The following is a 53,366-nucleotide window of genomic DNA, read 5'->3' as shown; positions in this document are numbered from 1 at the left end:
GAGAGAGAGAGAGAGAGAGCGAGAGAGAGAGAGAGAGAGAGAGAGACTGGATGGCTTAGAACGCCACTTGTTAAATGTCCAGTCAAAAACTAATCTGGGGATCAGGAGAGTAAAAGTGTTTTGCACAATAGCTGAACTTATTGTTTTGTTTTAAAATTAAAACGAATTTCACATACAAATGCCGTAAATTATGTGCCATTGCCCATTTTCCTTCATGGCTGCTGGACAGGACGAATGCTATTTCCTATAATACACATTCAAGTGCCCGTGCCTGGCTTGACGTCTTTCTCTCCTCGCTCAGGTCGGTAACCCGGTGTTCTCGCGCGGCGTGGGCGACAACGGCGAGGTGTATGCCGGCCTCAACGACGGCAGCATCATCAAGATGGTCCGGCAGTGAGCACTATGACGTCATAAGTCCTCTGATGACATCATCACAGCCCTCCGTCCGCGCACCACGAGAGAATTCCGTGACCCCGCGCGGTCGCCGCGCGGCGGCAGATGCCGGAAGGACGGTCGCCAATTTTGGCCGATAGATGGCAGTGCGATGCGATGGAGTGGCAAAAAGTGCCTCGGGCGGCGATTTTAAATCGCGGTGTCATTTTGTGTTTGGTGAATTTGTCTGAAATATGCGACTGTGCATCACTGCCAATCAGGGCACCAGGCTGCTGATAGCGCCGAAAAATTGAAAATTTTCACGTGCATATGATTTCTTCGGGAACAATCGACGAAGAATACCCCACTATGTTCGTACCAGATAACCGCATGTTTCTGCATTGATTCTTAGCTAGAACTCCAGTTGTGTCAGTGCATAGAGTGAAGATACAAGGTTGATGCCATGTATCGTGTTTGATACCCCATTTCTGGCTAGATGAGTTAGGAAATAGCTCTAGATGTAGTGGACCTGCTATGCCGAGCTATACCTACCGGTGAGAATCTTTGTGTCTGATGAGTTTTTTGAGCAGATCATGTGATGTGATAATTCGTTCTGCAGCAAAATCGCTCCTCAGGCTATCGTTGAAAGGTCAATCAGAAATAAAGTGTCGAATACATCGATACCACAAATATGTTTGCATATATCAAAGGGATCGGATATCGAGATTGGTCAGTTTTATGATGTACAACAGTAAAAGAAGTATAATCAAACCAGCCTTGAACATCAAGAATGAAAATACCTATCCTTTTATACATCAACTGGATAATTGTTAAGACAAAAACAAATTTGATAGGAATATACCGTCAAACGTTTTTTTTTTTACATTCTCCCCAAATTAAACGTCACTGCTAGGCTGCATGATCTGGATTCTGATGCAAAAACACCGTCTGCTTTCATCAGCCATTTTGGTGGATCAACAGAAGAAATAGTCAACCAACCAAATGTCATGGCGCCTAGGAACTGCCGTTTTTGACTCTGGTCATGCCTTCAGTGTTTTGCGGAGCTTTTTGCGCATCAAATAAGACTCGCAAAACCCGAAAGCGTTTCCGTCATTGGCTCTGCTTACGTCTTGGAGAATGACTGATGATAGGTCTTCGAGTGTCTCTCGTCGCTTCGCCACGGTTCTGACAGGGACTCTCTTCGCTTATTCTGTCAGCTCAAGTACAAAGTCCGTGCTTAAAAATATGAAATTCAGCAAGAGGTCAGCTAAATGAAGACTTTCGCGAATAGAAAAACAAAGATATTGAGATTCTTTTAAAAACATAAACTCAACGTAAGCAGCGCATTTGATCAGCTTTGAGAACAAGTTTCCAACAATACGCCAGATGCCAATAATTTGCAATTCACGGAAACGAATCAACAAACAAAAAAGCATGACAATAACGCATTAGTTACATTACCATTATGGATAATCGTAGCTGCTTACGACAAACTCCTCTTGTAGGGTACCTAACTATCCCAGACAGATAGGATAGGATACCTAAATGATAATAATACCTGACATTTGACAAGTAAGAAAAAGGGACTGGTAATCGACCTAAGAATTCTTCCGTAGCTATGGGCTTAGAGATCGACGGAAAATAGGTCGCAGGGTAGGGTACTAGGGTAGGAGGACGCGAAAACGATAGTAACTAGCCGTTTTCACGACGGGCTATCCGGTGAATGCGCATTATTTGACCAAATCTACACCTAATATCTTTTACAGCAAATATCTTCATTTTATGAATCTATTTCAGTGTTTTAATCGATGATACTCTCCGATCATATGCCAAAGCAGGCATATAAGCAAATAGTGCAACCCTAGCTGATGGCTACTAAGAGATACACTGAACCCAATTTGACCGAATCGGCACCTAATCTGCACAAAATGTGCACCAAATGTGCACTAGATAGCCGTCGTAAAAACAGCTAATATACAATTACAAAAACTGTGATATACTTACAACTTAACGGACATTTACGAATCCTGAAAAAGGCAATTCTAATTTTTAAAATTTAATTTAGTGAGTAAACCCCCTAGGCTGGCAGGTGCGTTGTAAAACAGATTCTAGACAAGGAATGAAGGCCAATCAACATTGCTTAGGTACTTCACTTCACATTCTATGGTAAATGGTATACAGATGAAATAATATAATGATCTCAATACGGAAAGAAATTATCATAAAGTTAAAACAATATTTTGCATTATTTTAATGTACCGATAGTCCGATAGTGAGAGTAGATATAAGATAAGTGCTCTTTCAAAAAGAAAACATCTGAATACCTATTAAGAACAACTTAGTTAAAGCGGAAACACGCAAGATTCTTGTCCCCTAACGCTTCAATAAACAAAGCATGAAGCAAAACTATTGTTCTCGCTTTTGATACGTTGTCCTTCAGTAAAGTGAAAAGGTCATTTCTGGTGACAAACATTTGTTACACGATTACGGGACTACAATTTACTGAAAATGGGATTGAGCTCCAGTAAAACTTTCGTCAGGAGGTACCCAGCGCCACAGTGCAGCATCTCGTGACAGCGTGAGTAGGGGTCTTCCAAACGGGGATTCCGACCCGAAATACATCTAGGGAAAGCGTGAGACTTATTAGGCATATAGACCGGAAAATGCTACATGATTGATAATTAATGCGGACTTGTGACTTTCATTGCCTGCTTGATAGATTCAGGGAGGGTTACATATATGGTGTCTAAATATCCATCCCTGCTCAAAGGCTCCGAATGAGGACACATAGCAATTCCCTTAGATCCGACGATTTCGACTAAAAAAAAGGTACCTACTCGCCGTCAGTGCCAATATTATTAAAAATGGATCAACGTGAGCCTCGCCACTTCAGCATGCTGTTGCGTTTTCGGAAAACGTTTGGCAGCGGTGGGATTCGAACCCACGCCTCCGAAGAGACTGGTGCCTTAAACCAGCGCCTTAGACCGCTCGGCCACGCTACCATGTGTGACCAGAAAATGGTCTGTTGGGCGGCCGAGGGGGTATGGGGTGTGGTCTCGGGGGGGGGGGCGAAAAGCACCCCCTCGACATTATTATTACTTTCATTATATTTCATTAAAGCATTGCCCATCTCGGAACTGCATGTCTCGGATCTTTGCGTTTTATGAACATGCCCACTGTGTTTAATTATACAGTAGGTTACCTACTGACTCTGAGATGGAAGAGCCACAATGTGCAACTTTTTACGAATAGGTACCTATATACGATACGATACGATACCGTGTCAAAATTGGCACCACCTTCTAATTGGCAATGGTACCTATAGGCATGTGGATTGTGGATTGTGGATTGTGGATTGTGGATTGTGGAACGAGGTGCAACTCGTTCTTCGACACAAACAGCTTTAGGTATTCACGAACCTTTTAGGAAAAAAATATGTAGCTACTTCTTACGCATTGCGTTTCGGAGGCTAGATCGAGTATGCATCAAAAAGGCATAGGCAAAAAAAAAAAACATCATAGGAGGCAAAGTATTTATAACGAATGAACTGCAAAACGAAAGGACTTAAACGTCAATCCAGAAAGTGTGACCAAATTAGGTTATTTCCCCAAAATATGCTGCATGACATCCGGAACATTCTGGACACAACTGGCCACACTCGTCACCTAAAAATACCCCCCTCCCCTCCGTACGCTCCCCGAACGTTCACTCCTCCCCCGCTCTCTCTCGTTCTCTCCCGTTCCTCCCGTTCGCTACTCTATCCTGTGTGACAGTTTGGGCATACCTCGCCCTCCCCTCTCCCCCACTATGTGACCTGGGAGGACCATCGACGGGCCTCGACATTCGCTACTCAGACGTCGAGGGAAGCAGTCAATACACGCAAGACAGGGGAGTTGAGTTGACTTGAGGAGGAAGACAGGACAACATATCAGCAGGTAAGGATAGCCTCATAGGCTCTATAAGGCGTCAACGATTACTAGCCTGAACGATAGCAGTGAAAGGCAGTGTAACCACATAGATAAATATTTGAACTTCAGTGTGCAATTATCGAACACATTTTTTCCAGGACTAGGTAGTCGACTACAGAATGATGTTCCACTTTTCACAGGCAATTATTTGCCTGGAGTGGTAGGCTGTGCCACATCACACGGGCTGAGTTAACAAATTATAGCTTTGAAATGGATGGCTGTGATGAGCATCGTTATATATACTATGTAATACGAGAAGTAGTAGCCTTTGCTCATATTAATGTTCAAATAATGCACAAAATTGGATATATTAAAATAATACTGATATTTCGCCTTGCGGCATCATCAGAGTACACACATACAACTTTAGGTTTAACAAAATGCAAGAAAGAAAGAGACACGTGCGACTTTACCACGGGAACAAACGCCAGCCGATAGTCAACTCTTGTCCTATATAAGAACATTGGAAGAACCTATAACATACGTTGACTACATTTTATACATATGATAACAAATACATGTAACAGTACGGTAGAGCGAAGAACAAACACACAACAGCAATAGGAGACGATGTGCAGACTGCAGAGGCCAGAGACCTATACCACACACCATGTCGGTCAGACACCAGAGGGCTACCCTAGTAGAGGCCATGTATCTAACTGATTGTTCAGACTGGGACGCCTGTCCCGAATGGCCAGAGCCTCTGCTATCTTTCTGTCTGCTGCATCTTTGCACCGGCGTATGATGGAGACAGACAGCCGTGGCTCTGACACATTGGGGTGACACTGTTCCATATGATCACCGAATGGGGTCTGCCGAGTGCGATTCGCGCCGTCACGGAAATGCTCATCGAATCTATATCTGATACACCGTTTGGTTTCACCGATATAGACTTGCGGTGGTCCTCCCAAGTCAGCACATATGGTGCACGTGATTGTGTACACCACGTTCTTAGTGGTGCACCGACCCGTCAGACCATTGGTGCACGTGCGGCATGAACGCTTTCCAGCGCGGCATGGAGGTGGGTCTAACGCCGAGTGAACAAGTCGTCTTTGGATGGTGTTCTCGTTCTTCCAAGACGCCGTGAGACTCGGATTGACTGATTTTAGGGCAGCATCTACTCTCCTAGTCAGGGTGTCGTCTATGAAAGGAAGGGTAACGTATATCCTGTCTTTCTTCTGTGGTCGTTTTGTTGTCTTTTTAGGGTGTTTGTGCTGACGTATAGCTTGTCGAGCCACCCCGTCAAGCCAGTGGGGTGGGTAGCCGTTAGAGAGGAACAGTGCACGAATCATATCCATGCTGTGTTTGGCGCTGGTCTGATCTGAAGAGACTTTGAGTGCACGTAGAAACTGTGACTTCACTACTGCTTTTTTCATCTTAAACGGCTGGGCGGAATCGTACGGGAGGATGATGGAGGCTGCTATCGGCTTTAGGTAAAGTTGGGTGGTATACTGGCCATCCGGGCGCACGCTGATGATAGTGTCCAAAAATGGAATCTGTCCGCATTGTTCAGCTGTATCTGTCCGTTCGATGGTAAATTTGATAGTGGGGTGGACTGTGTTCAGATACTCAAAATAGGACGTTAGGGAGTCTTCTCCGTGCGACCACACGCACAGACAGTCATCGATATAACGCATGTACATGTCCGGCTGGACACGATCCGATGACAGAAATATTTCCTCTAGGGCTCCCATGAAGATAATCGCTACTGACGGGGCTATGCGACTACCCATAGGCAGTCCCATGTTTTGTTTGTAATATGCCTGACCAAATCTCAGGAAACTATTGCTTAAACAATGATGTAGTAGGCGTTCAACGTCAGCCAAATCGAGTCCAAACATGTTGATGACATGTCCATGTTCCTGCAGTAGGTTCGTGACCGTCTGTACGGCCTCATCAATGGGAATATTGCCGTAGAGGTTAGTAACATCCAGGCTAAAGACTATCGTGCCCGGAGGAAATCCGTTTGCGTAGCGCTCATTTAAGCGTTGGAGATAGCTGTCAGTGTCTGGAAGGTGGGCTGGGACATACGTGACCAGCTGGGAGAGAATCTGTTCCAAAAACCACGTTACCTTATCGAGAGGACCCCCACATGCGGACACAATGGGGCGGAGGGGCACCCCGCTCTTGTGGTTTTTTGGGAGGCCGTAAAATTCTGCCGTCCTTGAGCCCTGTGGAAGTAGAGATTGGACGAGTGTTTTCTCCACTTTGTCTGCCATGACCGTTTTAATGACCCTTTTGGTCTCGGCTTCTACTTTAGGGGTAGGGTTCGTCGGAACCTGCTCATAGTCATCGAGAATGTGAAGCGCCTTACTGACATAGGCATCCCTTTTCATGACCACGAGACCTTTACATTTGTCTGACGGCTTGACAATCACGGTGTTATCTCGAGAAAGTTGGGCGATGGCTTTGTCTTCTTCTGGGGTTACGTTACTTTTGGAGGCACGCTGGTCTTTATACAGGCCAATGACCTTACGTTTAAGCTCGCACATAGCGCGTTCAACATCGGATGAAGCGAGACGGGGGACGGCAGCGTCATTGTCAGCAAAGCGTGGTTTCAGCTGTCGCTTGGGCCCCGCGTACGATGCTACGTTAGACATTGGGACAATTATAGCTTTGTCCCAATGTTCACAATCGACACGCTTAATTGCGTGATAAACGGCACAAATTAGCGCTCCGGTCAACTGATAGCTGCTGAGGAGTGGAACATCATTCTGTAGTCGACTACAGGGTGTCCCATAAGTTCGTTCTCACCTAAATTTTACGTTTATGGGCTCTCTTGCTTAAAGGCACGCTGCAATTTGGATCGTAACTGAGCTTATGTGGTTGCCATGGCTGGTAGCAATATGCTCCACAGTAACTAATTTCTGTAGACAAAATAGTTTTTGCTAGAGAGCCCGCTTCCTACAGAGACGGCTAACGCCGCAACATAGAGGTCTCTGATACGGTTACGTCTCGGTATTTAGTCAGCACGTGACCATTCGCGACGATTGAGGGTGCTTGAGGCCTACCAGTCTGTAGCCAATGTCCATCGCTAACTGGACGCACAGTCAGCAAGTGACGCCGATGATTTGTCGGGAGTCAATCACTGCAAGTTTATTCTCTTTCCAGTCAGCCCTCAGGAGTGAGCCATGTGACCAAAACTGTGTGGCGCCAAAGTGGCCATCAAAAAGGTCAAAGGGCTAGAAAGTTGGTAAGCAGACTTTTCAGGATGGGTTACCAGCTGTCGAAGAATGTTCTTTCGGGGTACATAACTCAAGGTTACTTAAGCTTTGCTTACCGGAGGGCTCAAAACAGTCAAAAACGTCTTAAAATGGCCAAACATGAGTTTCGTTATGCCTGAGGCTAAAAAACTAGAGGGCTGAGGACATCAATCAGGTCATCTGGACTAACTTATCCACGTTCGAGATGAAACACTCGTCCAAACCCGAAAACAACCCCATAAGGGCGAAGGAGGAGGCCTCCGTTTCGTCCCGTTATGGTCCTATGCAAAAGGCAAGGGTCACGGTATTGTGAGGTTATAGGCGTCCATACGCTGACCAGGTTTCGATTGGTATTCCAGAAACAGTTTTGGTAAGCAGAATGATTTTCCAAGAACATCTAGAAGGAGTTTCAGCCTTCAAGCTGAACTCGAACCGCGAGTATGAACACATTTATAGAGGAGAAAATGGCATCCGGGAGGTCGTAGGCCCAGCTTCAGGCAAGACAGTGCATCAGTGCACAGGTCAAGCAAAGCTTAAAAGCGGTGCAATGAGACTGTGACAGGCGTTTGTGGCAAGATCACATGCCAGGCAACTCATCGGATCAAAATTTCATAAAAATTTGCTGGTTATACTGAAATTGAGGCTCGTCGAAGCGAAGCGCTGTTCCAGCCTCGAGAAGCTCACGGCGCACGTCAAGTCAGTCTGGGCTAACTTCAAGCCTGCTATGCTGCCAAACCTGCCGGTTGGCATGCCGCAGCATGTATTCATTTGTTTGCCTATGAACTGAGGAGCACAATGAGGGGTGATAGATATATCAAAACGCAATGTACTCTGTGTCACATGCAAATATAATGTGAGAACGAACTTATGGGACACCCTGTACATATACTCCCTTCCGTTGAATCAGTGTCATGATAGGAAAATAGAGCTTGAACAGGAAGGACTTTGTGGCGAAATGCGATCCAACATCTACTCTGCACATCCTTCATGAAACGAGCTATACGTAAGAAGATCAACACGTCCTCCCGCTATTTCTTTTTCAGCCACCATGAGTCTGAACATCGTGGCCTCCACCACGGAGGAGACGAAGCAAGGAGGTGACGTCATCAGCATGATCTTCCACAACGGCAAGGTCTTCACCGGCGCCGAGGGCGGTAAACTCATCGTGAGTAGCTCACCAAGATTATCGTTTGTAGCTCCTGTCGTGTTTTAAGTCTTCTCGTTAACAGGGAGGTGAAGGGGTTGTTGTTTGTAATTACATGGCACCATTGCGATGGAATGAGGAAGACAGAAGACTTCATGTCAATCGACAGTCAGAGATGATGTACTGTCGCAGGATTTCGTTTGAGAGGCAAAGTAGTTAGTTTTGACTTCGCTGCTTATCTTTATTGGTCCAAAAAAGATGCAATTTTTTCTTTTCATTTCACTATAGGTTTTGGAGTCATATAGGCGGCGGAACGGGGAGGGCACCGGGGCACCGCGCCCCCTTTGATTTGGATATTTTAACATTAGCCCTATGGGCGTTGCATGGAAAGAATGGGACCTAAAGTCGGCAGTGCCCCCCCCCCCTTAATTGAAGGTTTTCCGCCGCTACTTTTTTTAACCTTTCCTCAGCTAAGCTTTTGAAAGAAGAAATCTTAGCGCTAAACAATTTTTGCCTTGTTTCAATGATATCGACTCAATGCATCTGTTAAAAATGTAAAAAAATATATAATGGGACCTGAAACTGAAAGAAATATCCTAAATGTTTTTTTTTTTTTGCGGGCAAATATTCCAAGTCCAAGCGTTTAGTGGGTTAAACGTAATGTGCGGTCCATTAGTGACTTAAAGTTTGATTTTCATGAAAAAAAATGAATTCACGCGCGATTAGTTTTCTCCCTCACGCACGTGAAATAATTTCACGCACTACTCATTTCATAACAAGCCGATTCAAAACAATCCCTTGGTCTGAATCCAGCTATCTGACGTTGACACCTTTCCAAGCGTTAAATCGCTCATTAAGAATGGACAAAAAGCTCGACAAAACCGACCTGTCCTCTCTTCGACGACATTACTTCCCTTCCCCGCCGTCCATAACACACCGCAGCACATCGTCAATTTCTAGAGTTTACCTACACATTGCACCAAACACACCATACAAACGTCCCGTGACCAGATCGCATCAGGCTATTTTGAGGGCGTTTCTCTCTCTCTCTCTCTCTCTCTCTCTCTCTCTCTCTCTCTCTCTCTCTCTCTCTCTCTCTCTCTCTCTCTCTCTCTCTCTCTCTCTCTCTCTCTCTCTCTCTCTCCCCCCTGTTTGCCCTGGGTTTGTCGAACCCGGAACTGACCGACAAACTGGCCCGGAAATAGCCTGTCGCCTGTCCGCGCATGCGCACTGCGTGATTACTGTCGGCAGGGTATTGAGGGTGCTGCTCGTATGTTGAGATCAGCGCAGAAATACCGGACATACAAGAGTGATGAATGGTGAAGGAACGGCGGAGTTAAGCGTGGACTGTATGCGACTCTCCCAAGATTCAAGGAAAATGAATGACAAGTTTGGCAGCGAAATTATTGTGGATGTAAAATGCTTAACCAACAAAATATGTATTTAAATGACGAATGCCTAAAAACAGGTCAATGCTCAAACCCAATATAAAGATGTTGCGAGTTGATATCGTCATTGGGCTTGTGATTCCTAGTCTCATGCAGATGAGGGACATCAAGATATACAACAGTTGGATAATTATTTATCGTGCATTACAATTTGCCTCCATCGATGTTTTGCGGCCTAGTGAATCGCAATTTAAGACTTACTTTCTTCGATTCGCATTTCGTAACAGTTTGCTGCACTTACTGTCAGTCCCCCAAGATGATTACTGACATGTGACATTTAATTTCGTTCCAGATCTACAACCAGGATTTAACCGTCCACAAGGAACTTCAGGCTCAGTTCAACACCGTCAACTCAATGTGCATCTTCAATGGCGACCTGGTCACTACCGGTAAGGACGCGTGGTGATGCATACATGGGGAGCATAAACAGTCCCATGACGTCACCATATTTGATACGATAAACCACAGTAACTTTAAATGATTCAGTCCGATCTTTTCTAAGATAACCTACGTTTTTGCGATACAAATGCCATCGATGATCAGCAAAACCGTATCGAAATTTCGAATGAAAGAATAAGTAACAAGCCCTTTTTGATAATTTACCCGATTTGTTCATCCCATGAATGAGGTCTCAGTTGATTACCATTTTAAACTTTTTTTACCAGACGCTCACCTCTATTTACCCGGCAATTTAACCTATAGCCTTGAAATTTTACCTTGACCCATTCGTCAATTTTACCCCATAATTTCTCGCCCAGGTAACGACGGTCTGATCAAGGTGTGGAGCGCCGACACGCTGGAGCTGAAAAACACCCTGACCGGCCACGACAACGAAATCCGGAAACTGCTGCCCACCGCCGACCGACTCTACTCGGGGGACATGAACGGAAAGGTGAGGTATTATTGAGGGTTGAGACCCTTTTGTATCAGGGCTATGAGACAATGAGGGGGAGAAGATGGGCTGAGTAGGTAGGTCACCGACTGCTGCCCACCGCCGACAAACTCTACTCGGGAGATATGAACGGAAAGGTGCGGTATTATTGAGGGTTGAGACCCTATTGCATCTATTAGACATAGTCATGAGGGCTATGGGACTAAAGGCTGGAGTGGAGTGACTGGAGTGAGTTAATCACAGATAGCTACCTATGTTGCTACCCACCGCCGACCGGCTCTACTCGGGGGACATGAACGGAAAGGTGCGACCGGCTGGCGAATTAGCAAAAAACGAGAGCGATATACCTAATTCATGATCATTCTAAACATCAGATGCAATTTTCCGAGAATAACATAGGTGGAGTGGTTTCTAAACCAGAGTGGTCAAGGTGATTGATAACTCTGGTAAATTCCTGTCTTAAAATAGTTGCTAATATGCTTGTATCAATTCCTGATTTCTTTTTTTGTGAAATTTGCTATCAAGGAAAGCATACTGAGAAATGGAAACCGTTTCCAATATTCGAATAGGGAAAACAGGCATTGAATTTAAAACGAGACAACAGCGTCCGAGCACTTTAACCGAACCCGCCCTATGCAATACGACGAGTTTTCTAGCGCACAATTCTATCTTTCTCCCCCGAAATGGTCCACAGGTGAAGATCTGGAGTAGGGAGCTGACGAGCCAGTTCACACTGAGCTGTGTGGAGGAGGTCTGGGACATCGCCGTCGCCGGAGACATCTGCTTCACCGTCCGGGACAAGGACATCACCTGCTCCGAAATCAAATTTCGTGAGTGAGAGAAAGAAAGAAAGAGTGAGAGAGAGAGAGAGAGAGAGAGAGAGAGAGAGAGAGAGAGAGAGAGAGAGAGAGAGAGAGAGAGAGAGAGAGAGAGAGAGAGAGAGAGAGAGAGAGAGAGAGAGAGAGAGAGAGAGAGAGAGAGAGAGAGAGAGAGAGAGAGAGAGAGAGAGAGAGAGAGAGAGAGAGAGAGAGATCACCTGCTCCGAGATCAAATTCCGTGAGTGGGAGAGGGGGAGGTCAGAATTCCGTGACTTGGAGGAAGGGTGGGCACCTGCTCCAAGAGCAAATTCCTTGAGTGAAGAGGGCGCGTCAAATGATCCGAGATCAAATTCCGTGAGTGAGAGAAGGGAAGGTCAGAGTTCCGTGACAAAACTCCGGTGTTGTCATTAGACGTTTTAACGGTAATTTTCGCAACACACTTTTCACAACATGCGTTATCTTTAAGGTCGATAAACAAACATTCCCTTATCAACATACGTTATTAATCATATCAAATGCCATCGGTCGTTACAGAGCCAGACGTCAAATGTTATTCACAGGGACACCTAGTAATGATGTCAATTACAGAAAATCGGAATACCGATACCAAAGCAAATACTAACCAAAACCGTGGGGAAATACCGAAACCGAACCAACTTTGAAGCATGAGGGAAATACCAACTTCTTACCAATTTCATAGCCTTTTATACATTAGTGAGTGTTCGTAGTACAAACAAAATACCAAGCACATTAACCCTATTAGTGGCAGGCTCCTGGCTACCCCTATTAGTGGCAGGGGGGCTGTTTACGACCCCCCTTGATATCTCGAGATCTAACGGGCCGATTTTCAAAATTCAAACGGCATTCGATTTCGCTCAACGTGATCTACATTTCTAAAAAATTAAAATTAAAAAATATCAATAGGGGGTAGACGGGGGTAAAACCGGGCAAATTGCAGATACATTTTAGACTGTTTATCACGGCCAGGTTTCTGAACCAATCATAACGCAACTTTTGCCGATCGATAGAGAATGAACCAGGAATTCACATGGATCCTAAAAATATGCATTTTCAAAAATCATAGGCGGATACAGATCATTGAGATTGGGGGTACACAAAAAGTAGGTATAGTAAATAAGGTTTTTGTTGGTACTATTTCTAAAAAGGGTGGTAATGGTCTTGTTATGTTACAATTTTCTAATGAGAGAACGACTACAATTGTATTGGTCATGCATAGGCGGTGTCGGGGCACCTATTTTGGGAGGTAAGACATAACCCCCCTTTTTGGACGCCTGGATCCGCCTATTATAGCAAAAACGTGTCAAAAGAGGATGCACAATAACTGTATATGTTATCACATGATACCTTTCATTCACTGTTCGTAAAACTGGTGCAGCATCGTGATCTTCGCCCAAATGACTCGCTTCACGAATAGGACCCCCCAATTCCCAGTGCTCTGGAGCCTCCCCTGGTAAAGTTATGAACTTGAAATTTTCAGGGAATGTGCCCAATTTAGTTTTAGGAAAAGTCAGAAAATTTCAGCATCGTAGCTTCAGCGGTTTCGGAGATATTCCCGAAAAACCTGAGGGGTGGATGAAAACAACCCCCCTGCCACTAATAGGGTTAAGACTGAAATACCAAATACCAAGTTGGTATCGGCTTGGTGTATCGGTATACCAAAAAGTTGTTATCCGATTGACATCTCTAACACCTATGCTCCAGATTGTTTCTCATCATCACTCGCAGCCCACAGGTGCTGATTTGGAGTCAAGCTCCCTTGCTAGCGTCGTGGTGTTGTTTACTCTAAGTCGCCACACCATTTATTGCGGCTCCCCTGTGACGGGTGCCAAGGTCAGTCATTTGGAGGGTTGCCAGTGAAGTGGCAACTCACCAACTTTTCGCATCCTTTACAATCCTCGTGCCATTGGTAACAAACGAACGCAGCGTTGAGCGCTCTTCAAATCGACCAGAATTTTGCTGATTAAAATCTTCCCGTCTGGCATCCGTAACATCTTCAGGGTCCAGGGACTAGTTGACCCACCCGAAAGGGAGCGGGACATTGTTAATACAGAAAGGATTGGGATATGGAGAGCCGTCATTTAACTCACTTCCTTATTTTCACCGTCAAGTGCATAACGAAAAAGCGAACCTCTATATTGGACCACGGCCCCATACCCTCTCCACGTCAATCACTACCCTCAAAGTCTGTGGCCTTGACTCTGACCGACCTCTGCAAGCCTGTGCCTCACCTGTTGATATCTGTGTGAAGTCTGACTCCGTACAGCTGCCCCGGGATCTGACCGGTCGGTCTATCGTCTGCACTGTTGGTGGGGAAAGGGTGTGTGCATCTGTCCTCTATTATAGAGGTGACAGGATGGGTGGTGGAAAATTGTAGTGATGTTGGTGTTGTAATGATCGTTGGGAGAGACCGCACGCATAAAAATGTATACCACACCTTTTTTTTTTTGTTTATGTATTGCGTTATCGTACTTTCGTATCGTACATCGTATAGTACTTTCATTTTGGCATTCGAAGCATCTCGACAAAAGCAATTAACGGCTTAAAACTAAAACGGTAGGAGAGTGATTCAGCCCCTAAGCTGACCGATCAGTGTCGCCAGCCCTCTCCTCTCTCTCTCTCTCTCTCTCTCTCTCTCTCTCTCTCTCTCTCTCTCTCTCTCTCTCTCTCTCTCTCTCTCTCTCTCTCTCTCTCTCTCTCCCTCCCTCCTCCAATCCTCTCTCCCGATCCCTCCTCCCGTGCAGACGGATTCCTACCCTCTCCGTCTTGGCCGGCCGTCGGGTCCCATATCGATGGCGCATGCCGAGCGAGCCTCGGACCGCTGCGATACATCTCTGTCCGACAACAACCTTCACCCGTTCAGAAGGGTGGAGTCCGGGCAGTGCCGCCCGAAATATAGTCGGTAGAAACATTCGACAAACGTATGCTGTATTGACACTACTTTAAAGTGGCGAGTAGATTTCGTAATTGGCTTCATTCAAGCTACTGAACTTTATTCTTCAATGGACGTGAAAGTTAAGCCCGCTTACGATTGTGTACGAGGAAAGGTTGCAGGTAAAATTTAATGGATAATGTCTGATACAATTCGTGAATCTTAATGCTACATTGCATACATTAGAGATGCGATAGCCTTTTCCGTTACAGCCCTTTCTGTTCTGATCGGCCCGGTCTAACCCTTCAGCTCCTCCGACCGCCGCCCCGCCGTCCGCTCGTCGGGCGGCCGGTCCCGACCAAAATAGTTCCGCCTAGAAATAGTGCCGAGGGGTGGACGTGCGATAGTGTTCCCACCACCTAAACACCGGAGACCGGGCCAAAAATCGCAACAGGCTATCGTGTCGAGGTGGGCAGAGTTTGGGGCGGTTATAAACACTGAACAGGGAGCTGGGCAGGAATGGGGTTCGGTGTGAGTCATGACGGGTGCGTTTTGAATCGAGGTCGGGTTTGGGTGTGGGGAGCAGGACACGTCTCTCTGTTTCTGTCTCTTCCTCTGTCTATGTCTTCTTGTATGTAGGATATACCAAAATATATCCTACATACAATTTCAAGGAGAGGTCATTCACAAAGTACTCTGTCTATGTCTGTCTGTCTGTCTGTCTGTCTGTCTGTCTGACTTACTGACTGTCTGTCTGTCTGTCTCCCTGCCTGTCTCTCCCCCTCTCTTTCTCTCACTCTCTATCTGGCTTTATATTTATGTCTTTTCTCCTCTCTCCCTTCATTATAATACCACATCATCGGTCGTGAGTGCATCGCGGTTTCTTCACTTCATTGCAATACATTGTGGCGTTGCAATTCTACCTCCACATCGCACCAAGTGCCTCGAGTCTCATTAATCACCGAGTAACCTTAACCCGCCCCCCCCCCCAAAAAAAAAGAATCAGACCTATTATAGACCATATGACCAATCATTTATTCTCTATTGATTTTTATTTCTTTCCCTTACAGAACAATTGTAGACCGCATGACTAATCTATTTTTCTAAATAATTTTTAATTTTAATTTTCCACAGAGGAGAATGTGGACGGGGACACCAAGTTCGTCATTCTGACGTCATTCGAGGGCCGCCCTCCGCTGGCTCTGGTCGGTAACACCATCTGCTACTGCAACCGGCCCGGGATGACCATCAAACTGAGGTCGACCGAGAAGGGACACGCTGAACAGGGCGAACTGCAGGTGAAAATTGGGGAGGGAGGGGAGTGAGGGGAGGGAGGGAGGGGGTGAATAAGTAGCATGCCAGGAAAGTAAATGGTGGGAGTGAGGGAGCAGAAAATAGGACGGGGAATTTTTGGGAAAAAGGAAAGATGGTACGGGAAAAAGAGGAGGTGGGAATAAGTAGCTTAACCTTTAGGTAGCACGGGATTTAGACGGAAAAGCCCATCTAGTTGGCCCTGAAATTTGTGACATGTTTAGCGACATGGGTTAGTGATAGTCTAACAGGAAGGATTGAAAGTCGACTCCATAAAGTGCTTGTGGGACAATGTAGGTTTTTATAGAAAAGGCGGTGCGAGCGACTTTAGCGAGTGTCATTTGAGCGAACGTCATTTGAGCGAACCATTTTCAGCGAATGGCAATTCAGCGATTATCAAGTTCATCGATTATCAAATAAAGCGATTATCAATTTTAGCGAAAGCTAAGTTTCAGTGACATCTATTTCGTCGACTACAATTTGAGCGACTGTCAGTTCAGCGAAACATTTCACCGTCCTGTAACAGTGGACTTTTTTCTTTTGCGAGCGTATCCGTTTCCGGAATTTCTCATGGTTATCCGGAACTGGATGGCGGATGTCGCGCGTTTAAAGGTCAGACATTGCGCTCCAAATTTAATGCTACATTTGTCAAAAATTCCAACAGTTCAATTTCACCCCCACCCCCCACCCCACCCTGCTCTTTGTCAATAATGGTGACCAAACGTTTGTTCAGAGATCAATATTGCTTTTGCTTTTTTCGCGAAATTGCCCCGCTTGAATTTGGATCAGTTCCCCATGTTGTAAAATTTGTTCTTGCCCCAAGCACCGTACGAATGTCCAGATATTTGGGTGAGGTCCCTGAAACATAGACTGGATTCCCCTGTGCCATCTCTCTAGTTTATTATTGGTCCTTGGCATTCCTTCCGTCGCCCTATCTCTCATGTTCCGCATTGTCAATTTAAATTTTGCCCGCCTCCTTCCCCTCCCATGCACCCCTTGTTGGTCGTCCGATGTACATATGTGTCTTCAAAAGTTAAATGATGCGTAAAGAGGTGCAATAATTTCCGAAAAGTAGCAAATGATTGACTTTCGTCGCGTTCGGTCATTCGCTGTAACTGCATCGCTCAATTGGTCCCCCACTGACCACCATGTATTCGCTCAATCTGGTTTCGCTGATTCTGGTCCTCGCTTAAGTTGATAATCGCTGTGACTGAATTCGCCGACTTGACAATCGCTGAAAAAGCCAATCGCTGAAAATGTTTCGCTCAAATGTCGTTCGCTGAAATGACATTCGCTCAGGTGTCGCAGAACCTAGAAAAGGCATGTATTGATTAGTAATGAATATTACCTCATGGCTAGAAGCCTAGAGTTCAGTTTTCTCACTGGCTGTTATTTTGGTAGAAAGGAATAGACAAACTGCTGCTCACTAGAATGTCCGTTGGCTGCATATTTTTTATGTCTTTCGCATTGTTTCGTAAGATATCTAAATCTAGTTAGGTATCTTCGATAGATTTTCTGGATCTCTGTAGTTAACGCATGCAGTATGGACTCTTGATAACGTCATGTTTTTATCCTTAGGTGATTTAGTGCTGAACGCTACAGAACCAGGCCCGTAGGTATTCAATGTTATCTCAGGTCTAATTATTTGCCAATGACGCCTAATTATTTCGGATATGCTATGTCGATTCTTTGTATGATAATCTAGCTTCATCTACATATGTCGCATGATGTGTGTGTGGTTATAAATGGTAGCCGGTTTATTGTTAACACGCGAAATGTTTTCCTTTTGTCATAGGCTGAAAAAGGACAGGTGAGTAATACAGTGATCAAAGGCTTGCGCTTCATGATCGTACGCCAAAAAGTAATGCTGCGAAACATTTAGGTTAGCTGCGTGACCATAGTTTGCTTGTAGCAAGCAATATATATATATATATGTGTATAAGCAGGCAATATATCTTCTTTGAGGCAAGTTTGGTTGAATACGATCGCGTATTTGTTTTTTATCACTTTCTTTTGAAGCTTTTCTTTCTTTCTTATCACTTTCCGGTCAGTTTCTGGCAGCTGGTGTAAAGTATCTCCAATGTTCATACATGCATTATATTGATTTACGTTTTGCGACGCGTTTCGAAGTACTCACTTCGTCATCAGGCATTTACACTTTACACTCTCATCACATTTAACACTTACATTATATCTAAGTTACTTCATACATTTTTGTTGACCTTAAAACAAATGCGATGTGACCTGTCAAAATTCAGTGCACGGTTGTTCGAATCTAGTTCGAAAATTCAAACGTGCTGCTTCCATCATGCAACATCTCCATCTACTACCACCGATCTAGCAGATACTAACGTATCAGAATGAACGAAATGTCTCGTTCACTATACACTGAACAGTCCCCTCCCCACACACACACACACACACACACTTCACCATCACCTCCTATCCTGTCAGCGTGATCCGTCCCCTGTGTTCGCGCTGATCACACATGGACGGGCAGTGTTCTAGGATGTAGGCGGCCTCGAGGATCCTCAGCTTCCACATGTTATTCTCCCTGTCCAAGATGCTTGTGTTGTCCACCATGTCCTGTCTTGTGATGCGCTCACCGTGGGCACGCTGGGAGTGTTCAGCTGGACCACCCGCAGACAGATGGTATGAGAGTCGGCGGGACAGGGTCATCGTTGTACTGCCTATGTAAGAGGATGTGTCTCGGAGCTTGCAATCTCCTTTTTGACAATTGTATTTGTAGACAACATGCGTCTCTTGCAGGCAGCTTCTTTTGGGGCGGTTACAGATCACCAAATTGGATGTTTTGGGGCTCTTGTAGTATACGATCAGTTTGACTTCATGCCCTTCCTTTGGAATCACATTTTTCTTCAAAATGCTCTTCAACACCTTCTCGTCACTCAGGTAGGCCTCATTCATCTGGTTCATGTAGAACAGCTTGTGAACTTGAGACTTGGGTTTGGGCTGGTCTTCACCTGTCATTTCTCTGCCGTTGGTGTGTGACTGTCTCGCTTGGTATTTGTCCAGTGTTGATTTGACTTCGGCATCAATGTCTGTACAGGAGTAGCCGTTGTTTACTAACATTTGCTTGACATGTTGAAGCTCTTGTTGCACTAGCTCCCATGTGCTACAGTGTGTCATGGCTCTGCGCACGTATGTGCGTATCATGCCAGTCTTGTAGCGTTTGGGGCACGCGCTGCGAGCGTTCATGCAACGGCCGATGTCAGTTGGCTTCCTGTACACTTGCGTGACAAACTTGCCTCCTTGTGCTGTGTCCACGTCAACGTCAAGGAAGTGGAGTCTGCTTCTTTCTTCAATCTCGTACGTGAACTTGAGGACGGAGTTGTCTTCGAATGTTTTCTTCACAACTTCTAGAGCTTCAGCGTCTTCAACCTGTAGGCACACATCGTCAACGTAGCGCTTGTAGAAAGCAGGCTTGTTGTCCAGCTTGGAGAGCACCTTGTCCTCCACCGCACACATGTATGCGTTTGCAAAGAGCACCCCAAGTGGGGACCCCATTGCAACGCCGTCGATCTGACGATACAGGTTCCCTGATGGGCATCTGAAGGGGGCTTCCATGGTGCAAATGCGCAGCATTTTCTTGAGAAGCTCGGGTGATAGGCCCCTGGGTGGTGGTAGACTATCATGGCTAAAAGCATACTCCGTGATGATGTCGATGGCTTCATTGATGGGCACGTTCGTGAATAAACTCTCCACGTCCAGAGATGCTAGAATCCCGGCTGGTTGACTCGATTGGATAATTTCCAGGAATTCTTCGCTCGACTTCAGCGTGTTCTGGACCGGAATGTATGGGGTAAGTAGAGAGTTCAGACGTTTGGCTAGCTGATAGGTTGGTGTCGGTATTTGTGAGATGACAGGTCGCAGTGGGTTGTTGTTTTTGTGTGTCTTTACCGTTCCGTATAGATATCCTGGTGCGAAATCTCCCACAATCGGTTGAAACTTTTCCCCGTCTACGACTGCATTTGCGGCTTCGATTACTTGATTTGCCTTCTTTTTCAATTCATTCGTAGGGTCTTTCTTGATTTTCTTGAACTTAGACTTGTCTGTCAAGATATCTTCGATTTTTTGAAGATACTCTGTTTTGTCGATAATAACGTAGCTTGAGGATTGAATACGTAGCTTGAGGTTGAATACGCGATCGTATTCAACCAAACTTGCCTCAAAGAATATATATATATATATATATATATATATATATATATATATATATATATATATATATATATATATATATATATATATATATATATATATATATATATATATATATATATATATATATTTGTAGTTATCAATAGATTAGTGTCATAGTGTCATACGGACTCGCCATTCGGTTGCTTGCCCAGTATTTGACCGTTCGCTTCAACAACACTCCATATGAACGGATGTAAATATATAGCCAGGTTCTGAAGTCAGACAACCCCAAGCAACGTTCAATTGCTTTGGATACATAAATCCAGAAGTGGTAGTTCCAATGTATCAAGAAATTAGCGCTTTTAGGTAACGCTGTTTCACAGGCTCTTATCACCTAAATGAAGAAACTGTACACTTTAGTTATGAAACGCCATAGAAGCATGATGTTGAAACACAACAATTCTTTCGTCTCGTTTTAGGTGTTTGAGCTGTGGCCTGTGCCAGTTGTTTGTTTTATTGACATGCTACGATGTAAAGATAGACAGGGCACGTACGAGTATATACCTAGTCACACCGTTGCAACTAATACAAAGACGTTTTATAAGCATTCGCAACATCAATGATCGGTATAGTCTTATCTGTCTCACATATTGAGACAAACAATTATGTCGTTTACGTCTCACATTTGTATCGTTTAATTCACAAAAAAGTATTCATTCTCAAACATCATGTTTCACATTGTTAAACGTACAGCCCACCACTAAAGTAATGTGCGGTTTTACCAATCTTAATGGATGGCTTTGACTGGCGATTTTTTAACCCTCGCCCATGTAGGGGGGGGGGTTGGTGCAACCCCCCCTGAGGTTTTTCGGAAATAGTGCAAAAACGGCGGCGCGCAGCGCCGCCAAATTTTGGGTACCTTATGGGGCAAGCCTTGCGCATCTTTTGATAAAAAAAAATTGACGGGGTCATGTCAGGTCACGGAGTTATGACGTCACAAAGGGAACAGCCTCCGGCCGGATTTTCACAAACTGAGTGCCAACGCCCGAGGTTTCCTGCCGGTGGTACGGACATTGGTTGATGGATCGTGATGAAACTTCCCATGCATGTTGGGGCAAGTATTGGCTATCATATGATATAAGAAACTTGACCGGGTCAGGTCAGGTCACGGAGCTATGACGTCACAAGAGGAACAGCGTCCGGTACTATTTTTGAAAAGCGCCCGAACCACTATTTTGCTAATTCTTGTCACCTCGATGGGAATATGCAGCAATATTAGCTTCTATAGGGAGCAAATGGACCTCCCAAATCCAAAATTACAATCATATTTCAAAAATTTAAATTTTGATTTTTCGAATTTCTGCCGCCGACTGTGACCTTGCCGACTTCCGGCGCTCCCAACGCGCCATTTTTAGAGCTAGGGAAACGAAATACATACCAAACGATAGAGAATTGATCAAGGAACACGATACTGAAGGTTTCAAGTCGATATCTCCCACCGTTTTGCCGCAATCGCCGCGGAAAGTTGAAAAAGTCTATTTTTCCGAAAAATTTGACCTTTGACCGGTCAAAAGTAGGTCAAATGTTGACCTAGGACCAAAAAATATACCACCAATCGCGAGATCTCGGCGAGAGCAATCCGTTGGTCTTTTCCGCTAAGCTCTACGACGCTCCGTTTTCAAACGCCAAGGGGGGGGTCGCACCAACCCCCCCCCCCCTGCATGGGCGAAGGTGGCAGATCGCCGTTTACGGGCGAGGGTTAATGCGGAGTGATCGAAAGGAAAACGTCAATAGATAAAGTTGCAGCTGCAAAGGTGACGATACATGTAAGCTACATTCAAAGTTTCATTGTAGTCTGGCTAATCGTTCCTAAGCTTCAGAAGCAGAAAATACTCATGACTGAAACCGCACATTACTTCTGCTGTGGACTGTACATTTCATTCAAAAATGCATGAAGTTGCGCTAAGCAACAAAATAACCCATCAAAATACCCTAATCGCCAGCCCGTAAAACCCCTCACAACCCTCACAGTTTACACTTGCACGCATCACGCATTGCATCATTACACGCATCAGTTTTGACGCGTGGACTAAAACATCCCCTCTAAACACCGCCCACAGGGCCACCACAAGATCATCACAGCGATGGAGGCCCGGGGCACCCTGCTCTACACGGGCGGGTACGACAACACAGTGAAGATCTGGGACGTGCCGTCGAAAAAGCTGATCGCCAGCGGAACCACCGTGAGTTCGAGTGATGACGGAGTTAGGGTCGGAGTTAGGGTCGGAGTTAGGGTCGGAGTTAATGTCGAAGTTGATGTCGGAGCTGGGAGATAAGGTCTGAGTTTGTCTGAGAACGTATGAAAATGGATCAATGTCTGTGTTGAAGGCTATCTGAGCTGAGATCTGAGTTGAGGCCAGTTAAGGTCAGAAATAACGTCAGAGTCAGGTTAATGTCGAAGCTGATGCATGATTTCATGTATGAGAATTGAGAAGGCGAGTGAGTCGATGCTTGCATTGATGGCTATCGGAGTTGATGTTACAGTTGGTGCGAATGAGTTGAGTTCGCTTCATGTTTTAGAGCTATCGATGCAACTCTGTCCTGACGTTGACGTGACTTTGACCTCCCTCCTGACCCTGACCCGCAGGTCAGCAGCTCGGTACAGTCTCTGACTGTTGGAGATGACGGCAGCATCTACGCCGGCCTCATGGGCGGCTATGTCATCAAAATGCAGAAGCAGTAGCGGAACGTCTGATGACTCCGCTGAAGAGGTGCTGGCCGAAGGAAGTCACGAGATCTTGTCACACTGATCTGACTCGCGAGGGTCGATGAACATGAAAGAGAAGTTGAGCTGAGAGAGACTCAGAGAGACTGAGGTTCTTGAGTTCGGATGGAGGATTTGGAGTCTCAAGAGAGTAGGCGAATTTGATGCGAGCTTGCACTTCTCTAAACGTATAGAGAGATGAGGTCAGCTTGCCAAGTGTGTTCTTGTGATTTGTTCTTTTTAAGACTGTCCATTTGGAGACTGTTTTGGTCTGTGCACACTGGGCGTTTGGAAACACTCGTCTGAAATCGTTTTCAGCGCCAGGGAATTTTTATACACGGAAGGGCGTATATGATAAACTACCAGTAACTTTCAGCATTGTTGTCCCAGTGCACAATCCAACAACCCGAATGCATCTAGAGTGTTTGTGTGTTTATGTTTGTGTGTGACCTTATGTTAGCGTGTTTTGATGGAGTTTTGCCCGTTCGGTGCCGGTCGTTTGGTAGCATTGTGCATTATGAATCCTTGCGGTACCCGTTTTATTCGTGTTTTTATTGCAGTAGTGACGCTTGTCAAATATATCGCTTTTTGTGTGGCCGTTTTTATCGGTAAGATGAGTATGACTTTACGAACCGGAAGTTATATGAAGACTGAAGAATAACGTCGATAACGATTCGATTGAAGACAACTGTCAGCGACAGAAACTTCGGACACTTCAGGCTCACATCGCAATATACATTCAACTGCAAACTTCTGCGCGCTTTATTAACGGTTCACCCAATCCGTTAACCCTCAGCATTGGTCAGTCTGTTTGAAAACCGCAAACAAACTCACCGTTTCGACTCTTTATTGCGCACAATTCCACAGCTCGGCAAACACGAAATTCAAGCTCAGAGAAGCACACAGCAAAACCCAATACAGAGAGCGCTACCTATTTAAAACAGCCAGCACATAACATAGGCGCAAAATACCAGCCGGAAATACGAACATAATACCCCAACACAAAATAGAAATCGCCAACGAAAGGGCGGAAATCACCCAAAACGGTTATCAAATACAGAAGCAAATCATTACACTTTTGCATTTCGCAAACGAAGAATAACATAAGCAATGATCGAGCCAACACAATACCATCTGTCCAAGATTTATCTTTTCCTGTCACACATCCCTAAAACATTTACACGATGTCATAACGTCACTTTCAGATTTGTGACGTCACAAATGTTACGACAATGATGGCGGCTAATGGTAACCATTGTTTTTAATGAGAATCACTCCGCTTACAATAGAAAGAAATCGGTTTAAGTAGAAGGATGATAAAAAAGGCAATATCCATTATTGCTATGAAATGTAAGGGCTAATTGGAAAAGTGCACTCAAAAGAGCGTCTGAAAACACATTAGAGAATCCCGTCAAACGAATATTTTAGGAAAAGAAATGCCAACTGAAGTGAGTAAAAGCAAAGTTAAGCAGCTCACAATCGAAGGCTATATTTACAACCTAAGTGGCTACTGGCTATGGGGTATTCTGTGACAAATACAGAAAGATAACTCAACACGCAAACCAGTAAAACAGAAGCGAGTTAAAAGTAGTTCGTATGGCGTCATTCGGGCAAGCTTCGCACCGTATTTCGCGGTACTAACTGTTTAAGAAGAAACGCTACAGTTATCAGCAGAGAGTCAAACGAATGATGGCCATCTCTTTACGAATCGACTAGTATCAAAACAATCCTGGATCAAAGAATCCACATTCCCCTACAGTGAAGTATTCCCTGCTGAACCACCTCAAAGGTCGTTCACAAACATATCGCAGATACAAATCTCGTCACTTCCCGCCGCTAGCGCATAATATACTGACACAAAGGCCTAAAACCAGTGACAGGGTTCCTAAAGCGGCGCAAAGGCCTTCTAAGCCTATGTCGGCGGACATATAATTGTCAAAAGTTATGCCTCACAAATTACAAAGTTCGAGTTAAGGGCCCCTGACGAAAATAACACGAGCGTAAGTGATTTTTGTGCGTGATTTTTCACGCAGCTCTACATTCTGCTACAAATAGGCAAATGCAATGTCAAATATGCTTTGAGTTAGGCCGCCAGCACTATGTCAAAATAAATCATCAAACTCTTCCTATCATCTTAGCCGGGCTGTTGATTTTTCAGTATGGCGCAGGCTGTCCGGCCATACAAACCCCGGACAGCCGACAGTGACACCTGGCGATATGCTCTGAACTAGTGATAGCCAGATGTCGCCCCCAATCACTCGTCGGGCGTTAGGCCGCACGGACGAGCAAACTCCTGGCCAATTTCGTGGATCCACTTGTTGGATACTGCCGGGCGAAAGAAAGAAAAGCAATCAGTTCCTTATACTTGCTGCTGTTCATCTGTACAATACATGTTCTGAAAGGCATGCGGTCAAAAATAAACAAGAAAGCAAAAGCAGCAAACGGAAAAGCCGGACATTTCGCCACCACACACACTATTTTGATTAAAAAAAGGAAGTCCCGTTGAAAAACAATGTCGCAAAGCGTGATCCGTGTGTCCATATAGGGATGAAACAAAGAAATGATGCCATGCAGGACCTTATTTTTAGATAGAACCATTACCACAAGCGTCATAAGCGGTGTTGTGCAGGGTTCGGTCTTGGGCCCCGCGTTGTTCATCGAGAGTTAATTGGCGACCTCCTCAGAGGCCTCGGAAGCTCCATGAAAATGTTTGCCAGCGTCGCTAAGCTCTAAAGCGGGGTATCGCACGTGTGTCAGATAGTAAGGCTCCTCCGGGTACCCAAAGATCGTCGGAATTTTCCGAAATCAGACAGGTATTATTCAATGAGGGTAGAATCATACACCAGAGATCTCCCGAATCATAACACAGACCCGACACCGAGGGACACGGAATGGTGCACTATATCATCTACAAAAATCAAAGAATGGGCACACATGCTGGAGGTTGACTCTCCACAGCTAAGGATTCATCATATAGCCACCACCGCTGTCTGATATACTTACATGTTCATGCATCTATGTATAACGGGCATGAATTAAGTGTTGTTGACGAAACATGTCCGATGCCTTCGTTATAACAGCACAAATCGAATGTAGAATGTCTGAGATGTTTAATGCCTATTCAATCGAATGTCTACGCATTGTATCTTGGACTGCATCGTCATTTCCGATAAATTACCTGACAATTTCAGCTGGTTTATATGCAAACATACACATTCCACTCAAGAGTGGGCCCAATTCCGAACCCTGTGCGCCCTTTCAGGCTTCAGCAAAACTGTATAACGCCTTTAACTTGGGTGATTAAATCGGTACTTTATCATTTATGCATATTATTACAAACTAACAACGAAAGCTTCTTGCGAACAACTGCACTTGAGTTGTTACTATCCAACACTCACCCCACCTGCCGCCAATAAGAGTGGTCCTAGTACCGAACCCTGAGTAGCCCCCAGACTCACCCCACTTGCTGCCGATGAGCACGGGACAGGCGGCGTGCCGCGTGTCGTAGTCGCCCTCCCCGGAGCGGTGCAGGTTGTACCAGAACGCCGCCGAGCCCTTCCGAGGCCACACGGCGGCCCCGATCTCCGGGAACACAGTGGCGCCGCCCGCCTCCACGTCCGACATCTGGCGGCAGAAAAATGAGCTAGTAGTAGTTACTGGGGAAAACAATGGCGACTGAGATGACAGAAGAAGCCAGAAGAAGGAGGAGAACGCGAACTTAGCGTCCTAGTAAAAATGACGAGTAGAATATCGCGGGGATCAACAAAATCATGTAAATAGTACGAGGTGTGGCGGTGGAAGCTGGTAAAAATGAAAAACAGAAATTTCGAAAATCTGATGTTAACGTTATGAATAAACAATTAGCAAATAAAAATGAAACCCCACATAATTCAACAGACAAAAACCGTTCTACACCGAAAGGGGAAGAGAAAGCTAAAAAAGGACACCACGGCCATCATCAGACTTACATAAAAGATGAACGTAGCTATGCGGTTGCCCGTTCCCAGGCTCTTGAAAGCGTTGGTCTCCTCTTTCTGTAACAACAAAAACATGGTAATCCCTATCCATGTTTCCATGAGCAAGAAACCAACCAAACGCCCTACCAAACTCCAAATCACTTCCTTCCCTCTATTGTCGCCGGCGACTCGTCATCACCAAGACAACGAGAGCTCACTTTTTCAACAACAACAAAAAAATGTCAGAGTGCAAACAGCATGAAGCTCTCCCACGCCTTGCTGAAACCCACTTCGACTCATGCTAGCGAAAAAAAACGAATTCTCGACTACATTCTTCAAGACAGCGAATACAGCATTGGGGAATGGTACCGCCCTGGCCTGGCCAGGCGGGCCGCAGGAGTGTGAGACTGGGAGAGTGTTGGCATGGAAATGTTTGCTCGCACTAATCACCATATCAGGCCCCATCTCTCCTGATGACTCTCTTGCAACAAGCTCGGCTTAGCTGGAGGGCATCGGGAGGGATGGCAAGACAATATGCATGAATTAGACCAGACCTGATTTACCCCACTAATGTCCCCTTCCAAGTGAGTGTGTGCGTGTTCCTCACTAACGATGTGCGATTGAACCCTTAGCGGACAGTTTATGCTGGATTTGGCATTAACTACTATGGCTCTCTGTATCTACTAACCAAGTTAAATAATATCATACGTAGTCAATTCTGCTTCTTTTATGTTTTTTCCTCTTCTTAGCAGGGAGTGCCGCGACTTTTTCTACTTTGATTTTGATTTTGGTGTTAACGTAAGGGTTCTGTGCGTCGCTGGGACTGAGGGTGGGGGCACTCCTGGTTGCCTGATCATGGGTAACGGACTATTAGAAAAAAATAAAAAAAAAACGAATACCCTATATGTATACACTTACAGCTCCCAAATATCCTAGCCACAAAATGAGAGTACTGAACTCTCCATGACTCACTCACCCTGGCGAAGTCGAAGTGGGGCTCGTAGTGTCCGCCCATTCCGTAGTTGACCACCTGCAGCTCCTCAGCGGTGTCCAGGTTCAGGCCCGTCAGCTGGGCCACTCGGCGGTTCACCTGGAGGGGGTAGAGGGGAAACGTGTGAATCGAGGGACTAGAGAGTGAGGGACGAATGGTTTCAAAGCGCCACTTGAGGTTCATCTGAGGGAACGGGGAGCTAATGACAATATCAGGACACATACAATATCAGAGACGACATACCACAAGCCATACAATAGATATGCCTGAAGTCGTCTCTCTATCAATGTCTAATTTCTCATCAAACTAAACGTTTCACTAACCCTCTCCCGACGCCTTTAGCCCTGTCACACAGTGCACAGTTAAGCACAACATATTCCACCAGTCTGAATCATGATTGTCTGAGCAGAAATTGTGGGACATTCGAGACAGTCGGATTAGTTTAAATTGCCAAAAACCCTGACGAGTTTGAACATTCTGAAGGGCCTGGTGGGTCGCCCCTCTGGTACCTCTACCACTCAGACGCAGAGAAGAGGCAAAGGCAGACGACTAGAGGTAGATGTAGACGTACAAATAGAAGTAGAGGTAGTGGCAAATGTAGAGTTACGGGTAAACATAGACTGTAGAGGTAGATAATGTAGAGGTAGAGGTAGATATAGACGCAGAGGCAGAGGTAAATGCAGAGCTGGATGTTAATAATTAGAGCCCCGTACCTGGTCGACCAGCGGGTGTTCTCCCTGTTTGAGCCAGGCCGACTTGCTGATACGGTAGCTGGCCGTCTCCAGCTGGCCCGTCTTCGAGTTCTGAACGGTGGCGCGCGCCAGCTGTGGGAGAGGGGAGAAATATGGTCATTTCGTAGCACGGGAAGGGGGGGGGGGACTGAAATGGCGTGCCGGATATTAGAGGTCGCATTGCAGTAGTAAGAATGAAGGACGCATGCAGGGTCGTGAAAATATGTGGGAACCGACGGGGAAGGGTATGAGCAGACAGTCGTTAGCCACTGCTAAAATCCTGTTACCAAGATATGTGACAGCAAAGACGAGATGACTAAATTATTATATTTCTTTTATAAATGCTTGCCATGCACACATTTAAAACCCATATCTACTTTTGAAATTCCTAGTAATCAAATAAAACCGTTATAATTCAGCACAGAACCCCAGAAATTTAAAGCTAGCAGCATTTTCAGGCATGATAAATTAGAACCAGATGAACAACCAACTCCCTTTTCATCTCGACTCTCGTTGGTCATTAGAGGTGGCAAAATGTGGACCCGAGGACCCGGTCCAAAGAACCAGTCTGGACCCATATGGGTCCAGACTGGTTCCTGGAAATTTTCTGACGGGTCCAACCGGGTCCTACCATAAACTATACATCTTGCACACTACACATTATTGCAAAATATAAAGTGAATGAAGTGAATGTTTCTTTGCACACAGTAGCGCATGAGTATTTCCAGTGGGAAATAGGCTGTTTTACATGATACAACTAAAGATACCTACAAGTAGTTTGTATTAATTGACTTTTGGGGAACGGGTCCAACTGATTCCGGTTCCAACTACGACCGGGTCCGACTGGTTCCAGAAATGTCCAGCCGGGTCTGGTTCGAGTCTGGTTCCCAAAATTTTCATCTTTTGCCACCTCTATTGGTCATTACTTTCTGTGTTCTCTCCCTTGCCAGCCAGACCCTGACCGGGACCCCTGCCACCTGCCACGTACCCTGGGCGAGGCAAGCTGCTTGATGGCCTCGATCTCGGAGTCGTACATCACGTCGTGGTACATGACCAGGTGCGGCTTCAGGTACAGGTCCTCGGCGCGAATCGGCTGCAGGAGCAGGAACGGAGCCGAGTTGTGCGCGTAGTAACACCTGTGGAAGGGGAGTGGTCAGTCAGAGGGGTCTAACACTCAGCAAAACAAGAGTGAAGTGGGCTTGCACCTGTGGAAGGGGGAGAAGAAGGGGGATGGTTAGACAGGGGAAGATATTATTTGTGGAAGCTTACAAGACGGAGAGGGTTTGGTGCTTCCATCGGTTAATCCTTAGACACTGCAGAGTGCGGAATGCAGTATCAAGAGAGTTTATTGCGAGAGCAGATGCATGGTGATTCAGAAAAGACGCATGTGAACTACTAATGGTGCTTATGACAAATTGTTTAGGTATTTTCCAGCACTTGCACGAAAACACGTCTGACTTTATTGCTGATAGTTATTGAAGGAAACTGAGCATCAATGTGAGATATATTCACACTCTGGTTGCTGTCTTTACTCTTCCATCCTCTTCCACTAACTTAACTCGCTCACTTTCGTCCCTCCTCTCCTATCCCTCGACTCACTTCAGTTTCCTGGCTTTGCTGGGCGGCACGGTGATCTCCCCGCGACACATGGCCTCGTACATGTCACGCTCGGGAAGACGGGCCTCCTCGGTCGACTCCGGGACAGTGTAGCCCTGCAGAGAGGTCAGGTCAGGTCGGGTCAGAGTTAGGTTTGTTGGTTGGTTTGTTTGTTTGTTTGTTTGTTTGTTTGTTTGTCGTTTATTCATGATTATGGGCATGGACAATGGATGGAAATGAAGTTGAATTGGTGCAAAAGCAGGTTATCGATGACATCGATGACATCCTAGGCCATTAACTTTGAGTCAGGTCGGCTGCTAGATACCACAGCTTAAAATTGAGTTAATTACCGTTACAGTCAAATTACAGTTAATTAGCATTCAAAGAAAAATGCAAACGTTGACAACATCCCGTTTTGGTACCTAAAATTAAATCAGTTTAGAGACAGATGACTACATCCGAAAACTGATACGCTACATCCGCACTGAAATTTTGAAAAAATCGATATTGTTCACTTTTATTGATCTAAAAACCGACTGAGCAATAACAATATTTCTTCCTCTCCTTTATCAGTTCACTACTACCTCACTGATGCACACTTTTCTCTCCTCTCTTCTCTCCTCCCCCCTCTCCGTACCTTTCACACTGACACCAATCTTCCCCTCTCCCTCTCAACGCCTCTCACTCTATCCTTCCTCTTCCCTCTCCTCGTACCTCTCTGACGCTGACGTCCAGATCCTCATCCTCCCCGGTCTCCCCCTTCCTCTGACGGCGCACCGTGGACGCCTGCTTGGCCAGCTCCTGCTCGTAGTACGCCTGTGGATAGTAGAAGGAAGGTCAGAATACATTTCAACCCCTTAACTGCCTTCAGAGATGCACTTCCATACCTATCTCAAATCAAATTACAAGTATATTATTTCAACTCCTGATCGTGGAGGCCTCTTGGCAAAGCGGGAAATTGTCCCGCTCTTGACCTTTTAAAGGTCAAGATACAAACCCTCCTACTATCCCACAAACAGGAAACAGGAAACAGAAAGGGCAAAGTAACAGCAAGTAGTAGTAATTGGTCAATATGCAAATGGTTGCAAGAAATACAAATAATCTCAAGGAACACCATATGTCCCGTAAGATCAAACAAACATCCATCATTATTTCCCCCTCCTCTCACCTTATTTCCGACTCCGCGCGGGTGTCCGGGCTCCTCGTCGAGTAGCTGGTTGGTCAGCCGCAGCGCACCCTCCACGTCCCCCATTTTGTATGTACTGAACGCTAGGTACTCGAGGATGTCGCCCAGAGGCGCCGTACGCTCGTCAGACTCGGAGCGCCAGATCTTCCAGGCCTCCTCCATCCAGAGCGCCGTGTGTCTGAGGTCGGGGAAAACGGATTATCGTTTCATTTGCTGAAACTACAGCTGAGTTTGAAGTATCTTTCACAATAAAACAGCTTAGAGGACAGATAAATAATCACATTTATCTAATCGAGGTTTTACTCAGTCTCTTGAGCGTAAGCCCATCTCTATTCATACACCGCGGTCTGTCCCCTCCCGCTAAATTGACCCTCGTTGTAACGCCCCTCGATATGATACCCTCCCTCATTATAACGCCCCTCATTGAAACATCCCTCGTTAGAACATCCTTTGTTATAACACCTGCCTCGTTATAACGCCCTGTCATTATAACGCCCCTCAATCCCACACAGATTCTCACTTGAAGTCAGCGTTGTTGTAGCTCTGCCTGCCGAGCTCGAAGCAGTCGCCGGCCGTGAGCTGGCGCTTCAGACGGCTGCCCTGAATCTCACCGGACGCGATGTCTGGTGAAAAAGACAGAGAGCGTGACATACAGAGGTTAGAACAGCGGAGAGGGAGACGAAAGGGACCAGCGGCCTTATTGAGACGTGAGCAGTGCTGGAAATGAGGCCGCTTTCTGGTCCCGGCGTTTTATTCTCCTCGCGGGTTAATCCCGTCCAGCGTTTAGCCTTTCGGGACCCACTCAGGGTCGCGGTTGTTTTCGCCGCTCGCCCCAGTCGAGATGCAAAGTTAATAGTTACACGAAGCTTATTTAGAGCCAGCCAAACCAGTCTAGTCTGGAGCTACTGCTAAATGTATGCATATAGATGAAAGAAAAAGGTTTTGTAGAATCAATTAATTTCGAAGTCGTATATTCAGAAGCCCCAAATAAACTTCGTGCGACTATCAACTTTGCATCTCGAATGGGCCGAGCGGCGAAAACAACCGCGGCTCTGAGAGGGTCCCGAAAGGCTAAGCGCTAGACGGGGCTAACTCACCCGGAGAATAAAACGCCGGGACCAGAAAGCGGCCTCATTTCCAGCAATGGACGTGAGTATTGTGGAGCTTGCTTTTCTGAGTCTGAGTTGCAACTGACTTAAATCAACAGCCGTGTTTAAACGCGATAATGAGCCAGACTTCTAAAACTAACTTCAAACAAAGTATAACTCACCAGCGGATAATCAGCCACACCACGAGTTCAACTCAACAGCTGCCGTATTCAGGCGGTAAGTCGTACCCTGTAGTCTGAATTACTGAGTCTGAATTAGGACTGACTTTGACTCATCAGCGGTAAATTTAGACGGTAAGTATCCTGGATTCTGACTCACTGACTCTGGGTGGAGACTGAGTTGTTATTGTTCGATTCGCCCCGGCTCCCGGTCCACACACTAGCTCTCGTGTCGGTCAACTGTATTGGCTCAGGAGGGGACGACCGGTCAGCCCCGGTGGCCGGCCGTGCCTCGGGCGATTAGAGTGGCCGGAATCAAACCCACAAGTCCGCACATAACACCTCCCCCCAGATAACTATCCCATCACCTCCCCCGCAAGACGTAAACACAGAGGTACAAAGTGATTAACGTCTAACGACATAGCAGGCACATAACGCCATTAACAGAAACAAACAAAAAAAAACTTCCAGAGGCGGAGGACGAGGTCTCCCGGCACCACGCAGGGTGTGGGATGACATATGTCGGACAGTAAGCGATGCTGTATCACGGTATCGTCTGGTATGACTTAGTGCCCCAGCTCACAGATAGATGTTTTGTGCGCTGGCGCTGCCGGTTGCTGCGTCGCGGCTCCGGTGCATCCGCTGGTGCCGCGGGTGCGTCGGTGAGCGGTGCTGGGGGCTCTCCGACGCCGTCGACAGGCGGCAGCGGAGGCGCAGGCCGCGGGCTGCCGGCGGTCGCCTCTCCGTCCGGCCGGCGCTGCTGCGGTGGTGGAGATTGGGGCTGCGGTGGCGGAGACTGGGAGGCGGCCACGCTCTGGGGTCGCAGGTATCGCCGATTCCGCCACATGAGTCGCCCGCTGGGCAGTCTGATGTTGAAGTCGCGCCTGCTCCCCACGCCGGTCACGGTGCCGGTACGGTCCCATACCTTCGTGATAGGGTCTTGCACTATGACCTTTTGTCCCACTCGGAGTGTTGGGTGTGCTCGCGCAGTCATGTTGTATCGCTCTTCGGTTTGGCTTCTCTGCTGTCGAGTTCTGGCATCACAGGTGTCCGCAGCCTCTTGCCACTGCGCCGCAAACGCGCGGTGGTGGGCCGGAACTGCCGACCTCAGCGGGTGGCCAAATAACACCTGCGCTGGAGAGCGTCCGTCCGCGTGCGGCGTATTCCGAAGCTCGAGCAGAGCGTGGACGAACTCGTCGGTGTCGAGATCACCGTGCTGCGTCGTTTTCTTGATGAGCCGCTTGACGTTCTTGACGGCGGCTTCTGCATGTCCGTTCGACTGTGGGAAGTGTGGCGTGGAGATTTGATGAATGACTCCCCATTTCTTCAAGAACACGCGGGTATGTCGCGCTGTGAACTGTCCTCCGCCGTCAGTTCTCAGTGTCTGTGGCACACCTGTGGCCGCAAACATCTTGCGGAGACATCTGGTGAGAGCTCTGGCTGATGCTTCTCCTCTGACGTGGTACACGGACGGCCAACCGGACAGTCTGTCGGCATAGACCAGGTAGGTCCGCCCGGCCCAGCTGAAGTAGTCGGCGGACACAGCTTGGAAGACGCGTGTCGGCAGCGGCTCCAGCATCAGCGGTTCCTTCTGCAGGCTCGGCAGGTGACGTTGACATCTGGAACAGGCTCCAACGAGGTCGCTGATGTGTTTGTCGATCTGTGGCCAGTAGACCACTTGTCTTGCTCGCCGCTTGGTCCTTTCGATCCCCTGATGGCTGGAGTGCAGACGCTCCAGCGTCACCCGTCTGAGTTGCTGTGGGATCACCAGTCTCTGGCCGCACAGGATGAGGCCGTTGTCGACAGTCAGTCGCTCACGACAGCCCCAGTAGGGCTGCAGTATCGGCTCCAGTTCTCTCCGATGGTCCGGGAAGCCGTGCATGATCGTGTGCTTCAGTGCAAGCAGCTCTGGATCGCCGGTAGATGCAGCTCTTACTTCCTCTAGAGCGGCGTCCTTGAACGGGCTGGGGTCCGTTTCACTGTCTGAAGCGGTGAGGCTGCTTACTACGGACTGGACTCTCACGCTGATGTCGTGCTCAGCTGCTTCATCCTCCGCCGTCGGTCGCTCGACTGGGGCCCGAGACAGGGCATCGGGGATGGAGTGGAGCTTTCCCTGCCTCCAGCTGGTGACGAAGTTGTACGCGATGAGCTTTTCGCGCAGTCGCCGCAGGCGGGGATTGTCGATTTCTGCCAGTGTTTTCTTGTTCAAAACCGGAATCAGGGGCCGGTGGTCCAGAACCACTTCAAACGTCTGCATACCCCTGAGGTATGTGTCAGCTTTATAGCATGCCCACACGAGGGCCAGTAGTTCGAGTTCAATCACGGCGTAGCGGGTCTCGACATCAGTTAGAAATCGAGAGCCGCACTGTATCAGTCGCCAGTTGCCGTTCTCGTCTTGTTGTCTGAGGCAGAATCCCAGGCCTCCGAGACGTGATGCGTCAGTCTCCAGAACAGTTCTGCGCGTGGGATTGTAGAAGTCGAGAATGGGTGGCGACACCAGTGCCGTCTTCACCTTCTCGAATGCTGCGGTGTGCGCTGGTGTCCACAGCCATGCGTTGCGAGGTTTCAGCAGTTGGCGCAGTGGCTCAGCGGCCGACGCGATCTCATCTGAGAAGGCACCAAGTTGGTTTACCAAGCCTAGGAAGGCTCTTAGGTCTGTTATGTTGTTCGGCTGCGGGAAGTGCTTCACAGCTTGCACCTTCTTTTCATCCACGGTGTACCCATCTGAGCTGACTCTGTAGCCACAGAAGTCGACTGTCTTCATGGCGAATTGACACTTCGCTGGGTTTAAGGTGATGTTGTACTCGTCACACCTCTTCAGCAGCTTCCAGACGTGTAGCAGGTGGGTGGAGTAGTCGTCATCCCACGCTAGCATGTCGTCAACCACTTTCACTGTATTCGGGATGTCCCCCAGCGCTTGGTCACCGCGCCGGTTGTAAACGTCTCCCGAGTGGGTGATGCCCATCGGCATGCGCTTGTATCTGTACCTGCCCCACGGCGTGATGAAGCAGGTGAGATCACGGTCTTGTTCCCTCAGCGCCATCTGGTGGTATCCGGCTTTGCAGTCCAGTTTCGTGAAGAAGCTGGCACCAGTGGCGATCGATGACACGGCGTCTTGTGGTGTGCGACCAGGGTGCACTGGCCGCTTCACGAATCGGTTGAGTTTCGTGAAGTCCACTGTGATGCGGCATCCGACGGACTTGCCGTCAGGGTCTGTCTTGGCCACAGGGCACAGTGGGTGACACCACTCTGTCGGATGTTCGACTGCTTCGATTACGTCATGTTGAAGAAGTTCGTCCAGCTGTCGGCGCACGTCGTCTCTCCAGTTGAATGGGATGTTGCGCGCGCTCGTCTGAGCGTACGGCGTCGCGTCATCCGTGAGCTCAATGGACATTGGCTCGCCGACCATCTCCCGTAGTCCTGATTCGATGTCAAACACCTTCGGGAATTCTGCCTTCAGAGCTGCGAAGTGTTGTTGACGGTGTTCATCCGGCGGTATGCCAGTGTGGCATCTCTTCATCTTGCTGATCCATGCCGGTGGCTGCCTCGTGGTTGCTGGGCTGGCTGAGCGGGGTCTGGCAGCGCGCGTGGGTGGCGCAGCAGCTGGCGAGCTCCGACTGCGCGCGCCTGCCGGCTCACTGTCCGGTCCTCCAGACGAGTGGTGGCTCTCCAGACGTCTGATCTGCCGAGGGAAACCAGGCGGCAAGATGCCGAGCTTCACGCAGTCGTGCCACGACAGGAGAGGCGTGTGAAGTGACTCCATGACAGATATCTCGGCTGAGTGGCTGACGTCTCCAAGAAGCAGCGTCAGGTTACATGTCCCCATGCAGTGCATTTTCCGTCCATCAGCGGTCCACAGTGTCGTCTTCGACGGGCGCAGATCGTCCAGCTCGACGCCCAGAAGCCTGGCTTGGTCTCGTGATATGACCGAGACCTCTGCACCGGTATCAGGGGTCCAGGTGGTTGGAATCGGTCGCCGACCCCGATACATGGTCTCCAGTTCTATGCGTGGGGAGCGCTTCACGCTGCTGTTCGTCAGTCGCACATCTGAAACGTATACGTTCAACAGCGACGCTGCTGTTGAGTCTGCCTCTTCATCCTCCTCGCTTCCACTGACCAGGTCTCCGTCTCCGCTGATGCCGGCCACCCGATTGCCGCCAGAGCTCCAGAGCTGCTGGCGTCGCCGAGAGGTGGCGCTGGTTCTTCGAGCCTTATTACCATAGGTGGCGCTGTCGGCGCTTCTGGTTCCAGGGCCACGGCTGCGGCCACGCTCCGCGCGCGGGGGCGTGAGCTCGTCACTCCGCGGTCGCTCATGGTCGTGGCGAATGCGCGGCAGACTGCTCCCCGTCGTGCGCCGCCCGCTGGCCCGGCCTCGGCAAGTGATCGCGAAGTGGTCGCGCTCACCGCAGCTGTTGCAAGCGCGGCCCAGAGCAGGACAGCGTCTGTCATCGCTGTGCTCCGCCGCGCCGCACCGGCGGCACCGGCTCAGCTGGATCGAGTCTTCACTGGCGAAACGTCGACGGTTCTTCTCTTGACGGTAGCGAGATATCCGTCCGACCGTCCCTGACTGCGTGATCTCCTGATTGTTGTTGGTGGCGCATTCACAGGCACGACATATGTCCAGCGCTTTCTCAAATGTGAGGTCGGCAGTCTCTAGCATGCGCCTTCGCGCGTCACTGTCGATTGTGCCCACGACGATATGATCCCGGAATCGATCATCGGCACAGTGTTGGCAAAAGTCACAGCACGCTGCTATCTCTCTCAGGGCGCACACATACTCGTCGATGGATTCACCTGGCTGCTGTAGTCTGGCTGTGAAGTCCATGCGGTCGACTATGACGTTGCGTTGGCGACGCAAGTACTTCTGCATGGCCTCGAGGACGCTGTCCAGATCCGCGTCCGCGGGTAGCTGGAGCCCGAAGTCGACGATCCGTGTCCAGTCGTCGTCTAATACGGCGATGAGGGCGGCCTTCTGTTCCGCTGTTGTTAGCTCACGCACACGGGTGAGCAGACAGTATCCGTCGAATTTGCTTCTCCATGTGTCGAATTCGATGAGTGACGCTGATGAGTGCAGCCTGGGGACTGGCGTCCCAGTCGCCGGCAGGCAGATCCGTTGCCGGGAACCGACTGTAGGCGGCACAGCCGCCGCGGCGGCGACACTCTCTGTAACCGCGGCCGCCGCAGGTGCGCTCCCGCCGCCAGTCGCCGCAGGCGCGCCGCCGCCGCCAGACGCCGTAGGCGCGCTGCCGCCACCCGCCGCCGCGGGCGGGCAACCGCCACTCGCCGCCGCAAGCGCGCCGCTGCCGTCGACTGGTCGGGCGCCGGCAGCCGCGCCCTGCTGGATGTGTTGTAGAAGCATCGTTAGTTGCTCATCACGCCTGGCCGCCAGCTCCAGCTGCTGCCCCAGAAGCCGAGTCAGCAGCTCTGTCGATGTCTCAGTCGCCGGTGCCGCGCCCGGCGGCTTGGCGTCTCGCTCCTCCTGCTCGCAGTCCGACATCGTCACACGTTAAACACTGAAACGCTTCACTCGGCAGCAAAGTAGACACGTATCACACTTATCACATTAGTCCGAGTCAAATGAGAGAGCTGTGTCTCATATCGGTTCGCGTATCACTGCGACCGCGCCATGTTCGATTCGCCCCGGCTCCCGGTCCACACACTAGCTCTCGTGTCGGTCAACTGTATTGGCTCAGGAGGGGACGACCGGTCAGCCCCGGTGGCCGGCCGTGCCTCGGGCGATTAGAGTGGCCGGAATCAAACCCACAAGTCCGCACATAACAGTTATGAGTTTAACTCACCGGCTGTGTTGAGTTGGTACGTATCCTGGAGTCTGATTTACTCAATCTGAGTTGGGATTGAGTCTGGGTTAGACTGAGTTGTTACTGAGTTTGACTCACCGGCGGTGTTGAGTCGGTACGTATCCTGGAGTCTGATGAGGGCCATGGCCGCGCCGTTCAGGTCCTCATCGTCGGGAATACGGAGCGTCTCTGAGACCTGGGTGATGTTCTCCACAAACTCTGCGGGAGTGAAACGACCGGAGTTAGTAGGAGTGAGACTCACAAACTCTACGGAACCTCGGGTTAGAACAATGAAAACTCTGCGGAATGCCGTTAGAGTGGGGACGAGCTGGCTGAGCCGCTCACGTTCCGCGAAGACTTTTGATAACCACTATATCTTTGTGAGCATACTTCCATTCAAGAAATCCATGACTTGCAAACAGACTAAAGCCAAATACTTTCCCAACTAATATCACCAAACATCCTGAACGCATGGCTGTTGAGTGTTGAGTGTTGAGTGTTCAGTGTTCACTGGACTTGACTTTACTAATGACGACTTATTCGAGCTTCTCCTATTGAAACGTTTCCTCCAGACACCAGAATGCTTCCCTTCCCCTCCCCTCCTTTTCCCTCCTCTCGACTCACTGGATCCGACATTCTCAGTGATGACTCCCTGGACTATTTTCCAGTCGGCGGCCAGCCTCTTCACCACCAGGTAGGCATTGACGGGGTTATGGAGGTAGGCCTCCTGGTTATCCACCAGCTCCCGGTTCACACGCTGGTACTGCTCCATGTACCTGCCGGAGGCGAGCGGGGACGGCATGATGGCCGAAGCCTTCTCTAAGAAACCGCCTGTCTCGCTGATAACCAATTGTAATCATCACCATTCCGCCTACTTTTCTGGGGCTGTATGCATGTCGACTTCGTAAGTCGATTTTATCTCGTATGTATAATTTGGTATTCACGTCGACACTTCTTATTTTTTATCGACGGAGTTCACGTGATTAAAAAAATATATTGTAAGAAGTAGGTCATGCGTAAGAAAATTCTTACGAAAATGATCGACGTGAATACGGCCCCTGACTCGTTGAGCTAGATTACTAGGCATTCCTATGTGAATCCACCCGCCTCACGCTGAATTCTACCGGCTCCCCTCTCTTCCACCCACTGTTTTTACCCATTCCTACCCGCACAACCAACCATCCACCCCCTCCACTACAAAGAACAATGACTAACTTTTTCAGTGTCTGAATTTTCTGCTCCTCCGCCTGGATGGCCCTGTCGAGCATTCCCAGCAGCTCCCGCTCCGTGTACGCCAGGTGTTCCATGTCCACTAGAGCAGTGAATATCTCCCCATGGCAGACGGACGCCGCCAGAAGAGGTGCGAGAAACGCTAACACACGCATCTGTGGGCGGGGGAGAGAAAATTTGTTAGCCGTGACGTGACGTGACGTGACGTGGGTTCGAATCTAGGTAGGGGTAACACTTTATAACATATCGCTACAAGGCAACATTCCACAGTCCGCACCGCAAGCAGAGGCGACCATTTCTGCAGGAGGAAACAATTGGTTAGTGAAACAGCGTAAGTTGAAATCTAGGATAGGACGGAAAGTGAATGGGAACGATCAGTTAGCTAGACAAAGTGAAAAAGAGCCTAGGCCACGACGAAAGCTATTTCAAGTTTCAATTGACATTGTGAGGGGCGACTGTTCGAAAAACACATTTTTTTTCCTCTTCACAGGAAGAAAGAAGAGTATAGAAAGTGACGTGATTAAATTTCCTGATTATTTCTCAGTCATGGTTTCATGTCACCAGCTAGTCCATATAATTGTTATCTCTCCAAAATGGAAACACATCACCAGACGAGTTAGCGAGCTCCAACACATCGTCCATCGAAAAAGTCTTGGAGCTCCAAGTAGCTCTGGCTGGAAACTAAGCCGACCGTCGTATCGATTAAAAACGTACGAACTGTTAGCCCCATTAATAAAACAGGACTTTTTTAGTGACACTGCGTGATGGCAGTGGTAGTCTTCCCCGTAAGCCAGATCTAACAAGGAAAATAATCCCAATGAAATTCAATACCGCCTATCCTCGAGCTCACAGTAGGCAGGCGAGGATCACACATAACGTTCCGAGTTACATGTGGCTTACAGGATCAATATCGTGCAAACAATAATGGGCATTGTTGTGGTTTGGCGTAACAAGGAAAACAGACGATAAACTATTAGGGTAGGACTGCTTTGTGCCGTAGACAGTGATGGAAAGACGCATTCTCTTACGCGATTGTAACATTGCAAGCTCGTAATCATCGAACACTTGGTCAATGAAGTTGTTACAGCTCTCAGCATCACAGAATCTCACAGATGTGAAACGGCCAGATCTCAGAATCATACACAAGTTTCGCTTTCAAATGATGATTGAGAATCGGCCCATAACAACATCACTTGTCTGCCTCTCAGCAACAGCTTTTCCGCCGTAAAACGGCATCAATGAACATGATACATACCACATAAAGTGACTCAACTACCAACGTAATAGGCTAACCACCACATAATTCACCAGTCGACACAATGAGAAGCACGCAAGATTTCTTTTCCCAGGCTATGATCACTGCATAGCCTCGTAATAGTCAGTTTTCTGAACCTAGAAACCGGCACAGCCAGCCAACCTTGGCAAGAGTAACCACAATATAACACCCTGCAGGAGGTGATAGCGTGTCTGAGAGTAACATTGCGTCAGCTAGTCGGTAAGTCAGCAACCCAGCAAAGCGAGACCGCCTGACTGTCCCGATACCCACGGCTTATCTCAGCGACTGACCACCAATCTATCGATAAAAAACCATCGTCAGCTCTGCCAAGCATCAACAGCTATCAACAGCTATCAGCAACTATTAACTATACACAACCGTCCGCCGAACATCCCCGAAAACACATCACACTCCACACACCAACTCCTCCAAAACTCCTTCCAACTCCTCCTAACTCCCCCACACTCCTCTCAACTCTTCCCAACTCTAACCAACTCCTCCCGTTCTCCCACACAAAAACCGTCAAACTATCATCTGCACCAATCTTCAGCTTACCGCAGCCAATCGCCCGCGTCCACCCGCCGGTTCTCAGGAAATATTTATCCCACCGGTTCTCGCCGCGGCACGCCGGTTCACGCCGCAGCGAGCCGCGATGGTCGTCTAGGACAGCCGCCGGGGACCGGTCCGCTCATCTGTGGCGTTCATCCATCCGTGAAGGCGATGAACGACGCCAGCGGCGGTGGCGGCGGCGGTGGTGGCGGTGGAGGCAAGAAACGATAGGCGCTGGTCGCTCCTACCAGCCGCTGCTTCCTACTGTGAGCTAACAAAACTGCCATCGAGCTACCCGCATTGAAAGGATACATATTACGCACACGAGATAGGGACAGAGCGAGATCACGTGAGACGAAAGCTGCAGCTTGCAAAGGCAGCAACAACTCCTTACAACCGAATTTGAATTGGGCTTCACGATACCCGTCGTACAAGCTAGCGCCATACTATCATCAAAACGCCGAGAATCATGTCACAGCCATACCAGCGATACAAGTGGGCTAGGTCGGAGCCACGAATGAGCTAAGACTGACCACAAGTAGGCTAGGACAGAGCCAAGACCAAATGGTCGTAACAGCTGGCTCTCCGGACTGGAGACATCAGATACACCGTCCGTGACGCCGTGACGCCATCCGTGACGATGGTCACGGCGGCTACCGTGACGGAGTCACGCGGACGTCACGATACACTGTGACTCCCGATATGCAGCGAGACGCACGCGATGGGGAGGCGAGAGGCACGAGAGACACGTGAGACATCGTGACTCGTGAGACACAAGATGAGACAAAGGAAGGGACGAGAGAGACGAGCTAAGTGGAACCACCGACGCGTTACGGGTCCCGTAAAACGCACCGCGTCACGGCGGAACACCGGCCGTCACGAACCGTGACCAGTAGTCACGGAGCTGTCACGGGAACCGTCACGGTGGACTCCGCAGCCGGCGGAGTGGTCTCAAGCGTCACGGAAGCGTACACCAGCGTGACGGGGCGGAGAGAATGAACAGAAGCAGTGGATGGGATGGGAAAATTTATGATGCTGTAATTCATACTCTTAGATGACTGAAGTATTATCCTCTCAAAGCCAAATAAACAGGAAAGTGAATCCCAACAGTCAGCACATGGGTAAGAAGTGTATGAAATAGGTATGCAACAAGGTGCATGACCTGAAAGGGAGGCGAAATTGATAAATTATCAGTGATAAGATTTCTGAAAAGATAGATCAGACTAGTTTTTTCGTTCAGCTGTAAAAGTGGGAATAGGTGGTCTGTGTAACAACTCTTAGATCATTCTGGAAATTGCAGTTACAAGAAATAGAAAATAAATGAGCACACACAAGCTGAAAAGTGGTGATACCTCAGTTGGAAGCTCTTGCTATGAAATAATAATTTTTGATTGATAACACAAATTACACATGAAAAGGCCACCACAAAAGCAGTAAATAATCAATACTTGACCAGAAAATGTTTCAAATGCATACCTATTCCATTAATCAGTGCCCTACCTCTGAATGGAACCTGAGTGATTGATAAAACAGCCAATCCATCAACAGACAGAGCAAGTACACTGTGGAGCAGGCGCGGATACAAGGGGGGCCATGGGGGCCATGGCCCCCCCCCTTGGCCGATTTTTTTCAAAAATAAAATAAAAAGTTAAAAAGTTAAAAAGCTGAAAAGGGGGCCTCCTGAAAATAAAGTGGCCGAAATCCGATGAGTTTTTTTTTTAACCTACCCACTTAGTTGTTTCTTAGAAGACTAGCTGAGAAGACTTCTTTGTTAGAAGATTGGTAAAGCTTTTCATAACTTGGAGGTCTCTTATACTCACAGAGATGACCACTTTTACAGGGCCTCCTATCCTGCACAGAGGGCCTCCAAGCCTGCACAATGTTGAGATGTTGCCTGAACAGCTAGATAAGCTCAATAGACGCAGTTTTTTTGGGGGGGCCCAACAAGTGGGAAGATGGGGCCTCCAACAGGTGGGATTATGGGGGGGGCCTCCTGGTTTCTAATGGCCCCTCCCTTGGAGATTTTCTGGATCCGCCCCTGCTGTGGAGTGTGGAGAGAGATAAAGATATGCACATGATTATAATTACACAGGTTTTCAGCACAGCTTTTAATTTGACATTGACTTGATCATCAATTTAAAACATTTTCTGTAGGTACAAGTCATGTTATGCTGAAATTTAGAAATTTCAGAAGCACAGCTTCAGTCACTTTTTCATAATAAGATGCTTTGAACCGAGAATTTCACGCTTAAAACACTAACAACATCAACATAATTCAAAGACAGGCACCTGGCTGGTGTGTGGTGGCGTTCACGTGCCGATTGCAGACCACGTTTCCACTGACCCTCGAAGCTCCAGGCCGCAGCTGACAACACCAAACGCTTGTTTCAGGGAGGACAAACACTACTAATGAGTTCCTCATACGATATTTACCCAGCTCACTGCATGAAACAGAGAAAAATACAAAATATTAGTGCGGAACACCACCACCTCCCCAGCGCACCGCCGCGCCGCGACTGTCTCCGTTCATTGTTTACATTGCCCAGCTGATTCCTTGCACGGGCCTGACATCTGGCGGCCAGTCTCGAAACTATTCCGGATTAGAGCTGCTACTTCTCCCCGCCACGAGTCCGCTAGAGCGCCGATTCACTTCTCCACGGCAAGACCAAAGGCATAAGGATTTGGAGTCCCGGTCAGTGGCGGATCCAGGGGGTGGGGGGCAAAATGGGCATTTGCCCCTCCCAAACGGCATAATTTTAACATTACGCGGGCCTATGGACGAGGCATGGAAAGAATCGATAAATTGTTATGGTTTGCCCCCCAAAAAACTCTGAGGTGGATCCGCCTCTGGTCCCGGTTGAACAGCAACAATATTTATTGTTTGAATAACAATATTTATCACTATATCAAAGCCATAGCTCTGATATAAACAAGTTGAGGTCAAGTAAGAAAGGCCATTACACAATTTCAGAGCTTCTCGGGCTGCTTATGTGCATCATGATAGCCCACGGGTGATTATTTGAATTTCCTGTGGCTGTGCCTTTGCTAGAAATTGTTTGGAAAATATCCAAAATTTTACAGTAAAAGCCTATTCCTTCCTTCTAAATCGGTCTACAGCCATTATCCTCCCCTTCTTTAACTCTTAGTAATGCGTGGCCAATCACGCATGGCTGTAAGTATCGCGCACCGGTGCCTTCCCCGCCCTCCTTCCCCACCCCATCCTCGCGCACAGCTGACTATTGACACGCGGTGAAGTAGAACGCCTGCCAGGTCAGTGGGGGGGGGGGGGGGGACTGCGGTCTGAGACAGACAGTTGACACCGGTCACTAAAAGCGATCAGGTGACCTGTGAATCGAGGTCGGGGCGGGTATGGTGTCTGGTGAGATATCACGCGGTTTGCGATAATCCTGAGCTTAGCCTGATCGGCTTTAAACTGGAACGAAGAAGACTGCGAGGTGTTTCTTTTAAGTGAGATGTTAAATTTTCCAAAAATGGAGGTGAGGCGATGGGATGCTATCGATCCCATCTACTGAGTTTGGCCATGTCAGATTTTGAGCTGTGAATATAATTACGCCTATAAGGTAGCAGGTCAAGATTGAATTTCGATTTGTTGACTCACTGAATGCCCCCCGCATACTAAAAGGGCTGCAAGTATGTACCTACCTACTTTCACTTCTGGCGCTTTTGTCGTTATTGAATATTGGGTGCTTGTAAACCACAGTTAACTCAATTCTGCAAGACTGTATCGAAAGCAAAAGGCAGTTGCGGTATTATTGCGGTATTTGACAGAAATCAAAATACCGCACAATAAATAAGTACAGACAGTTATTGAAATTTGAAAGTACAGTTATAGACCTGAAAACGGACAATGTAGAAACCATGCGACTCTTAAACGGTCAACGGTGCTTTATACATAAAAAGTGAATTTTTTCTCCGGCGGATCCATTGTTCAATACCACCCTTGATAGTATCATGAATTAGTTTCCTCGTCCAACAATATGAAGCTCCATTCTAAGAGTAAGATTAGGTTAGTAATTTATGAAAGTCAGCCTTGGAGCGTTGCATCATACATTGTCCATGACGAGGAAAACATTAAGTTTACAGCTCTGACGTCTATATTAGCCAGGAGCCCGACAATTCCAATCGCTGAATATGCATGATAAAAAATAAACCACATAGGTACTTCGTGAAAATTTAGTAACACGACTAACACTAAAAAAAGAAATTCATTTTCACTATTCTTCAGACCTCCATATCGGTTCCCACCCTCCCCTGTCTCCCATGTCTGACTGCATGCCTTATTCTCGTACTGTCGTTCCCATATTCGTCGAGTCTTGTTTACCGCCTAGCGGGGCAGTACCAGTCCAAAATGCCTTCCACTGCAGTCCCGTCGTATCCATGTCGAGAGCGACGATTACGAAAAAGGATAAACGAAAGGAATACGAAGGACATCAATAATGCAAAAACACTAAAAATATCACCATTAACACAGCAAAACAACGCTTTGCTTACAATTGCACGCTAGCGAAGGTGTTGGGTATTTCTGGGATTTTACTTTCCTTCATTGCCTGCATGCATCATTTGTTACGAATTACGATACCAATCACCATTTCCCCGTAGAACAAAAAAAATTTGTACAGGTCTGTTGCTATTCGCTGAACTTCCATGCTTAACATTCGAACGGACCCGGGCCAGCATACTCAGCTAAAAATGATGAATGGCCTCCAGTTTTGAAGAGTTGCCAGCCCGTGATACTGCAGGTGCCTGAAGAGTAACAGGCTCGAAAATTGGAAGACACCCACCTGAAACAAAAGAGAAGACTCGTTTCAACAATGCGTCACTTTGTATAAAAATAGAGTCTGAAAACAAGTATACAATACACCTACACGTACACATACGTGACATACCTATCATAGAAATAGGAATTTGCTCAAAATGTGGACGGTGGACACTGGACATGCTGAGCTGTTTGATTTTTTTTGGGGGGGGGGTGGCGGGGTCCGGGTACCTATTGAAAATGCGCACTGCACAGCGTTTGATTAAGATAACCATTAAACAGCGCACATCTATTACATGTGAGTTTCAGGCTGACAGACATGAGGCATCCTCTCAATGGCGGCCCACGAGTCAGCCAGCAAGTTTTCAGGACATAGGCGGCGGAACGGGGGGAGTACCGAGGCACCGTGCCCCCATTTGATTTTGGCATTTTAACATTAGCCCTATGGGCTTTGCATGGAAAGAATGGGATCAAAAGTCGGCAGTGCCCCCCCCCCCCCTAATTGAAGGTGTTTCGCCGCTACTGTTACAGGAAATGAAATGATGCAGTGGGATTGGATCCTGAGCCGAGGTGGGGATAGTTCCCGAACTTGACAGTCAAAATTTGACGAAGGGATGGATGAGTCATCAATCAAGCGTTCCGTGTCGGACGACTCAGATTTGGCCGGAGCTGGAGTCGCAGCATCGTGAGTAATTCTCCGGAGTAGAGGTGCTTCCTACCACGACCGCACATGCGCCACCGAGACATTCTCCCTTGCTTATTCTTTCAACAATGACACAACAATTACGCATTGTTGATCTTTTGTTGGTGTTTGGGGGACAAATCCTAAGTGAAAACCATTATAGAGTTCAGTGGTGAAAACCGACTGTAATTCTGATGGCGGCAGTAATTTATGGTAAACCACAGGGGAGCAATGCCGCTTGAACCCTATTGCCCGTAGTGTCTAACGGTGGCGGCCATATTGCGCAGACCAAGAAACGGCTGCCGCCTGTGTTGAGGAATAGGGAATTCGGGACCTCGATTTACGTTTGCGGCCGCCGCATCCGTTACGTTCAAGTTACGTAGATACGGAACCCGGCATCTTACGCAGAATTGAGTGGGGAACACGATCGTATCTTCAGAATTTCTCAAATTCACTCGCCGGACCTACATTTGCCCCGGCCGAGGGGGTTGATTGAACCCACCTCGCTAATGCGCCGCTAATTAAACTAGAATTAAGCGGTAAATTGGTCGTTTGCGACAAAGGATAATGCAGAGTGACTGGTAGGAACCCAATGTAAAGGTCCCGGGTCAACCGGTGACCTCTGAGGTCAGGTCAAGTGATCTAAGGCACGGGGTCGGTTTTTGGTAAATAACTTCGCCAAAAATGGCCGTAGAGCCGCGATTTTGGCATCATCGTGTTCAGCTAGCTCAGGCGCATCGAGTGATATACTTTTTGTTCGGGTCAGGTCAACTTAGGGTGTTGACCTCAGGTCAAGGTCAGGTCAGCACCCCCAGGTCACGAAGATGGTCGAAAGAGGTCATGTCGCATATCATTCGATTCGGCAGGTCTTCCTGACTCTGAGTCCATTGGTGGTTTTCCCGACTCGCTAGCTCAATTTGATCGGGAGTTATTGAAGAAAAACTGTGACCCTTGTGACGTCACAAATGACGTCACGCAAGGGCAACAATGCAAATATGAAGCATAGAACCTTGCAAGGAGTGCATGAAATCATGATTTTATATGCTTGAGACAGGGCCTCGGCTAAGGAATTTTGACTACTGGGGCAAATCGTCAAAGTGTGTTGGCGCCCTGCTGGGGGGGCCCCCCAGCAGGGGGGGGGGGGGCCGCAGGTGTTTGAACACCTGCGGTTTTTCCTGCGGTTTTTCGCGGATATCTAAAAAACGGCGGCGCTCCATCACCCATCAATTTTACACGTGTTGTAAAAATCTCAGACCAAGGTCATTCAAGATCAGGTTACCAGGTCACTTCCAGTGACCTCACCTCATGAAATGTTTCCATGTATGCCGTAGCTACACCGAGTGACCGATCGCTTTGAAACTTTCAGCGATTGATAAGGGCAACAGCATGTACAAAATTTATATCTCGGAATTTTCATATCGGTGACCTAAGGTCAGCTCACTTTTGCGACCGATCTATTATAAGTCAATGGGAGAAATTCAAAACCACCTCTTTTAGACGAAAGTTATTCTAAACACTATAAAACACTGTACGTGACTTTGACACACTGAACATGAAAATAGCACCCGTGACCCTTTTTTATGCCCCTGAGGTCATCTCAGTTCACGAATGGTATCTAACAGTTTTTCGCGAATAACTTTTGAAAGAGGCATGCTAGAGCGATGAAAATGCCTTAGATGTGTTTGGTTAGACGATGCAGATCGACTGATATGCAACATGACAATTTCCGGTCAGATCATGACTTGAACCTGAGGTCGAATTTTCAAGTTGACCTTCAAGGTCAAATTGTAGTTAATTTGATGCGTCTTGACGAGAGGAACACGATGTCGGATAAAAGAAAGCGCTTGCATTGGGCCTTGGCTCGTGCAAAGCATGAGTCAAAAGTTATTGCAGAAAAACTGTTCCCCCAAAATCGTCTTTAGTAGTTTTTGCCCCTTGCAGGCAAAACCGTTGGCGTTAGGTCAAATCTAAGAGAAATAACCAGAAAGCATGCTAATATGGCTATCAAATGCGCTTTTCCGCGGTGCTGTAGCTCTAATTGGTTCCCGAGTTAAGCGTCGGCATCTTGTAAACTGTCGATATTCGACCTGAAAATCGGCGAAAGTTGGCCTTCACCATGACCTGACCTTTGACCTCACCAAAAAGTGGCTCAAGTAATTTCGTCATTATTTTTGACGCTCTTTCGAACGAAGATGGATTATGGGGTGTAAAAAGATATGCTTGCTAATGTACAGTCCACAGCAGAAGTAATGTGCGGTTTCAGTCATGGGTATGTTCTGCTTCTGAAGCTTAGGAACGATTAGTCAGACTACAATGAAACTTTGAATGTAGCTTATATGTATCGTCAGTCGTCACCCTTGCAGCTGCAATTTTAGCTATTGACATCTTCTTTTCGATCACTCCGCATTAAACAATCGCCAGTCAAAGCCAATCGTTGAGATTGGTAAAACCCTACATTAGCGGTGGGCTGTACGCCTATGTTTTTGGATGGAAATTGAGGGTGCAGCTGCACACCGTGCACTCCCTCTTCCGCCGCCCCTGATTTCTTGCCACAAACGTCTTCAACCGCTCCCGAATGAAAGAATGTACGTTAATATTGATATATTCTCATTTTGTGGAGGTTGGGCAAAGCCTGACCACTACTGGGGCATTCCTCGACTCTACTGGGGCATTTGCCCCAGTAGTTAACATGTTAGCCGAGGCCCTGGCTTGAGATAGTTTCAGATCATTCTCGGCGCCAAAATAGCAATTTTCATATTTCCCCATTGACTTATAAGGGCTTAACGTATTATCCCTTGTATCTGAGATTTATCCCCTTGTATCTGAGAAGTTTTTAGGATTTCATCTTATTCTCCACTCAATTCTGCGTAAGATGCCGGGTTCCGTGTCCACATAGCTTAAACGTAAGGGATGCAGCGCCGCAAACGTAAATCGAGGTCCCGAATTCCCTATTCCCCAACACAGGCGGCGGCCGCTTCCTGGTCTGCGCAACATGGCGGCGCCGTTGGACACCATCTGGCGGCCGATGCGCATTCCACATTATAGAGTTCAGTGTGGTAAACAAATGACAATTGTGAAGGCCAACCAAGAACATTTAAAATGTGTCTTATATTAAAGAATATTCACTGTTTATTTTATCTTAACATGTCAAAACATTTTCTTGACACATACAAACGAAAATGGCAATGCTTCATCTAAAAGCAAATAATGAAAACAAAACAAAGACCGAAACAACAAAAGCTCTTGACTGAAGCAGAAATAAATGTTATTCAATGTGCACCAGATATCGTGATCGTGGGGGGAGTTGCTTTATTTTCTCCAAACATTTCTTGAGAAGTAAGTGTAGTATATGTAGCTCCGTAGTCCGTTCATGTAAACATTTGCAAGTATAGCATCCTCGTACCTATAACATCACATATTTTTAACCATTCATTCCCCATTCATTTGTGTGCAATTGAGTTTTGTCCGGAGAAAGCCACGCGCGTGACAAAAAGATTGGGGGTCTCCGCCCTCCGGTGCGCAGGATTCTTGTTTGAGTTTGCTGGTTGTTTTTGAAGATTCCGATGGGCCTGCTTAGCACCGGTCTGAATCTTGATCGGATGCTGAATCTTGATTGTGTGGTGGGCGTGGCACGGCACAAGCATGAGCAATGAGCATGAATCGAACTAGTTTTCGCTGGACTCTGGGAAGAAATTCCTTGGATTTCGTACCATCACAATCAGCCATCAATGATGAACTGTAATCTATTTAATGTGAAATGTTATTTAGCTTGGTGCTTATACATATTCTGCATATCATCTTTTATAACCCAATTTACGGTGACATGTTTCACGCTATGTTTAATTACTGTAGATTGAACGAGGTGCATCCAAAACGTGCAAGTCATGGCGAGTGTGCATGCCTCCTATGAAACCCTCCCGTAAATCTTCCCTCCTGTGATCCACCGTGACGAATCCTATTCTCTATTCACTTCACCCATCATCAACTACGCCTACGTCACGCTGAACCCCATCTGGCAGCCCCGCTGTGCTTCCAGATGGTAGTCTTGCGAGGCGTTCGGCGCTCCCAACAGGTTTTTCAACAATATGCTGTGGCGGTGTCTGCTGCAACTGCAAGTGCTGAGGACTGCCGACGGCTAACTGGCAGAGACGGCACGTGAGACAGTGCTCAGCGATCCGCCGCGACCGGACACCAATGCAGACACGGCACACTACAAGTGGTGAGTAGAGGGCCTTGGGCAGCTCGATGGGGATGGCGGGTGATCAAATCGTGTCATTAACCGCTGAAGAACGCTTACAGTGAGCAGTGCCGTTGGAAAAAAAACAGGTGAGTGTTTGAGGAGGCAATCTCCGGCGGGAGAAGTGTTTGCGGGTGTTCAGTTTATGTTGGTGACTGCCGACTGGTGTTGGTGTGAACGGTGAACGCTCAGTGGCGCAGCGGTAGAATGAGTCAGCAGCGAACCACCGTTCCAACCCAGTTGGTTCCATATTTGGTTCGCCGCGGTAGCGTGCTACCCTGGTAACATAAATCTGATCAATGTGTTCGTTTATGTACGCCCCAGATTCGGTAATGATTTGATCACCGACTTTTTGTTGCATTCCACTCATGGTAAAGCCAACACCACAAAAACGAGATTGGTTTGATCAAAGTTCACCGCTTGGGCTTCAATCCAATTGCCAAACAAAACAAACATTATACGGGGAGTCCAGTGTCTCGATACTTCTAATGGGATTCACATGGGACTGCCAACCGATCTCGAGATATGGTAACATACCGAAGGGATTCCCCTGCACCGTCCCTCGTGCAGGGTCATTGTCCGGTAACCAGTGTGGCCCCCGGCAGTGGCCGTCCTCGCGCTGCTTTACACCCGACACGAGGGTCATTTATGAGGCGGTGACTCCGAGGAGAGCATGGTGATAGACTCCGCTATGGCCAGTGCGATGAAGCGATTGTAGTGCGTACTACGTAGCATGGGGAGCTTACTGGGGACAACTAGAGCGGTAGCTAGCGACTTTTTCTAAGCAACAGTCTTGAAAATGGTCTCACGGGGGCTTGCTGAATGCTGAACACAACTAGGGTTACAGCATAACAACTTTTTTAGAGAACAGTCAAAAAATAGTCCAATGGGTGCGTATGAGGTGTATAACTTCCTCGCGTGCATCCAGGAACACGCTCAAGTAGCCCCTCGAGTTCATCAATCATTGCCATAATCCGGGATGATCCTTCTCAATATCAGGCCGCAGAATGTTTGAATAGTTTGCCGGTTACATAATAAGACTTTGGCTGGTTTTAGTTATGAGCACGCTATGCTAGGCTGTCAAACGATGGCCTCAGGGCTGTCGGCTCGGTGCGGGCAGTGAAGTATCAGTCGCCGTGAGTCGCGCCTCAGGCAGACTCGCTCCGTTAGGAACGGCTGGTATCCCACTGTGATAAGCATTAGGGCCTAAAGCATTGGAGCCAGAGGTTCCGCGATGAGACGAGAACTCGTAAAATACATGTTTTATAAGGAGCAAAGTATGAATTCATCAAATCAGCATTCAATCATTTTTACAGCTCCGTTTCATTTGTGTCTGTTCCCAGTGTTGTAAATTGTAATGCATCCTTCTCTGAGGACCGCCTTTCTCACATGACTCCAAATTTGTTACATGGTCTACACTTTTCATTCAGTGTCATCTGAGTTAAAAAGTGGTATTGGAATGCGTCAGAATGCTGCTATAATTATCTTCATAGCGACTGGTAGACAATGAACTGAATCAAGTATACGCTATCTACAATAGATAAATGGGGCCATCTCATTAACAACTTCACACTCTTAAACATCAGCTTTTACTCGCGTCATTAGCATCTACCCCCGATTACACCCCAATTTACTCTCTCATTCAGCCCGGCCAAACCGACCTTTCCCGTTAGAACCATTAAATGTCTTTTATCCATTTCTACGAAAACGGTCTGGCGCTATACCGTTTAACGTGGCCATCGTTTCCGCTAAGCTTGGCACCTTGGCATGACTCGGCAAGTTTAGCGGGTTTAGCGGGCCGCTTCCACAGTTCCGCTATAGTGTCCGAGGCGTGCGGATACCATGCGAGAATAGTCAGTGCGAGCGAGAAGTCTGCGCGAGCGGGAGACACGTGCTGGTGCTGGTGCTGATGGTGGTGATTGCGTTGGTGAAGGTGTTTGTGAAGGCTTGGTGACGATAGTGACGGTTTTAGTGACAAAGGCGGCGAGAATGCGATGGTGAGATGAGAAGGCGATAGACGGAGGCGAAGACGATGGAAAGACGCGTAAGATGCTGATCTATGGCGCTTAGAGGTGGTAAAGGTGGCGGAGTGTGACAACGGACGAGTGAAGCGAATAGT

The 53,366-nt window shown here is 47.6% G+C and overlaps 2 protein-coding genes and 1 non-coding gene across 9 annotated transcripts; 1 reads left to right on the top strand and 2 right to left on the bottom strand.

The window, feature by feature from the left end:
- Nucleotides 1-3,292: 3,292 nt before the first annotated feature.
- Trnal-aag lies at nt 3,293-3,374 on the bottom strand. The gene has a single exon. It is a non-coding gene; the product is annotated as a tRNA-Leu (tRNA).
- Nucleotides 3,375-4,170: 796 nt separating this feature from the next.
- LOC122375847 (myosin heavy chain kinase B-like) lies at nt 4,171-23,566 on the top strand. Of its 2 annotated transcripts, XM_043355391.1 has the most exons (9): nt 4,207-4,307; nt 8,587-8,708; nt 10,428-10,524; nt 10,894-11,027; nt 11,722-11,857; nt 15,870-16,033; nt 17,842-17,856; nt 22,328-22,450; nt 22,855-23,566. In XM_043355391.1, the coding sequence occupies exons 2-9, from the start codon at nt 8,592-8,594 to the stop codon at nt 22,948-22,950; spliced, it is 882 nt and encodes a 293-aa protein (XP_043211326.1). In that variant the 5' UTR covers nt 4,207-4,307; nt 8,587-8,591; the 3' UTR covers nt 22,951-23,566. The 2 variants fall into 2 exon arrangements, with proteins under 2 accessions (XP_043211328.1, XP_043211326.1); XM_043355393.1 differs by lacking the exon at nt 17,842-17,856 and having other exon boundaries at nt 4,171-4,307.
- A 237-nt stretch (nt 23,567-23,803) lies between these two features.
- Nucleotides 23,804-44,237, bottom strand: LOC122375845 (prolyl 4-hydroxylase subunit alpha-1-like). 6 transcript variants are annotated; one of them, XR_006255472.1, is made up of 15 exons: nt 43,841-44,084; nt 39,712-39,881; nt 39,121-39,272; nt 38,596-38,715; nt 31,952-32,054; nt 31,414-31,609; nt 30,960-31,061; nt 30,249-30,361; nt 29,638-29,785; nt 28,632-28,742; nt 27,904-28,017; nt 26,940-27,005; nt 26,430-26,595; nt 25,573-25,700; nt 23,804-25,296 (listed from the first exon to the last, which is right to left on the bottom strand). XR_006255472.1 is itself a non-coding variant. In XM_043355390.1 (14 exons), the coding sequence occupies exons 2-14, from the start codon at nt 39,879-39,881 to the stop codon at nt 25,226-25,228; spliced, it is 1,632 nt and encodes a 543-aa protein (XP_043211325.1). In that variant the 5' UTR covers nt 43,841-44,237; the 3' UTR covers nt 23,804-25,225. The 6 variants fall into 6 exon arrangements, 2 of the variants coding, with proteins under 2 accessions (XP_043211325.1, XP_043211324.1); XR_006255470.1 differs by having other exon boundaries at nt 43,896-44,084; XR_006255469.1 differs by having other exon boundaries at nt 25,573-26,595; nt 43,896-44,085.
- Nucleotides 44,238-53,366: the final 9,129 nt, after the last annotated feature.

The sequence above is a fragment of the Amphibalanus amphitrite genome, unplaced genomic scaffold (assembly GCF_019059575.1).
Source record: "Amphibalanus amphitrite isolate SeventyFive unplaced genomic scaffold, NRLGWU_Aamphi_draft 001937F_arrow, whole genome shotgun sequence".
Taxonomy (NCBI): domain Eukaryota; kingdom Metazoa; phylum Arthropoda; class Thecostraca; order Balanomorpha; family Balanidae; genus Amphibalanus; species Amphibalanus amphitrite.
Note: the sequence above shows the minus strand (reverse complement) of the source record. Positions and strands in the feature narration are given on the sequence as shown.

What these genes read in the sequence shown, in the direction of transcription:
- LOC122375847 (XM_043355391.1), top strand. Translation starts at nt 8,592, where the DNA reads ATGAGTCTGAACATCGTGGCCTCCACCACGGAGGAGACGAAGCAAGGA. An exon ending in TGGCGACCTGGTCACTACCG is followed by an intron (nt 10,525 to 10,893) that starts GTAAGGACGCGT and finishes TTTCTCGCCCAG; the next exon opens with GTAACGACGGTCTGATCAAG. An exon ending in CTGCTCCGAAATCAAATTTC is followed by an intron (nt 11,858 to 15,869) that starts GTGAGTGAGAGA and finishes AATTTTCCACAG; the next exon opens with AGGAGAATGTGGACGGGGAC.
- LOC122375845 (XM_043355389.1), bottom strand. Translation starts at nt 43,973, where the DNA reads ATGAGGAACTCATTAGTAGTGTTTGTCCTCCCTGAAACAAGCGTTTGG. An exon ending in TGCGGCCTGGAGCTTCGAGG is followed by an intron (nt 39,882 to 43,895) that starts GTCAGTGGAAAC and finishes CCCCGCCCACAG; the next exon opens with ATGCGTGTGTTAGCGTTTCT. An exon ending in GTACCGACTCAACACCGCCG is followed by an intron (nt 32,055 to 38,595) that starts GTGAGTCAAACT and finishes CTTTTTCACCAG; the next exon opens with ACATCGCGTCCGGTGAGATT.